We start from the raw sequence: 72089 nt of genomic DNA, 5'->3' as shown, positions 1-72089 counted from the left end.
TCTCCTTGATTTCCCCTCATTTCTCAGGTTCCTCAACAGCACAGGCTCAGTTCTGACCAACTTCCTCCACGTACATGTACTGATAATATCTTAGAGCCAGACCAGCTGAAAACAACACACGCTAACAAATATTCCCCTTAGTTGCAATAGCTGTTTGGAGCTATGCGAAGAATAGATGCTGGAGTTACTCCTCGTTCAGTTAATGTCTCGTGACATAGTTCCAGGTTAATGTTTTGCCTGGAGCAGATGACAGGGCACCTCAGATAAGCACCACCCAGAAATATATACATACATGAAAATATACGCACATAAAATGCAAACACCACAGAGTGACACTGAAAACAGGGGTAATGAAACAATGGCTCATTTTATCTCCCACTGACTGCAAATTATACTTTCTAATGCATTGTGCTGTCAGGGCAAAAAGGTTTCTAGGCTTCGGCTCAGCACCTTGCAGGATCAGCCCCTGTGGAGACCCCGGCTGATGCAGGCATTGGCAGCAAGGTTTTGACGTGTCAACTGTTTGGCTTTGGGATAGAAAACAGGGGTGAGCTGATGCTGTCTGGTAGATCTCCCTGGGTCGTCCTGACAGCTGTAGAAAGCGCTTTATTGCTTCTACCAGATAACGGGGGAAGCCTGCTTTCTTTCTTCTCCTCTGCCCTCTTGGAAAGGAAGCGTCAATGCTGCTTCCTCTCTGGCTGGCCGGTGACAGTGCCCGGCACAGGCTTGCAGAGGAGGGGTCCTACCAAGCAGACCAGCAGAGAGGGCAGCAGACCTGAGTATTTCCTAAATAAACATACACCATGAGAGCAGAGAGCTGCACTGACTGACACCACTGTTATCCCAACATTTTTTGCTTAGAGCAGGTGATGGGAGCTCTGGCCCATATTTGTTTGGATCACTACAGTGGCCACTCTTGAAAAGTGGCATGGCTTTGGATGAGAACCAGTCCACAGACATCTAGGATGTCACAAAGCTTAGATTAATTAAATAAGCACTGCTGGAGCAGCTGTTTTAAATAGCTGTACATAAGCCTGACTTCCAGTGCTTCAGTTTTTAATAGATGAATATCATGTGAAGGTTTCACATTATCATTTGGATAAAGTTCAGATATTTGAAGATGGAATGATATCCAGTACTTTTCTGTATTTCCAGGAATTTCATGTTAATATGTTCTCTGTTCCTCTGCAAGAGGCAAAAAGCTCTCTCCCCAGTATCAGACATACTGCACAAGAATGGCTCACAAATGTTAATAGAAAAAAGTCCAGGATGACAGGCAACAAGGTCTGCTCTCATCGCTTTGTATGCAGGCAAGGAAGTCTCAGAGTTCATGAATGGTTCATTTATACTGCACTTTAACTTATCTGCTTCTTGAGTGCTCCCAGTCTTTTAAAAATGTTGGATAAATTTGCACTGGATACCCCCCGCCTAAACTGATTATCAGTATCAGATCCAAGAATAATTTAATTTCTCTAAACATTACCTGTTGCTTCCTGTTCCACTGTACAACAGTTTATTGTCTGGCTCTGTTGTGTCACATTTTGTCCTGTCAGATGAAGCCACAGATGGGCTGAAAGGGGAGATGAAAGTGTTCTGCACTCCTTTACAAACCATAAGCCAAAACCCAGGGAATGCACTTTACATCAGATGCCCCCTAGCCATGTAGGTAATGACTATTTTACCTTCATCTTTGTACAGATATCTGTGAGCTGTCTGGGATTCAGAAGGTATGCATAGTGCATGGGGTAAGGGGGGCAGAGGCCGTTCAGCAGATAAAAGCTGCATTTTCCTGACTTGTCAAAAAAGTGCAGTGTAGAAAAGCTCACTTTGGTTTACAAGCAAACTCCAGGAATTTGCTGTTTATGTTGTTTTTACAGAAAAGGTGAGTGCTTGGTGTAACCCAGTATTTTTCACTAGCTACTCCTGCAGGAGCAGAAGCGTAAGAAGTGTCCTCTCTCTCCCCATGGACAAGCCTTTCTCCTCTGCCCCTCTGCCCCTCCTGGGTGGGTGTGTCTGGTATTTCTGCTCCTGGAAAAGGCACCTCTCATCTCACTGGTCTCCCGAGGTGCTACAGTGGGGCACAGGCAGGGCTTTGGGGACATCCAGTGCCAGGAGAGGTGACTCTGCCTCTGCTGCAACCACTGCCACGGGGGGATCGCCCCAGCCATGCTGCTACTGCCGCCTGCCTCGGGAAACCACGCTTCCCCCTTCCCTGAGACAAACCTCTGCTCTTGAAGAGGTAACTCAGGTCTGAAACTGGTGTAACTTGGGTATAAAATCCTTTACGTGGTCATAGTTTCTCACTCAATCAAGTCTACATTATTGCCTTGATTTTTCTTTGGACTTTCTCCTTTCCATCATTTCTGCTTCAGTTTTCAGCTGCTTTTGAAATAAAGGATATTTTTTTTCCCTATATTTAGATACATGAAAAAGAGAAGGAAGGGAAGGCAAGGCAAGGCAAGACAAAAAATTGTCCTCTGAACCCTCCAAATGAAAAGGAAAGGGAAAGGGAAAGGGAAAGGAAAGGAAAGGAAAGGAAAGGAAAAAAGAAGAAAAAAAAAAGAAAAGAAAAAGAAAATAAAGGAAAAGAAGAAAAAAGAAAAGAAAAAAGAAGAAAAAGAAAAAGAAAAAAGAAGAAAAGAAAAAGGAGGAAGCACAACTATGCAGAGCCCTTAGAACATGACAAAAATGCAGCCACAAGGTATCAGCAGGAACGCACCCAGAACCAAACCTGAAGAGCAGCAAGCAGCCCCTTGCTCCAGCCCAGGCCACAGACATACCGGGCTGCCCTCAAAGCCCAGCCCACTGCATGGCACCACCCCAGCACCCACAGCATGTCCTCCCTGCCCAAATCCCAAGGACTATGTATCTGCCTGTTTTGGCTCCAGAGGAGGTGTGCGTTTAAATCAGATGAGAACCCCACCAGGGTTCTTTTCGGCCCTGCCTGGACTCTGGCTGTGCTGGCAACAGCAGTCCCGTATGGCATGGTAAAGAGAAGGTGCAATTAGGCTGAAACACTTTACCCGCATCAATACGGCAAGCAAGAGCAAATGAGCTGGAAGCTGCTTCCCGTTGTGAAACAAGCTTGTGCTTATTCATTTGTTTAAGAGCGAAGTGTAAAGACAAGATTGCATTTGATTGCTGAGCCGCCATCTGGGCTTTTAGCTGAGACACAGCTCTCCTGGTATGCAGGGATGGGGGGAGACAATTCTTGGCTTTCAAAATCCTTGGAAGAGGTCAAAGCAATGTATGAAGGTGAACATATTTCCAGAGTTGTGTATCTCACGTTGAACGACTTCTCCACATGTTCATCATCCTTCTCTCAGACTCACAATAGACCAGAGAGCATGCAGCCAATACAGACTCCTCTGTAACCTTTCTTCTGAAACAGCCATGCCACCAAATATGCAAAAAACCCCTCCAAAAATTGTATTTCTTCCAAGACAGGATCACAGCATCTCTGTGAGACCCAGGTTCAGCGGTTGATTTTGTTTGTTGCCCAAGGGCAGAACAGAGAGGCAGGGCCTGGCTGTAAAGGGAGGAAGCATCATGGAGAAGGGAGGCTGGAAAGGAAGCTGGGAAATGGTCAAAGTGAGTCGTGGTGGGCACAAGGATGGGCTTTAGCCTGGCCAGGGCATTAGTGTTGCCCCTCTGTCATCCCCCTCACTGCTGCAAAGTCCTAGCAAAGCTGGCAGACCAAAATGGGGCTGACAATACACAGAAAAAACACCCTTTTAGAGTCATTATATTGACAAAGAAGATCTAAGGGATTGTTTAGCTCTTATTTAAATCATGTCATGAATTGGCTTCCTTAGACCAATGTTTTACTAACTCCAGTGCTAGTGACTGGGTGGCCCTAGCAGACACATGCTGTGTCTTGATTTCCATAGCACCAACACAATGGTAATGACAGCATGCAGTGAAATTTGCCATCTGGTAGTTCATCCATTGCTACCAGAGGCATCTGTGTGGTCACTGACCTCTTCTAGTGAGGCCCTTGGACTTGAGCTTCAGCATGGGCTGAAAGGGGTGGCAGATCCCTCTCTTCCTACCATGGAGGACTCAGACAGTAAGAGTGGGATTGGCAGTCTGCTCATAGAGGTCCTGCAGGTGTAGAAAGACAATATTAAGATAGTATTTCACAGCCAGGTTTTCCTTCTCGGCCCTCTCAGCAGTCTGTATTTCTTACCCATAAGAAGTCCAGTGAAGATCTTACTGTTTCAAAATTAAAGCTCAAAAAATGGAAATCACCATAGTTTAAAAATACCCTTTTCACATTAAACTATGAATTCTACCCTTGTTCACAGCACAGTCACAGCACGGAAAGGCTGCCAGGCTGGGGCAGGGTGAGGGCCTCAGCTGGCCCTGTGCTGACAACAACCAATTCAGACCACCATGTGCCCATGCTGGAGCTCTGCCGCTGTTTGGTTTGCTAGAACAGATGTAGCCTGCTTGTCCAGGGGTAGTTCAGCATGGGACAAAATGACAGCTGAGGGAAGAAGCCACAGATTTCCATCTGAGGATTTCTCCCAGCAAGAGGCAGAGTAGCCCTGACTCAGTGGCACTGATCTGCACTTTGAGTGCAGCATATTAGGTCTTCAGGGGATCCCAAAAACACAGAGACAACAAACTCATGAAGAGTCATGAAGAATGCCCCTGCTCGCTGACTGCACCTCACATGTATAATCAGATGGGAAAATCTGCACCTGGGCATTAATCATTATGTGATTCCTTGCAATTCTTCTGCTCTAGGAATCAAACTAAGGAAATGGTAAAAACAGCAGAGAAGATAGATCTCAAAATGTGCTTCATTCATCTACAAAGGAACCAGTGCAATTTCAGTTGTGCCTGATGGTGTTTCAGAATAGCCTAGCAAGTACTCAGTAACATATTTAATCATAATGATGACTTTCTGATATTTGACATCCTTGTAAAACAAGTTTGCAAGATCTGTCCAGAGTGAATACACGGTGGAAGTGCCCATGAATTTGCTGCTATGGCACAGATCAACTGCACAGAGACAGCTGGCCAAGCCCACAAGGTTGCATGAAGTCTGGAGCTGACCTGCCTTTGAACTGCTTGGGAAAAAGTGCATTTTGACAGAGACTCCAGTAGCTCTGTGGCCACATGCCGTTTCAGGACAAAACATCAGGAGGTGTTTGCAGTGCATGGTGGAAGGAACACATGAGGCACCTCCATTACCAGTGTGGCTGTGGTGTGATGTGCAGGCATGGGCAGGGAGCTGAGGAGAGGCAGGTATCCTGGGGAGAGCTGTGAGCAAGCATCTCTCTGAGCTGGAAGAAAAGAGGAATCCATAGACACAATCTCTTCTTCTTTGGTTACAATGAAATGCATAGAGCAAGGGAGGGTTTCTGGGCTCATGCGTTTATGATTTACCTCAGCAGTGCTTCAAACCAACCAAGAGCCTGGGAATCCTCTCAGAAGTATGAAAAACTGCTTTCTTGTCACTGCTTGTTTCCTCATGCAACAAGGAAAAGAAAGGTGAGGCAGAGGAAGCTAGACACGCTTTGGGCACCAGTGCTTCCTGGTAATGCTGGTCTGTGTTTCTGCCTTCTCTGGGCTTGTTTCAAACCATTCCTATGTGCCAGCCAAGAAGGGTGGCAATGTGGTTGACTTCCCACAAAGCCTACTCTTGAGTGGGAGATTTTCTTTGGACACACGGTATTACTGGCAGTGGAAGAAGCAGTGGAGCATAAGCAGGGTGTGATCATTGACCTGAAGAAATGTGTGTTAGTGCAGAGGCAAATTATCTCCAAGGAATAGGAAACAAACCTCCAAGAAAGCCAGAAAAATGCTTCATTTAATAGCTGGGCTGTGAGAGCTTTCCTAGCTTTTGGTAGGGAGTGCGTTGTGAGCCAAATACCTAATAAATACCCAAGAAAAGGAATGTAACCCCAAATTTGCTGAAAAGCAGGTATGTTAAAAGACAGGGCCACACCAGCAACAATGTGGAATTTGGCAGGAGTGGTTTTGAAAGACTCTGTCATGTCTACTGTTTTTTATTCTGCAGAAGAACTGGAGCCATTGATTTTGTGGCTGAAAAGAGTATGGAGAACAGCAGCCCAGGCGCTGCAGGGGAAGTTGTCCCCTGGGTAATATGGTGCCATGGAAATACAATCTGATGGCCCAAGTCACCAGATGGTGCTATTGTGCACGCTATTTGTGTGCGCGTGTGATCATTGCATCCATTTTGAAGGGTCATTGTGGGGTTTCTCTGTGGGATGAGGGCACTGGGGTTGTTTGCTCTCTCCCTTCATCCCTACCTGATCCAATGCAGACCCCAGAGCCAAGCCTTCCCAGGACTGATCACTGCTTCGCACAGCCATGACTCCCAAGATGGGGACCACCTCAATGCCATTTCAGCCACCACTGATTGAAGCTAGAGCATAAATAAAACAGGTTATACACAAAAAGACCCCTCAATCTGTTTCACTGATTTCTTTCCCATGGGAATCCCAATACCTCCACACTAGGGCTTCCATGATGCCTAAGGAGAGTTTCTTTCTGCCAAGGCTCTGCTTTCTTCACTCAGTGAACCCTGTAGATCAACTCCTAACAGCAGGATCATGGCCTGAGCAGCTCTGCTGGGCTGATACATGATGAGAAAAATATGGGCCAGGTTCAGAGAGACCTGGCTCAGTCCCTGTCACCTCCACAATAATATGTATGATATTATATACCTACACAGTGTTAGCCATTTAACAATTATACTTTATATGCATACAAACGTATATTCATATAAATGCATGTTTACATATAAATAACATATCAAGTTATCATATATTATAATATGTAATATAGTGTATAATCCTATAATACTAGCTAATACTTGTAAAACATCTCCATAACATTACTCCTGTGACCCTCTCCCTGGAGGGAGCATACTGCATGTTCAGTCATGCTTGCTGACCTTGGGAGCAGCTGTGAGAAACACCTACTTTGTTCCTCCCTACCTGAAGCCTTGTTGTGTACCACAATCACAGTAGTACTGATAACCAAAGTGGGTGACTGCACAGGAGGAGGACATGGGCCTGGCCCCAGATGTGCCTTTGAGGAGCTCTGTGCTTGAGCACTGATTAAATGCCTCAGGTCAAAACCTGAGCTGCAGGGGAAGGTGTCAGATTGACCAAGCCACAACCTGACTTTTGCATCTTGGAGGCTGGAGCTACGAAGGTGGGAAGATCCATATCAGTTGAGCATGTATGAGACATTGTGGGGGCAGTTGTGGTCCCACCACTCCTTGTGAAAAATGTGGGTAAAATGTAGGAGAAAAAAGACTCGTGTTGGTGCTCCAGCCTTGGCTGCCGTGGGCTCTGTAGAGGGAAGGTCAGTCCAGCAAATGCTGCCACTAGCATCAGAGAACTGGGTAAGGCACAGGATTATGTGATGTTCAAGCCTGTGCACTATAAGCATTTTGCTTTCTGCCCATTCTGCAAGTCCCTTAGTGAATCTGTTCTCTCTATTGACTGTCCTCTAACTCTTTTTAAAACACATGAGCAGTAATTCCACTGGTTTCTAAACAGTTTTCATACCAAAAGTGTGACCCTGAGATCCTGAGTGACAAGTGAAAGATATAAACAGGCATTTTAAGAGTGCCATTGCAACAGATACATCTTCTCATGGGTCATTTGAAAGTTATTTCTGCGATTATTATTTTTAAAGACTCTTTTTCTAAACCAAGTAGTAAATTAAGCAAAGCAAGATGTAATAGTAAAGATGATATAATGTGCTAGCCTTTCTAAGAGCTTGCAGTTAAACAGTGTTTTACAGTGTAATAACATTTCAAAGGATAATGATCTTTTGCGTGTGCCTGGTGCAAGGTTCAGCACCTTCTGCTCATAGCTACCGGAGGGATGGAGGCTCTTCGGCTGCCTTATGAGGCTGTTCAGTGGCTGTAAGGCTGTTCTAGGCTTAGCAGCAAGGGTGATGGGGACAATTTGGGCTCGTCAGATGCTGAAAACCAAACTGTATAGCAGTGATGGGAGCAAAGCTCAGAGCAAGATCAATCCTGTGCAAATATAGGAGACCCCTTGAAGTTGGGATCCAGTAAGTGTTGCCTATTGGAAGTACGGCTGAGAGGACCAAACTCACTCTGGCTTCATCTCCTCTAATTAAAGCCCTACTGCTGAGTGAATCCACCAGGCTGAGGATCTGGATGTGCTGCTCTGGCTCCACTGCTGGAGCAGCAGTGGAAGCTGCTGGCTGGTCTTACCCCCAGAAGGGGGTCTGCTCTGAGCAGATGGTGACAAGGGGTTGTAAGGAGATATCTGATCTCTGCAGGCCCACACCACTGATCTCCTCCCAGAGCTGCCCCAGGGCCATGACAGGACCCTGATGTCTGCTTTGCTTGGAGGGTAGCACTCCCTCCAGAATGCGCTGTGAGCAGGGAAATCCAACCCCAAACCCAGCAGATAAAGCCGTTTTGTCTCAAAGCATCCCCACTGCTGGCTGAGCCCCCTTCCCAGTGATTAAAACCAGGAGGAGGAATACCTTTTTGGCTCAGAAGGGAGCAGTCCCATCTGAGTGGGTGCCTTTTGCCTTGACTGCACGAGACCGAGCTTGCTGCAGAGACCCACCAGCAAAGCAGTGCCTATGGGGAGAGGCAGCACTGGCCTGCCAGGCCCTCACACAAGGATTGGGACAGGGCTGGGGTGCTCCCCTGAGTGGGTACAGCTGCTGGAAGAGGATGAAGCAGCATCCATATGCTTTTAGCAACAGATACAGGACTTGAATCAATAATACAAGAAAGCCTGTGGTCGGCGGCATTTCTGGCCACAGCAGATGGACCACCATTCAAGGAAGGGTTTGAGGCTTCCTCTGCCTGAGGGGATTTTAAACCACATTCCCACATTTCAGGCAAGTACCCTCATCTCTCTCGGGCCTGTAGGTCCCTGTAGAAACTGCAATTTTGCACAGTCAGGAATCACAGGGCTGGGAGGAAACTGAGCAGAAAGCATAACTTCTGTAGGGTACTCAGCTGGGCAGGGGCTGCCCTGGTGTCTACACCCAAGAGCATCTCATAGGATCATAGAGATACTCATACCTCAGATGGTTATGACCCTGCGCTACCTCGTCTAACTTGAGGTTGGATTTCACTTTGAAGTTCACCCTGCTTTGAGCGGGGGTTGGACTAGATGACCTCCAGAGGTATCTTCAAAGCTAAGTTATTCTGTGATTCTATGTTTCTATCACTGGTTTTTGTCCAGCTACTGTTTCATGTAAAATCCCTCAGTGTAGTCCCCTAGCCATTAGAGACAGGCATGTTCCTTCTTGCCTGTTCTCCCTCTGCCTCCATAAATCTAAGGAAGCTCAGCTGTGGAGGTACAGAGTCCTCAGCAGGTTTTTAGCTAATGCATAAAGATTAAAAGCTACTACAGTCTCCAGTAAAGGAGAGACTCTCAGGGTCACTCTAAATTAAGTAAAAGTGCCATTAATTTGATCAAAGAACTGAATTATACGTTATAGTGATTTGTATAACACAGAACTATTTAGTTTTGTATTAAAGTTTGCATGGAAATCCATTTTTTCCTGGTACATTTCAGCAAATAGAAATAACTCCAGCATATTACAGATAATAGAAAAGTGGATTTAATCACAACAGAAGATAAATTATGAACACAGGCAAATAAAAGTAGTCATATACAAAAACATTCTATTAAATGAAGCCTGAAAAATAATTATGTTAATTGCATTTTTTAATGACAAATACGTAAATCAAAAGTATATGTGAATATTGATTTAAGCATGTATTAGGTTTTCATCCATTAGGTTTAGGTATGGAGGGGTACAGTCAGCACTCATTGTATAATCAAAGATATAAAAAATATACATTAACTCAGACACTGGAAAACGAAAGTGTTGATTTTTGACATTTTTAGGGTGAAAAGAGTTATACTTTAAAAAGAATATTTTGAGAAGTGTGTCCTGTTTTCAAGCTGTATTTGTTTTCCACAAAGTGACAAGTTCCACAGTGTGGTGTGTTCTATAGCAGATGAAAATATTTAGTATGTTAAATTTATGGCCGAGGGCGAAAAGCTGAACTTGGGAACCTATTTAAAGTGCAGTGGAAGTCTGTAAAGATAACGATGGGGAGTTGAAAGCGATGAAGCCTCAGACAGTAATATCTCAATAACAAAGAGCTAATACTTTGCTGAAGAGGCTTTCTCAGCAACAGTTGGTCCATTTTTGTCATTATGTCTAATCAAGTCCAGTCTTGCCTCAGCCTCCTCAGCCAGCAGACATCCAGCACTTAAATATAACCGTATGTGTCCAGTGCGATTACAAGTGTCATAACGTGCTCCCGGCTCTGTCCTCCCGCCTCCAGCTGGCCCTGGACCCCGGGGTGTCACATTCCAGGGTTTATCCACTGAATGTGCACGCTGATGGTGGACGAGGCTGGAGGGCTCGGGGACGGGTACCGGGTGGTTATCACCCCTGGGGAGCAGCATACCCTCTCTGAGCCCAGCCCCAGCCACCTACGTTGGAAATCGTCAGCAGCCCTGCCAAAACGTGCCTGGATTCAATATGGGCTCAGGCTTCCAGTGCAACCAGATTTCTTCAGATGTTCATGGCCTTGTTCATGTTTCCATTTGTCCCGTGCTGCATGAGCCACGTGGCAGCTTTTGCGTGCACGAAAGGCCGGACAGGAGTCTGGCCGTGGCTGCCTGGGCCTGACCCTGGCCTGGCTGGTGGCCAAGCATGGGAAAAGGCCCTCCTGCCAGGCTGAGGACACTGTGTGTCTCCTCGTGTGAGGGGAGACAGGAGGGAAGAGCCGGAGGCAGGAGTGTCTGAAGTGCTTTCTGCAATTACACTGGAAAATTCATTAGTGTGAGTCAATGGCAGAGAATTCAGAAAGCGCCAAGGAAGAAACAGGACCCTCCATTAACACACAACAGGTTCCACAAGGTAAACAACCTTGCCCATAATTTCCCGAGGTTTTAATGGTGCCTATATGGCGTAATGCTCCTTATAGGATTCCTACTTTGAGCTGATAATGAGAATAAATAAATTAAATTACCCTTATTGCTTATTAATAATGTCCAGGCACTGGAATCCCAGTTATGGCATTTGATACATTTTTATACATATTTTAGTGAATAACATCCACCACCCTGGAGGAAGCAGAGGGGGGTGAGGCTTTTCACAGCTGGGGTGGGATGTGAGGTTGTATTCATCCTGCCTGAGTTTTTCCAAAGCCCCCATCCCTATGAACTTTCCCCAAAAGTGCTGGATTGCCCATAGGAGTGACGTAGTGTCCAGTACAGGTGACAGAGGAAGCATGCCCTGGGACTAATTATCACCTTAAGCCCCCTTCTCTGAGCCCATCTGATATTGCTCCAGCTGGGGTCTGGGACTGATGGTGGTGTGACATAACTTCTCCATATAGCAACTTGTATATTCAGTTAGGGAATGAAAGCTTTGAGAAGGTGGTTCTGCAAAGAAGCTTTTAGGACTGTAAGTTTGGTTTTTCCCTTTTGGTACAATGATCTCTAGTAGTACCTGGGAAAACGGAGATAGGCAGAGAGCTCTGCCATCCTTGCCTTGTCTCCCATTTGTACTAGGTACACCTCTGCCATGGAGTGATCTGTGCAAAGTGGTATGTAACTGTGCCATGAACAAGTCAAGACTAAATGAGGCAGTATTTTGGTGTGTAAGCAGGGGTGATGAGCAGCTCAGCAGCAAAAAGGAAGGATAGGTAGTCCAACTCCCTCTCTACCTCAAGTGCTGAGCTGAAGGTGGGCAGGTAGGTGAGATATGTTGGGAAGAAAGAGCACTTGGTTGCTCCACAGTCCTCCCCTAGAAAGGAAGCTGAGTCTAACATAATCTGTAGTTACTGTATTTATGTGGCACTGAGCTCATCTTTGAGACATCTGGGCCCAAGAACAGTAATTAAAATGAACAACTGTTGACAGCAGTTGTCACAAATTGAACAACTGGCATAAATCAAGCTGCCTGGAGTCTCAGCCGTCTCTCCCAAGGAGGGGATAAATACCATCTAGCCAAATTAAGAAAGCGCTGTGGAGAGCAAATGCTTGTGGCTAGAGTCAAAAACATGCCAGTGCTGAGCTCTGTTTGGGTTCTGGAAGAGTAAATCCCCCAGCCCAGGTGCCCTCACCCCCACTCACCACCATCCTCAGCCCCTATCTGATTCTAGTTATGGCACAGAGAGCAAGCTTTCTGGTGGTAGGGAAAGTTAAAAGCAGCAAGAAGCTCTGCCTGATGGTAAAGTTTTTGCATTATGTGCAAATACTACTGGCTTTGCTGCATACTGAAATTTGAAGCTAGTTAAAGTACAAAACAAAACACAATCCCATCCAAACCCATTTGAAATCCATGACATTCAGACTCAGGATGTATTATAAGAACCCAAGAGTAGCCAAGCTAATTAAGGCAAAGATCTGTCTAACTCAATGTCATAGAATCATAGAACCACAGACTGGTTTGGGTTGGAAGGGACTTTAAAATTTATCCAGTTCCACCCCCTCGTCATGGGCAGAGACACCTTCCACCAGACCAGGTTGCTCAAAGCCCCATCCAGCCTGGCCTTGACCGCTGCCAGGATGGGGCAAAAGTTTTTCCCAAAGGAACAGTTTAAGGAGCAGTGTCAATATAAGGAAGCAGATGTGGTACCATCTTCCAAGCCTCCTAACCTCTGACAATCTCTGACACCTTTAAAAAACAAGGCTTGAGAAAACAAAATCTAGCTTAGAAAAAACCCATGGCAATCACATAGTAATTATGGATCAAGTCCTTGGGACATACAAATCCATATATCACCCTCATTTGTTTCTTAGAAAGCTGATAGATTTCCTTCGCTTATATCAGGGTCCAATGTAACACTAAATTCCACGGAACAGTTAAACAGTTAGTTGCTTTTCTACCTCCTTCAGAAGGTTCTGAGGTCAGACCCAGGTGAGCGTCCTACCCATCACCTTGCCTTTGCTTGACACAACTGAAAAAACAGGAGCTCTTCCAAAGGGAGTAACCAGAATTGCCCTGGTGCTGAGTGTCTTCTGCAGCCCACTGGACCATCACAAAATCAGGGCTGAATAGAAGTCAGCAAAGACACAGAGACACTTCTGGTCTCCCCTGCAGGGCTGCCCTGCCCCGGGGCCCTGCATGACCCCAGGCCAGCTGGATGGAGCGGGATGCAACATGTCCTCAGTCCCAGCAGTGAAGGTGGGACAGCAATGCAGGGTATTATTTCAGGAACCTCCCTGGCTTGGGCAGCACTTACTCACAGGGCGCGTTCTCGAGTTTTGCATTCATGTGGCTGCAAATAGGTGCAGGAGCTCATGCCTCGTTGCATAGCTCCAGGAGTGAGGTCAGAGAAACCAAGGAGCTGCATGTGGGACACATGACAGCAACTAGGGCAAGAAGCATAGCAGCAGATCAGATTTTGCTGCCCAGGGCTGTGAGCCCTGTTCTCATCCACCACACTTCTGATACTTGCAAGGCTCACTGGTCCTTGCTGTCTGTGGCTGACGTAAGTGTACCACAGTGCACCCAGCCTACCATGTGCCCCTCTTCCATGCCCTACCCCAGCCTTGCCCCCTGGGCTGTGTGTGGCTTCTCTAAGTCCTGGCGATCTATTGTTTGTGCAGTGTCCCATCTGCCTGGGCAGTCTCCTCAAGGCTGACTTGGACTTTCAGACCTTTTTCTTTAAGGCTGACAACCAAGATTGTTTTACAGGGGTGTTAAAAAGGGTAAGGGGCTCTGCTTGCCAGTATTTGTTCTCCTTTCTTCTCTCAGCAGTACCTGCCTTCACCTCTGCAGACCTGAGATAGCTGCCTGTGTGTGGATTCAGAAAAACTCCAGTTTTCTGTTTCTTCTCAAAGTGGTATAAAGGAGCAAAGACTGTGCGCATGCAGCCTTTCAAATAATATTGCAGCTTTCTTCTTACTCTTATTTATTAAGTGTTTGGCTCCAGTCATGGCTTGGAGCACTGTTACAGCAAGCACCATGCAAACACAGAACAGAAAGACTGCCAATGACTAGAAAAGCTTGTCATCTAAATAGCATAAATCAGTGCTGTGATGGTACATAGAAAAAAGTGCTAATTCATGCTGGCAAAACTCCCAGCTGGGAAAAAAGAAATGGGTAAGCTCTGCTTATCTTCTCATAACCTAAATCATAACCTCATACACTGTGCTTCCAGCATTTTTCCAGTGGTAATCCCTTAAGGTTCATCTCAGGACCATCGCAGTCATGTCCCTTGGTGGTGAATAAAATACTTGGTAGTGCATATCTCCATCAGACAGTCACGCTCAAGCGATACACAATCATAACAGTGTTTTTCAAACATAGAGGAAGCCTGTGCTCACTGGAGAGATGATTTGGGTTTGGTTCTCTGTCTTCAGGATTTGGTGTAATTAATGGAATTCAGGGAAAAATAATAAACTTTATTTGGAGTGTGAGAGATGTGTCTTGAAAGCAGTAATTGTGGCAGAGTTTTACTTTTGGTAAGCTGAAGTAAACAACAGGCTATCTAGATGGATATGATGTCCAAGTGCTTTCCTAGCACAGGGTCTGAGATGCTGGCTCTGCTTGCTTTGTTTGCGCTGGCCAGTATAAAACAATCTGCATACCATAATCTGAAAGGAAAGGTCAGCCCAAAGGTCACATGTTTTAAGGGTGCTACTTCAAAGACATTTATCTCCTTTACAACACCATTAAGTCCCTGGTAATGGTCTATTGTCTTTCATCATCTCAACCTCTTCACCTGCGTGTTTATGCTCGGCCAAGCCTCCGATGCAGGGCACAGGGTAAGCAGGTGCTTGGTGGCTCCTGCTTGACTGAGCGCACTCCATGTTATTTGAGAAAGTGGCAGGTTGTTACAAGACTATCAAACCATAACCACAGACATCCTCTTCCCCCTTCCTGCAGTTAAACCCTGCAGTTTTCACTGTTGTTCCTCATCCAGACCTTCTTGGCTGTTTTGATAGCACTGTTCAGGCTGGAATCTCCACTGAGGTGGCTCCTCCACGATGACTGGTCCCTGCTCTTTCCCCATCATGCCTTTCTCACCCTGCTGCTAATGGAGGCTGAGTTTGCTTATCACACCGGGGGAGCACAATGGCTCCCCTGCTCTTGATCCTCTTTTTTACAGTGTAAGATGGAAGCTGACCCCATCACTTCCATCAGCCTATAACCCCTGAGACACAATCTCTTGTCCTTGTTGCAGTAGATCAGAAACTGTCCTATTGACTTCAGTGTGCATCACTACAGCAAAGTCCATCAGCTGAATATCCAGACTAAGCTCTTTCATAAAGACCTTAGTGATGCTTCCCAGGGCTGTTTTCACCCAAATAAGTGCCCCCTTCCCATAGGCATCTGCTTGAGGTTGCTAGAGTATCTGAGGCACAGAGAGCACTGTGGTAAGTTACCCTGGACTGAAAAATTCAAATACTTCTTTCTTCTGCTTTCTTGTTTGATAAGGTGTACCATACCTATATGCACAAAGCTTGGTCATGCCCAAAGGCCAAAGTTTAATCTCCTTATACCCACAACCTGATCTGGGATCCACATGATACTTGCAGCTTTGGTGAGAGGAGACTTTTCTTTCCACATTTGGCATTGCTGCACTGAGATGCTCCAACAGAGAGAGCATTTTTATACTTTGGTCTTTTTGCCTTCTAATTGAGAGCAACTCTCTCCCAGTCAAGAGAGGGGAGGTGGGCTAGGTGGCGGGCGTGAAGAGGTAGAGACTGTGTGGGGCACACTGAGCATGGGGTTGTGCTGCTGGATGAAGAGGACTGCTAGTCCCCATGCAGGAAGTAGAAACTAGTGCTCTATGTCTTGGCTAATGACTGATAGATGCAGAATAAGGATACACTCAAGAGCACTCAAACAGGCATGGCCAGAGACTAGGGCCCTTCCTACAGTCTCAAGGCATAATCAGTTTACTGGTTTATCATTATTATCATTATCACCACTACTGTTGTTGTTGTTATTATTATTTCTAAGTATCATACAGTTGATCACAAATTTCTTCTTATATTGTTCCTCAGTCTCTTTCAATCAGGCAGTAGTGGAAGACATTTTACAGGTTATTCTCAGAAGAGTTGGTAAGTGCGATTTCCACTTAAAGGGTTTCCCATAGAAGTTCTCTTTCCATGCACTTGCAACTCAACTGAACCTAAATATTCGGGCTGAAATCCACATACAAATATTCAAGTTTGTGATCTGGACTTTTCTATCAGTAAGAGAGTAAGAAAGAAAAAGAGCAGCCTCTGCTTATGTTAAAACCAAGAGAAACTCTATAGCCCTCTCCTGGATGAATTCTAGCACTGTTGTGTTTGGCCCTCATGTCTGAAAATTACTTAAGGGCTCAGAATATGCTTTTCCCAGTTCCCATGAAAAGGTAGTAAAATTTGATGAAGCTCTGAGCTCCTGAAAAACTCAGTTTGCCACATCTCAGGAGGGTTTTCTTAAGGTTTGACAGCTCTTATCCAAGATATTCTGTCTAGCCTGAGCACAACTCAGCTCAAGCAAGCTCAAGCAGGGAAGGACTGAGTTGGGCTTTTCCAGAAACAGCTTTTTTGGGTTGTGGTGCTTGCTGTTACCCCAGACATGGCATGGAAAGCAGAGAGCATCTCTCTTATGCTCACTGTGCCTTCTGGTTAATCATAGAATAGTTAGGGTTGGAAAGGACCTTAAGATCATCTAGTTTCAACCCCCCTGCCATGGGCAGGGACACCCCACACTAAACCATGCCACCCAAGGCCTCATCCAACCTGGCCTTGAACACTGCCAAGGATGGAGCACTCACAACCTCCCTGGGCAACCCATTCCAGTGCCTCACCACCCTCACAGTAAAGAATTTCTTCCTTAGATCCAATCTAAACTTCCCCTGTTTATATTTTAACCCGTTACCTCTTGTCCTGTCACTACAGTCCCTGATGAATAGTCCCTCCCCAGCATCCTTGTAGGCCCCCTTCAGATTCTGGAAGGCTGCTATGAGGTCTCCATGCAGCCTTCTACTTCTCCAGGCTGAACAGCCCCAACTTTGTCAGCCTATCTTCATACAGGAGTTGCTCCAGTCCCCTGATCATCCTCGTGGCCCTCCTCTGGACTTGTTCCAACAGTTCCATGTCCTTTTTATGTTCATGACACCAGAACTGCACACAATACTCCAAGTGAGGTCTCACGAGAGCGGAGTAGAGGGGCAGGATCACCTCCTTCGACCTGCTGGTCACGCTTCTCTTGATGCAGCCCAGGATACGGTTGGCTTTCTGGGCTGTGAGCACACACTGCCGGCTCATGTTCATTTTCTCATCGACCAACACCCCCAAGTCCTTCTCTGCAGGGCTGCTCTGAATCTCTTCTCTGCCCAACCTGCAGCTGTGCCTGGGATTGCTCCGACCCAGGTGTAGGACCTTGCACTTGGCATGGTTAAACTTCATCAGGTTGGCATCAGCCCACCTCACAAGCGTGTTGAGGTCCCTCTGGATGGCATCCCTTCCCTCCGGTGTTATCAACCGAACCACACAGCTTGGTGTCATCAGCAAACTTGCTGAGGGCGCACTCAATCCCACTGTCCATGTCACCGACAAAGATGTTGAACAAGACCGGTCCCAACACCAATCCCTGAGGGACACCACTCGTTACTGATCCTCAGCCGGAGGGATGCAAAACAGGCATGGAGGAACCTTAAAGATGTTGGAGAGTGAAAAAGAGCAACTGGACAGAATTCATTCTGGTGAGTGGTTGGGAAAAAGGGGCTAGAGCAGACCCAGTCTGAGGAGACAAGAAGAATGATGATAGTTAAGTGTATCCCACCCATTAGATCTATTTTGTCTAGACCTTTGGCTTTTGCTCTTACATGCTTTCTTGCTGGCAACTGAAACCTTTGGCAAAAGCTGATGAAAAGCCAGAATCCCCTGCAAGGAAGTGTAGGGACAAGACTTTTCTGAGATTCTTGTGCTAGGCAGTGATTTTTTTTACAACGGTGTCCTTAATTCTAGCATTTCTTAACCTTTAACTCATTGACTCTTCACCATTGTGTATAATTAATGCATAACTTTATACAATATATGAAAGAATATGTCTTAAGAAAATGGTGTGTGATAAACACACCCATGCATGTGTCTGTGTCTTTGTATATTGCATAGCCATAGAATTTTAGTTTCCATCTATCCCACAGGTAAGAAAAAGTAATGTTTTAGTAGGAACTCTGTTATTCCCCAGAAATGGATAGGTCTAAATGGTTTGGGGTTTAACTGCTGTAAATGCTAGGTATGTATTTATCTAAACTCTGCACAAGTAGATCTGTATGTAGACATGAATATGTAGTTACTGGAAGTTTGAGAGGAATTTCATAATTCTGATATGTCTTTTGCTGGCACTATAATCTGACCAACCATATACTGTAGGTGTATTTATTTGTTAATTGCATTATCAGGCCCAGATTTTAGATATGAGTTTTCCTGTGTGAACTCTTGTGATCGCATGCTCCTGTTTGCAGCTGAGGTCATTGGTAACAGCTTGTTTTTCATCTTTTTAAGGCAGCTTGCTTTTTTAGCAAGAGCAGTGCAGAAATGTTTGCAGCTGATAGGTGGGAACCACTCTCCTTTTCCTCCTTCTGCTGGTGGTTTTGCTGAAAAAGCTGAGGGTGCCCAGGTTCTCAGCTGGCAGACGGAAGAAAACAGCCAAGAAATTCAAAGCAGTCACACTGAGCATCACCAGCCAGGAACTTGCCCCATAATTTTTATTTTAGGCAGAAGAGGGAGAGAAAACATTTCCAGGGGCCTGGAAAGAAGAGCTCCTTTCTGCGCGCTTATTTCATGCTCCAAGTGGCATTTTTAGAAATTAATCAGTAGTTACTTCAAAAGTGAAAAACTAGCTGATTCTGCAGCTCTGTGCCAGCACACTCACCAGGCGAGGATAGTTCTTAACTCATTACACAGAGTGAAAATTCTGCACTAGCTTCACAAAAAGTGGGAAAATTTTTCTAATGGGATTTTTCCCAGAAATTACGAAGCTCCTACTTGTGCTTAATTTGGCTTTCATTTTGGCCAGCCCTGCCCCCCACCCAATCTTCTGTCCAGCTAACAAAGCTGATTATAAAGCCTCATGTGGTCAGTTTAGGGCAGGCATTTGAAAGTCAACATAATGTGTCTGGCTCTTATTTTTACAAAACCAAACCGCAGACTGACCTATTCTCAGAGACCCTGGCTGCAGGGAGCTGCCTGCCATGCAAACACCCTCTGATGTGTTACTGGTGGGGGCACCCAGTGCAAGCTCCATGCTGGACCAAGTCCAGGGGTTTACCAACCCCTCCAAAAATGTTATTCAGACTGTCTGAACTAATACTGAGCTACAAGAAAAACAGGCAGAAGCCTGCTGATGATACACTGACAATGCTCATCACAATTACCCAGGTTGGAAGAGCAGGAATGCAGTGTTTCTGGAGTTGTTCCTCACAATGGGATTTGAAACAGCAATGATGCAGTGTTTCTGCATCATTGTTATTCCTCACAATGGGGTTTTAAATAGCTTATTTCCGAATAATTAGCATTTATCACTGATGCCTCATTCTACCTTTGGTACAGTTTTTTTTCACCAACAAGACTGACTCTACCAATACAGTTCCACTATGCCTGCCACTTTGTTCCCAGATTTCATGTGATCTGTTACAGTGGGGGTGGAATATCTGTCTAAAAGACTACCCCATTTTTAACTTATTTTGCACATACAGACAGTATTTTGAAGAGTTTCCTTTCTTTTCAAGGATGATCATCTTTGTGAGCACTGGACAGTGAGCTGTGTATATGGATGTATGACACAAAGTACATAGTTTTTAAAAGACTTTCCCCGTTTGCACCACAGGTCTCTTCCAATGTGTCTAAATAGCCATCTTTGTTGATTTCAGGGAGATATTAAGAGGGCTATGTTATACATTAACATTCTGAAAATCAAGCCTGGGTTTCACACCAAGCTTGTGATACAGGCTCAGATTTCCTTGGGGGAGATAGCAAAGGAAGAAAGAGAATGAGGGTTTCGCTTCATTCTCTGGTACAGTACAGATACCTCCCCCCTTCCCCTGGCTGACACCAGAGATATGTGGAGGACTCACCTCCTGCTGCATCTCTCACCTCAGTCCCCCATTCATAGGGAGCCTAATGTCCCCATCTGTCTTCCAGGGACTTTGTGGCAGGGCTGCTCATGACCCTATACAATGGTGTGTGAAGTGTAGTTTTAAATACTCTGAGAAATTCAAATAAACTGCCAGAAACAATGGTTAACTGATAACAGAAGTGCCTGAACATGAGAGTAGGTGAAAACATGCCTGGTTTTACATTATTTCTATTCTTCTAATGAAAGATATTTTCCTCTCCCTGTTTGGTTATTCTTCAGAAAAGGAACCTGTGCCCAAGCCTGTTTCTGTATGGTATGTGCAAATATACTGTCCTGCTACACCATATAGTATCAGATACAAACTTCTTCCTAACTCTACACTGAATTCATATTTTGAGAAGTCACTGAATCTAATCCTGGCATTTCAGAAGCGTGCATAGGCAGAGATATTTTAGATGTCTTTTGTTCTGGTGAGATCCAGGGGGCTGGTGCTGGGCACTCAGTCAGTATTTATTTCTATCCCAGGCTCTTTAGCATGGGCCACAGCATCAGCTCCAACAGTCTCCAGATGGAAAATAGAAAGAGGGAAGATACTGGAAAAATAATAATGAGCTTGAGTTTTCATATTCTGTATTTGGCTGGTGTGTAGGACATAACACCAGGGAGAGAGCTGGAAATGCGTATTACCAGTGGTGGGAAAGGCAAAGGTGGAAAGAGAGGGGACAGTTGATGACATGGACTCATAATCATCCAGTTCTGTCTTCTGAAAATACAGTGGAAATATTTTATAGGAGACAAGGTAAGGATAAGCCTTTTGGGTGTTTGGACACATGACCTCTTTGAATGGAGCCGTCATTTAGAGGAAAGTGTGATTTATTTGAAAGTAATGAGTGAAACTGAATGAGATGCCTTGATGCTTGCCAGTTCGTAAGTGAGCAAAACCTATGGTTCCTGTTGGACATCTCTCCCAGGACTAGTAATATGAGAATAGATGTTCATCCTTAGACTGAGAGACCTACATTCACAAAGAGCTTTAGACATCCTGGGAAATCAATGGGAATTAGATCCCCAGATGCCTCTGGGAATTTGGTATAATTAGTTTCAGGAAAATGCTGCCCAGGCTGTTTTTCCCTGCTACAGGGACTGAAACGCAAGCAGGGATATTCTAGAACAACTGTAGAAATCACACACTTTTGGTTTTGGGTCAGTAAGCATTTCTTTCTAGTTCTGCTCAGATCAGAAGAGATTGGAGATGGGGCAGGAATCTATGGGGCTGAGGGAAGGTGAACACTTTTCAACTTGCTGAAAACACTGGGAATGGAGCAAGTACAGACACAAGTCACAAATCAGTGGGTGACACAAGCCAAAAGTAGTTTTTAAAGCAAGGCAAACAGGCCTGGTTCTTAATGAGGCCACAGATGTTACTTGAGATTTCGCTCCAGTGACTATCAAGACCGCACTAGCATTACACACAGATGTTACACCAAATGATCTTGGGAAGTGGGGGCGTGATGTCATTGGGGGGTTTCAAATCTGGAACACATAATCAACTTATCTTTGTTCTGAGAGCTCTCGCTATAGCCCCCTGGGCTCATTCAGATGTCCATTTGCATAGGAAGTGCCCTGAGGAGAGATCCTGTTCCAGGACACAGATAACTATGGTGACAGTCCAACATACCTGTTGTTTAAGTTTCCCCTTACAAGTGGCTATAACATATTTTGGAGAAGAATTATGGTTGGGTGGAAAGAGGATGAATGGTTTAACTCCCTGTGCAGTTCAGAAAACACATTGTTTCCAGAGGAAACCTTGAGAGCATGTGGTGTCGAAGCTCTCCAGGGCAGGGTGATCATCTAGATATTTGCTGAGTAAATCACCTAGCAGTACTGTGTTGTATTCATAACAGTGAATATTAGTAATGAGTAGTAGGATGATGTTTTAAAGGACCTTTTCTCTAATTATTGTGGTAACATTTTACCTTGGCAATGATTGTTTGTTTCTCTGTCCATACCCCTTTGTTGCTGACTTGAACTTTTTGTCTAGCAAAAAAACCTCCTTAAGTACTTCTTAAAATAGAAATTGGCTCAGACACTCATCATATTTCACCTTTTGCTAGATGAATTTGAAGGGAATAGAAAAACAACAGTAATTTCTATTATTGGGTGTTTCTTCTGAAAATAAAACTCACACTCAATATCTTAATCCTAAAAATAAATTGCTGTGTTGATGCCAGCATGGCTGCTGTCTCACTCGATTCCAACTGAGCACATATTCAAGTGCCTTTCTGACTCAGCGCATTATAAAACAGGCCTTGCAAGGAGCAAGGAAAATGGTGATAGCTCTAACAACTCCTCTTCATCTTTTAAGCAAAGCATTTGGGACCAGTGGTCCAATACCACACATGTAAAAATCTCACATTTCATCTATAGGAATATTTTGCTATAGCATCCAAGGATGAGTCAGGGCTTTATGAACATGAGTAGACTTCAATTATTTTTTTTCTGTGTGTGTTAAAGTAAAATAAAACAAAGTTGATTTGACTTCTTAGTAGCTTCAAGGGCAAAAAATATTACAAATGCCACAAACACAGTCTGGACAGCGCATGAATGGAAGGACTTGCTGTATGGTGCCACAAAGTGTTTTAGCTGATCTTCGTTGCTTCTTCCAAAAGCAGAGCTGTTACGTTGTGCCATCATGACAAGATATGAAGGATAAAAAACAGTTTACCTTTCCTTATCAGCAGAGCATCTTAACAGTACTGCTCAGAAAAGACCCTATGTAGATCGAGATCTGCAAAATTTGGCTCAGAGTATGAGGGAGCAGTGCTTTATCTCCACAGAGAGTGACTTTCCAGGCTGACTGCACTGAACAGCGTGCTCTCAGGCACTATTAATTTAAATATCTGTGCCCCAACCTCAAAAAACAGGGGCTTATAAACAGCTGCAGTTGTGCTGTTGTGAGGATAGGAGCTGCACAGAGGACTGCAACCGGGCATCCTCCACTCCCTGGCCTGCTAAGGGCTGCCCTGCCCCAGCATCCCCAGCTACCTGGCTCCCAGGCAAAAGTGAGATGTTCCTCTCCGAGATCACCTTCACGCCCTGTCCTCACCTTTAGCCTTCTTCCATGGCAGGTGCCAGCCCATGTGCTCTCCCCTGGGATACAAAAATACTTGTCTGTCTCACCCTGGATCTAGCTGTCCTCCAAGTAATGCTCATTGCCACCATGGGTGGAGGTATTTCACGTGTCGTCGACATCTGCAGGGAAGCCTGTGGTGGTGGTGCAAACAACAGGGACCACATGTGGCAAGCCTAGTGATCTGTCAGGATGCAGTGCTGCCCTAGACCCTGGTGATGGGAGAAGACAGTGCAACGGCAGACAGCAGCAGGGTCACCTCCCTTTCAGCAGTGGACCTACGGACCAGATTCTCCTGCCTAATGGTCTCTGGTGTGTTGTCTTTCCTCTTTGAGCAGATACGGGGATATGTGACCAGGACAATGTGGTGTGAATCCAGGCCTTGTGACAAGCACTACAACCCATGGTGATGGCTTGTGCCCCTTTGCCCTCATCCTTGCCTGTCCTCAGGGTAATCTGGCTAAAGATCAAGCCAAGTGGCTTTTTGGCATAGGGAGAGTCTGATGTTGCAGTGTTGGCACATGTCCCCAGAGTTGGCAGCTGGTCCTTGAAGGAGACTCTGGCAGGGCTGATAGCAGCTCTCAGATGTCTTTATCTTCTGCCTTCTGTCCTGATAGGAGGGTGCTGCTATGGCTGAGGAGAGCTGAGGGAGGAAACTGGTGCATCCAACCCAAATGAAAACTCACAGCCCTGGACTGGAATATTCATGAAACTACTTTTGGGAGTAGGGTTCCATAAGAATAACAGAGTTACTGCTTTGAGCCCCTCCTCCCATCATCCAATGGCAACTGGTACCAAAGAGAACCTGGAAGGGCAACTCCAGTGGAATTACACTGAGGTAAGACTGGATGGTTTCTCTGAGCAAGAATTACCACTGCATTGCAGGATGCTTCTGCAGAGCAGCTTCTGCAGGGATAGCTGACTCCTAACAGTTCAAAAGGCATTCACAGTTATAAACGTTTAAAGAAAACATAATTTGGAAACTATTCCATGCTGGAATCCTCTGCAGATGATTGCAGTCAAGAAAATCACTATCAGAAGGAAGTTGTGTGGGCAAAACTAATAAAACAAATGGTCCGGGCACTGTGGTTTTGCTTTCTTAAGAAAATGTTCCTCCACACTGCAAATACAAAGGGAAGGAGGAAGGGAAATATCTGGCTATTTAAATGAAAAATGACTTTTCTCTGCAATCACCTTCTGCCAATAAAATGCTTATTTTTTGACATGTCAATTAGGTGATTCAAAAGCCAGATGACCACTGCCTTCCATTTAGTACCGCTCAGCTGGGTTAAATGTCTTAAGTGTTTACCCTTTATGACCAGTGGCATGTATCTGTTCTTAGTCAAACTGTGCTATGTGTGACATGTTTGCCTGTAGGTTTTTCTCTTGAGGTAAAGTTAACCATTATTATCAGATTCTAAGAAAAATGGTAGATTAGGACAGTGGTTTCACTGACAGAAATGGGTACAGCTTGTTTTACAGTAATGTGCACGAGAAATATGAAACAGATGAGAAGAATTCACATAGAATTAAGCAGCCTGTAATTTAAAGTGCTGTCATTAAATAGGATCATGTATCCATGCTTGGTACTTCAAAAGAAACCTCTGCTGTGTAAGACCAGTTATTAGTGAGGAACATTTTGTCCGGTATCTCAAACCAATTTTAAAAGATCTGATTACACACACGCAAAGCATGTGGAAATGAAACGACTTTCTTAAGAATCTTTGGGATTTTGATTTTGTTCACACAAATCTCTTGAGGGTTTAAGGAGGAATTTTGAATGAGGAAAAGATATATAAACTCTGGCTCCTGGTGAAGTCCTAGGAGAAAGGATGGTGATAATATTAATATAACCTTTTACTGAGGCTTGTTCTGAACACATAATGCTATCTACTTGTGTAAAAGAATGACGCAGGCTGTGGGGTGAGAAGGATTCATGTAATAACTTTAATTTAACTAATTTGAATTGGATTAAACCTTTAGAAAGTTGTCCCCCACCAGGGAATGCAGCCCAAGGTTTTCGGTGGAAAAAGCTAAAATGGTTCCTTTCTGACTTGTGCCCAGAACTGAAAGTGGAATGCTGATTTAGATGAAATAAATAAATAAGATGAAACAATGGAAGTCACTTTCCCAGACAAAAAATAATCACAGGGAGGTCTTTGTGAGTACTAACAGGTCAGCAGGACTCACTCTGCAGGCCCAGACAAGCCAGCAGGAGACAATCACTCCAGTGAAACATTCCTCGAGGTGAGCGCTGCTGAGCCACTCAGACCTGGGGTAGGGGCTACATACGCACCCAGCCTTTGGTGAGCAACACACATCCAGCGAGTTTGATATGAACAGTGCCCCTGAAAATCAAGAAGTGCTTAGTGCTTGGACCTTCAGCCGGAGGGTAACTGTCCCTGCCACCATCAGCATGCCCCAAAGCCCAGAGGAAAACCTGAGAGGTAAGTGCCAGTGTCATGGTGCTTGAACATACCCTTGACTGCTCAGGGCATCTGCTGGGGACACTGCTGTGCTAATCTGGGTAGCTCTGCAATTCAACCAGGATCCCTCGGAAACTGGAGAGGGGTCATTCATAGGACTGTGGGGTAACTCCGGCTAGAAGGGACCTCAGGAGGTCTCTATACCAAATTTTTGCTGAAAGCAGGGTCAACTCTGAGGTTGCTCAGGGCTTTATCCAGTCTGAGGCAGTTGAAAGCCTCCAGGAATGGAAACTGCACAGTTCTCACTCTGATATTCAGTTCTCATCCTAAATATAATAGTGCTATACTGAGAGGAGCACAGATGGTTGTAGCAGTCCAGAAGGGACCTTTGGAGCTGTGATGTGGTAGGACTCTGTAGGTGCACCTGCACTCTGCTGTTTTCTGTAGAAACCAATGCAGCATGTGCGCCTGGGTCTCATCTGGGCATTTTCAGCCATAGCAGTTCATAAACTCTTTAAGGTTTCTCATTTACAAGGAAGCAGTCTTGGTCTTGTTGCACAGCTGGCTCTGGATAGCTGGTGCACAAAGATTTGCAGCACCTTCCTCTTCAGACATTGCTGAAATCTAATCACATCTTTTCATGGAATCACAAAATAGCTGATGTTGAAAGAAACCTCTGGGATTATCTAGTTCAACTTTGTGCTCAAAGCAGGGTCAGCTATAGCAGGGTGCTCAGAGCTGTGACCACCTTGGTTTTGAATATGTCCAGGGATAGAGACTCATAAACTCTCTGGGCAACCTATTCCAGTGTTCAGTCACCCTCACAGTAAATAAGTTCTTGTCTTATGTTTGAATGGAATTTCCTGTATTTCACTTTGTGCCCATTGCGTAATACCATATTGCCATTATACTATATTACACCTTGAAACATACCTTTGTGTATGCTGTTGTCAGAATAATAATCTCCATCTGAACAACATATATTTTATACTAACAACATAGCATTTTATATTATGCAGTTTCAGAGGAAGGAAATGCATTTCTTCATGCAACGACTTGCCCAGTATCTTAAAAGACAAAGTGGTGGTGGTGAGGGAAAACACCTTGGAGTTTTTACATTAATTTATGATCCACAATACAGATTTCTCTACAATTACAGCATTTTTATGCAGCAATATATACTATACTATATATATGCACCATATATATTACTATATGTACTATAATATATTAATATACATTAATATAATTAGTATACTATTATATTAGTATATTAACAAATACATAGTTAATATGCTATTAACTATATGTTAATACATAGCATTAACAATATTATGATTGTTAATCTAGTTTGTGACATTGTCTCAATATTTTATAATGTCATGAGGAATAATACAGTTGGATACAACTGCTGAAGTTTGCATTTTCTTGAAATGAAGAGACTAACAATGCAAATTGTAATCAACAGTTTTTTCTATATTCTGCATTACCATATGCTGTGCTGTATTCTTAGGCTTTGTGTCTCAAGCACAGAAGATACACATGGACTCCTACAATTGAAATACTGCTTATCAGAAATTAGTAACTCTTCAGTAGAAACAGTGTGCCCACGGTATAGGACTTGTTCCAAATGACGAAATGCTCTGCCAGATGAGAAAAGCAGTATAGAAAACTCTGCTGTGTCCTGTCACTTTGATAAGATTTCTCCTGAGCCTTCTCTTCTTCAGGGTAAACAGTCACAGCTTTCTCAGTCTCTCATTGTATTACAGATGAGTCAGTTCCTAAAACATCATAGTGAACTTAGAATCATAGAATCATTGAATGGCTAGGGTTTGAAAGGACCTTAAAATCATCCAGTTCCAACCCCCCTGTCGTGGGCAGGGACACCTCCCACTAAACCATGTCACCCAAGGCTCTGTCCAACCTAGCCTTGAACACTGCCAGGGATAGAGCATTTACGACTTCTTTGAGCAATCCATTCCAGTGCCTCACCACCCTCACAGTAAAGAACTTTTTCCTTATATCTAACCTGAATCTCCCCATTTTAAGCTTGAACCCATCACCCCTTTTCCTATCACTATAGTCCCTGACGAAGAGTCTCTTTCCAGCATCCTTGTAGGTCCCCTTCAGGTATTGGAAAGCTGCTATGAGGTCTCCATGTGGCTTTCTATGTCCATGTGTCTCCTCTTCTGGGCAGCCCAAACCTAGACACACCATCTAGATGTGTTGCACCAGTGCTGAGCAGAAAGGAAGAATCAACTTCCTCAATCTACTGGCAGCATGCTTCCTAATGCCACCCCAGAGGCTGTTGGCCTTTTTTTGGTCGCAAGAGTGCATTGCTGGCTTGTGGTCATCTTGGTGTCCATTCAGACCCTCAGGGCCTTTTCTGCAAAGTGGTTTCTAGGATAGCTGCTCCATCACCTTCGCAGTGACTGAGATGAGGATGATTGGCCTGTGGTTCCTTGGATCCTCCTTCCTGCCTTTCTTCAATATGAGTGACACTTTGTCTCTTCCGCTCTGCAGAAACATTGCCTGTATGCCTTGGCCTTTCAAAGGTAATTGAGAACTACCTTGCAAAGCACATCAGCCAGCTCTCTCACCAATCACAGATGCATCCTATCAGGTTCTGTGGACCTCTGTATGTTCAATTTCTTAAAGTGTTCCTTAACAAAATTGACCTTCACCACGCTTAAATTTTCCTTGCTACAGACTTTCCCACTAGTCTTATGAACCTGGGATTCCTGAAGAGTAGTCTTACCTGTAAAGACTAGGGAAGAAACCATTGAGCATCCCAGCTTTCTTCATGCTTGTTGTCATCAGATCTCCTACCCTATTCAGCACTGAGCCCACTTTTCCTTTGTCTTCCTTTTGCTGTTGGTATGCCTGCAGAAGCCCTTCTTGATGCCCATTACATTCTTCACCAGATACAACTGTTGAAGTGCTTTGGCTTTCCTAATCCGTTTAATGAAGCATTTACCACCACAGTGGAAGGAATTTCCTCTTTCATTTCACTGAGAAAGAGCAGATTTATGGCTTTAAAAATGCTAATAATGTTATGCCTGTAGTACTGTGTGAGAAACTCTCCAGTTCCTCTAATGTCATGAACTGTATTTTCTCATTATAATTTATTTTACCAACAAGTCTCTCAGAAGTCTGATTTTCCATATCTCACACCTGAACCCTTTTGAATGCATCAAGTGTGATCTCTTGCTGCTGAGGTCTCTTTGAAGAGTTTACCTAGGCTGGGGAAAAGTTATTCATGTAAGCCCATACCACTTGCAGATTGGCCGTTAAAGTCTAACCCCATTTGAGAAGGCAACTGAAAAAATTTGAAACCCAGGGGACTGAGACTCAGTTTTGCTACTGACCTGATTCTTAAATGAGACAAATCACTTCACTGCCTTGCTTTCACAGCTTTTCCAAATAAAATATAAATCAAACCTGCATCCTTATATATTACAGAAGATTTTAGAGCTGGCTTCAGTGTGAGAAGAACAGGGCCTCCCGTATAACTACCTTATCCGTATTGGCATTCAGAAGTAAAATATGTCTGCATCTTATTTGAAACATGCCTGAAAAGCTCCAAGGACTTCCTGCAGGAAAATTCTGCTGTAGTTCTTCCAGTATGGCCAGGCTTAGAAACAAAGCAAACACGTCCTTCTTGTCATTAATGAATTTGGGAGAGGGATATGGGGCTAATACTCTAAAATACATTCGTCCCACAACAAATCAGTACCAGACCATGAACACCTCAGGCCCTGAGCCTGCACAAGAGCCATTGAGAGTTATGGACAGACAGATGGTTGAGTGTAGAGTTAGGTTCATGCTCATGCTCGGCCATGTGTAAAACTCAGAGGGAAACTTCCACCAGGTTGTCTGCACAAAGTACAGAATTAGAAGAGAGGGACCTTTGATCTCAGTTATCGAGTTCTTCTTTTCTCAGTTCCTTGGAGAGCTAAGGGAAAATTGAGCACCAGAAGCATTCATGGGCTGGAGGTGACAATGAAGTTTTTGGGATCCCAACACTCTGGTATGGAAACAAATCTGGGACTGAATCTGAAGCTACATCATCATCATGGCTTGACTTCACGAACAAAGATTTGGGAAGGGCTTTACCCATGCTTACTACAAGCGTGCTGATGACTAAAAAGCCAATGTGGGATAGGCAAATCTGGTTGCAAAAAGCACAGTGAAAGGTCTCCTTGGGTGGTATAGGTGGGGCACGATTCTTTCTATGTTGTCTTTTCTCCTTGAGACAAATTCTGCGTGTGTTCTCAAAGGAGACAACAGCGTTATGTATGGTGTGTCTCCAAGTCTCCTGATTGGAAGCCAAGGTGGACCGCTGATGGTAGTCAATATGGCCAAGGCTGAGGTATTGTATGGGAACAAATCTGGGACTGAATCTGCAGCTACTAGTACAGAAACAAATAACATGGCTCAGGGACCTAGTTCTACTTCCGAGGCCAACCCACATGGAGTGTCTCACATTCATAGAGAAAAACGTTTTCTCAATAAGACAGGGTGGCATAGGCCAAAACTGCACCAGGGAGAATGTAACAACTGAAGATTGCAGACAACTAACAATCATGGGTCATAGTCAAGCTTCTGGTTTTATTAATATAGTTTTAATTTGGGGATTGTGTGGTTTAACTATGGTAGGCAGCTAAATACCACACAGCTGCTTGCTCAATTCTGTCACAGTGAGATGGGGAAAAGAAGGGTAGAAGTGAGAAAACTTGTGGGTTGAGATAAAGACCCTTTAATATTTTTCTAAAAAAAAAAAAAAAAAAGAAGGAAGATAACAAAGAGAGAGTGAAAACAAACAAACAAAGAACAAACAACAGAACAGAAAAAAACAAATGATGCAAAAGAAAGCAATTTCTCACCACCAAACAACTGATGCCCAGACAGTCCCCCAGCAGCAGCAGGCCCCACCAACCTCCACTCTCCCAGTTTTATTGCTGAGCATGACATCATATGTTACAGGATGTCCCTTTGGTCATTTGGGATCAGCTGTCCCAGCTCAGTTCTTTGCCAGCTTCTTGTGGATCCCCAGCCTACTCTTTGGCAGGGTAGTGTGAGAAGCAAAAAAAACCCTTGATGCTGTGCAAGCACTTCTCAGCAACAACTAAAACATACCTGTGTTATCATCACTGTTTTCATCACAAATCCTAAATATAGCCCCATACAAGCCATTATGAAGAAAGTTAACTCTCTCCCAGCCAAACACAGTATGGGGATCCTGGCCTGTCCATCACCAGCATTGCCTTTTTCCTGCAAGAAAACCAAGGTACTTTGGACTAGTAAAGAGAGAAGAATATATATACTATTGTGTTTATACCATATTTTTTAACTTAACAAGGAAGATATGGGTTTTGCCAGTGTGAAGTTTTCTTTTGTCTCCAAAACTTTTCCATGTGTAGAAGGTTTTGTTGGCCATAAACTGGTAGCAGGACTTTTCCACTCCTGGATTTGGAATGAACCCTGAACCTGCAGACATTGATCTCCAGGATATTCTCCCTGGAGAAACGCCTAAGCAAATGGGCTGAGCACAGGGGATCTTGGTGACTTCCCTGCCAGCTCTGTTGCTTTCAGTAGATAAATAACTTGTGTTTTAAGCCCAGCTGGTAACTCAGCACCATGCAGCTTCCCCTTTACCCCTTCTCCAGGTGGGATGGGGAGAATCTGAAGGACATAAATCCCAAGAGTTGAGATAAGAAGAGTCCAATAACTAAAGTATAATATAAAGCTACTACTACTACTACTAATAGTAATAATGATGATAAGGGAAATAACAAGGGGAGAGAATATAAAACTAAAAGAGGAAAGGAAGAAAAGAATAATAAACACAAGTAATGCACAATACAATTGCTCATCACCTGCCGCCCGATACCCAGCCTGACCTGAGCAGTGATCTGGGCCTTCAGGGTAACTGCCCCAGTTTGTATACTGGGCATGATGTGCTGTGGTATGGAATACCCCTTTGGCTAGTTTGAGTCAGGTGTCTTGTCTCTGCTTCCTCCAGGCTTCTGGTGCCCCTCCTCACTGGCAGAGCATGAGAGACTGAAAAGTCCTTGATCATGGTAAGCACTACTGAGCAACAACTAAAACATCGGTTTAGTTGTTAGAACAGCATTGTTCTCAGACTAAAGCCAAAACACAGCACTGCATCGCACCAGCTACTAGGAAAGATTAAAAAATAACTGCCAGAGCTGAAACCAGAACAACAGCTATAGCACAGCTCCAGTTCTCCCATTTATAAAAAGGCTTTTTGCCAGCAGATACCACACCTGTGCCCCACACACCCAATTGCCCTTGGCCAGTCATTGTCTCTCAGTCCAAACCTGAGTTACTGCACAGAGCTCCACTGTCAGAAGGAGATGTGCACTCTTGCATCCCAGAAGGGATTTTAACAACTTACTTCCAGTTAAATCAGTACCTTAAGGAGCAGAAAGATGCGATATAAATTTATGAGGTCTCCTCTGGCTGTACCTTGCTGCCTAAATCTCTGTTCTAGCCAGTCAGACCCTCAGGATGAAATGGATGTCATTTTCCCATTGTTTTCCTTCAAATCCAGGCTGTGGAAAATGGTGCCTCAGCAGAGGATAAACAGTGAGGCTGTCCCAGTTGAAGAATTTAGTTTTAAAAACCACTGTTGCAAATTAGTACCCAAAAGGAGTATTAAGGAAGAATGAAGGGGAAAAAATACAACAGCATTGCTGAAAGGGTAGGTTTTCATGTTCATAGAAAGTTTAAAGCTAACAGCTAGGAAAATCAAATTAGTATAGGCATCTGGAGGGAGGGGAAATTATGTTTCTATTGTGCAATGTTAATGCCTTAAAATGTTTAAAACAACAGGGCTGGGGATGTGAGACTTCATTTAATTAACGTGCTCGGAAACCTTATTATCAAGTTGAATGTGAATTCTTCTTGATATTTTACTCACCCTGTTGCCTGGGGCTGGCTACAGGAGGCCTTATCCCTATTTTCCTGTAAAAACTACTTCCGCATTCCACATCCCAATTACTCTGAAGGGCATACCCAAGCTCCCAATAAAATCATGCTTGAAGTCTTTGCTGACTTCTAAACGCTATTCTACATGTGTTTCTGATCACAAAATCAGATTTCCGAATGTCAAAATTATACTCTGAATAGAGACTGAATAATAGTTTAAGCCTTTTTATTTGTGTAGAAAGCCGACAATGAAAATATGAAGCACCTGAAAACTCTCTAAATTGCTTGTTTTATTTCCATTTGAAACAGCATACTGAGACCTATTGTATTGCAGTTCATTTACACTTCTTCATGTTATGAACACTGAGGGGGCAAGGACTGTTCCAACTTGACTAGCACAGCAGCTCCCCCACATTGGTGAGGTCAACCCACTAGTGCCTTCTTTCAAAGAAGTCATTTAGCCAGGAATAACTCAGAATTGAAGGTTTTAGTTTCACTGGTCAAGCATTTACAAGGTGGAGGTATGTAACCCGTTCCTCTCCTTGAGGAGATAGTATTGTCTGTGGCTGGGTTTTGGCAAGGAGGTAAAAGGAGCAGGTAAGCTGGAAGCTTTTAGCCAGGTCTTCTGTTATTGGGAAGGCTGATAGCAGTGAGAGGATAGGACTGGGATGTGATGCCCCATTTCACACCTTCGCTCACGGAGGCTGATGGTGGCCCTGGCTGGTGCAGCTGTTTATACATGGTTTCCTGACTACACATGGGGATGTGATGGTTTTATCTCCTCCACACTTGCATGTGCTTAGCTGCAGTGCAGGAGGGGCTGAGGAAGTAGAAGCACATGCTTGCCATACGGGCTCTCATGGAGATTAGCCATGGATGCTGGTGAGAGCAGGGTAGGAACCACAGCCCTTTCCCTCTGCTGCCACAGCCATCTGCTGCTCCTTGCACAAGCTGTGCCTCCAGATGCAATATTGCCTATAAAATGGAGATTGGCAAGATTTTCAGAAGCACCTTTCAGTTCTGGTACATGAGGGGTTCACCCACTGATTCAGTGTGTTTCCTCCTGTGTTTTCTGTTTAAATACCATCCTTCCCACTCAAGTTTCATCAACACTGATAATAGCTAACAATTTGCTGCATGATATTCCCTTCTCAAGCTCCATTGCTTTTCTTCTGGCAGATGCTCATTGTAAATTCTTATAATGTGAAACAGCTCATTGGAGTGGGGCTCCGCATTTTCTCCTGTTTCTGGTAACTTGTGAGGAGTTGTCACTTTGCATCCAGGAGAACTCCAAGGAAAGATGACAGACTCCACAGGCTGCACATTTTAGAGCCGGAGGAAATGGATACTAAACACAGTGTCATTTAGATTTAAAATAATGGCTCTTAAGTGTTCACTGTTGTTTGTAATAAATATAATATATATAAACTTTTGCTTGTGGCTGAAATCTAAACTATCTGTTTTAAATGAATGATAACATAAAACATGTCATAATTCCTGGTCCATTAGTATTGATGAGGCACAAATTAACATTCCACAACCTGGTTTGAGTGAACTGTTCGTAGTCATGAAAAGATGAAAGCATCTAAATGCCAAATGTGCAACTCCAGTAGCCCTTGGCCCACTGCAATTTAATAACTGGACTTTCTTTTAATCATTACTTGCTTTAACGTGATTCTTGGGACTGATTATCTCTGGATCCAAAGATATTCTTTTGTGAATAACATTGGCTAAGGTTTGTGAGGTTCTTATCTATGGATCAGAAAGACTAAAAGCTTCACTCCACTTCTGTGCTTCACTTCTCTTCCCAACGGAGAAACTAAGCCCTCTTTATCCAACCCTGTACTGCACAGTCTGACAGGAATCTGTTGGCTTGGGGCCTGCTGCCTTTATCAGTGAAAGCCAGTGGGTTTGTCTACATCTGAAGCTCATCACAAGGTGATCTGTTCAAATGGCTCTGAGAAAAAAAACACAGAAACATCAAAAGGAGCTGAATGCCATATCCAGAAGCAACTGACAGGCAGGGTCATCACATACAAGCTTTCACTGAGGAAAAACTATTTAAGTGGTGAATGCTTGAATTGTGAAGAGATTTGTATCATCAGGGTCTGACATAATAACATTAGAATTCACTTATGGCATGACCATTCTCTAGAAAGTGATTTTCGATGCAATTTAATGTGGAAAAAATGGGGGAAAAAAGAAGAAGAAGGGAAAAAGGATGGGGAAAGAAGTGGCCAAAAGACCTCAGCTTTTGGTCTTTAAAGGCAGAGGAAGTCTGCATCCATCCTCATATACATTTGAGTTTTGCTTCTGTGACAGACAGTCAGATGTCTGAGATAGACATTTTTTATCTTCTTGTCGTAAGCTTGTGGATATACCATTAATTTCCCATTACTGCCTGACCTGGTTTTCCAGTCTTCATCACACATGCTACTGCAGTAGCAACCACAGTAATTTAGACCATTTTCAAATACAGCAGAATCTAGAGTTTAGTGTACAGAAGGACATGAAGGCAAAGGTCAAATAGGGAAACAACAAAGAAGCTTTTCTTCTTAAAACTGCCTTAATTTGATTAGATTTGTCAGTTATTTTTCTGGCAAATGGCACAGACAAACAAGCCAACCTTTGAGAGACATATGATACACAAATTGTGAGGGTATACGTGTATATGTGTATGTATATATATAAAATCACACACACATATATATGTGTAATCATAGATATCTGCTTCCAGGTTTGAGCAAAGAGCATCCTCTACTTTATAGTGTGTAGTTAAAGCAAGGAGCTTGTTTCTATAAAATGCTATGATGGCCGGAAGTACTAATGGGTTCAGAAGTTGCTAGAGGAGACGGAAAAGTTAATATAGGATTTTTTGACAACAAAGGTACAATTTCCAGTTGAGGTGGTCTCTGAGCCACAATCTGAGACCAACTGAAAGATTTTAACAGGGAAATTATGATTGCACCCTTTCTGGTTGTTATAGCTTTGCCCCTGCAATTTCCCACTCTTGGATGGGGACCAGTTATACTTCTCTGTTGGGGAAGCAGAGATGTGCTCATGGCTTTACTGTCACTTGTCTTACCTGACAGCAGGATGCAATGAAGATCCAGATGCTGCATCAGTCAGGAAGCTACATGAGGCTGTGTGAAGAAATGTGATCCAGCTCTGCTGCCTTTTAAAATTCAGATCTGATGCCAAGGCTGCAGTTACAGGACTGCTCAGCTGCCCTAGTGGATCTCTGGGACAAGATAGATTACTCATGGCATTTTGCTTCCAGCAGAGAGCTTGTGCCACCAGCGTTAACAAGTCCCTGTGCAGGCAACCAGCTGACTGAGGAAGGACTTTTCAGATTGAAAATGCTGTTAAAGATCAGCTAGACTCTATGGTCTTGACCACCTTGCTCCCAGAAAACAAAGTCTAGCTGTGTTGGAAGCTTTACTCCAGCAAGGATTTCAGGATGTGGTTCAGCTGAAACAGCCACTTCAGGTTATTTTCACCCCTGTTCAAAACACAGGGGGAAGGCAAAGACCTTCCAACTGAAACAAGACCAAAACATATAAAGAAAAGTGTATTTTCAAATGATTCAAATGCAAGTAAGAGAGAACAGAAAAGAGAAATGCAATAACTAAAAATGTCCAAGAGTGTCCCTGCAAGAGCTAGCGGTGTTCGCAGATACTGGGACTCTGAGGGTTTGAACTAGAAATCAATATAAGACGAATATGAAATAGCAACTTACGCTACAACTGGCTCAGATTAGGCAAAGATTCCCTGAAATCCTATATACCTAAAATATTTTGGATATCTAGCTAGATAGCCATTCCCCAGGACCACTATTTTGCAGGTTTATGAGATACTGGGGATGTCTAAGGGAAAATATCAGCTTTTTGTGGGGAAAGACCAGCAGCTTCCAATTTCACTCAGCGTCTGCAGCACATTCCATTCTGTCTTGTGAAACTGAAAGCAAATTTGGCAGCAGGCAGTCATCTGATTTTCATGTAATTCAATAATTTATCATGAAAAATATTCATTTATAAACAATTACTTGTTTTGGAATGATAGCAGCTGTCATTTTGGAGTCTGTAGTTCCCCCCACTGGGATATTTCTGACTTTATCCACCATTAAATCATGCAGTGTTCAATGTGTTTGGAATCTGGGCTGAAATGCATTTTACAATGTGTTTATGTTTTGTTATGTGCATAATATCATTTTTGCTTTACAGACATGAAATCCAATATTGCCAGATGTAGAAATCTCTCTTTTCTGAGCAGCTCCCTTGATACAACTCTTTGGCTTTCAGAAGGAGTTCCCCCCTACAAAATCAATATCCCAAATATCACCATTCCTGTTTCACAGTCACAACTGTGTAACTACCCAAGTCACCCTCACAATAAAGAGCCTCATCAAGAGTCCTTCCAGGCTTGACTGAAAGTTGCTCATGTAAGCATTGCCTTTTGGATTTAGCTAAAAGCGTGCAAGCATGTTCTTTCATTGTTGTCATTCAATCACAGGGTGAAAACCAGACAAAACCAATCTAGCAGAGAAGACTTAGACGAGCTATTGACCTCAGGCACTGATGAGCCTGCCATTACCAGCCTAACTAGGAACGTTTGTATGCATAGAAAGCAGAGAGTCAGGCATTCTTGAGAGAAAGAGCTCAACAGCATTGCCTTCACACTGATATCTTTTAAGGAATAACAACTATCCAATCTTACAAATGTGCTTGGAGAAGGTAATTAAAATCAATGAGCTTCTCAATGAGTACATTATTGGCAAAGGATTAAACAAAAATTGGAATTAAGCTATTGTGGGGCTTTATAAAATATAAAGACACATAGAAAGAGCCTTCTAGAAGAGGTAATTTTCCTATCTCTTTACCTCAGAAAGGGCTGTGGTATATTAACTGAGTCTGCCTTGGCAGAACTGGGGAGCACCTTGGCATGCTCAAGACGAGTTCTCTCAGAAAAGTGTACTGCTTTTTGAAGTTTAAACACAAGTATCAATTTTACAATTAATTCATTAGAAACTGGAATGAAAAACACTCTTTAAAAAACTATTTAAAATATGAGTGGATTGAATAACAAACTTTTCTGTTCCCAGTTGTTCGGGTTTGTCTCTTGTGGTTTCACGTGTTCACCTCTTTGAATGCTCTGTATTTTTCTGGACTGTCAAAATAAAGGTTAGAAATAAAATATTAGAAAATAGTAAAGATTAGAGGAGAACTCCTTTAAGAAGATCATTGAAAACTCCCCCTACAAGATGGTACTATGGAAATTTAGCAATTTTACTATTAAAACACAGATACTGCTATGGAAGTGCATAGGAAGCAACAAAACAAAGAGAAGAACTGATGTTTAAACATGTTGGAAAGATGAACAACAAAAACAGTTTGTGCTACTGAGGCCCACCCCATTTCTGTTGAGCAGAACACTTAAGCACATGCTTAAATTTAAGCACGTGCTGAAGTCTCACAGTATGAATTGGCCTAGAGCCAAACATGCACTCAAACATCCCTCTGAACACAGCAAACAAGCATATATCTAACCACTTTGCCAAACTGGGCTGATACAATTTATCTGATTCATTAATGCCCTGGAAAAAGGGGAAATGTGAAAAGGTAAACTTGGCAACTGACAGTTGTATGTAGGTTGGCTGATATTTGGGGATAACCTACAAATCTCAGTCAAATCACAGGGAGATGAAACTTAAGGCAGACAGAGGGGCAGAGCAGCGCACACTGGAGGCAAATACCTTGAACCTTTCAGACCCATGACAAGGTCCTAAATCAACTGCAACCACTCAAAAAAAAAAGTAATCGTAGCACCGTTGCTCAATGAACACCTCTGTTTAGCAGGCAGCAGAGGTGGGGAGTCCAAACAAAATGTGAGGATGCAGAAGAAAAGTAATGGAAAATAATGTTGAAGTATTAGAACATAACTAAAACAAGAATGTAGGATTTCACATTCACTTCTGGTCTTCTGCCAGATGGCTTACCTGACATTATTCAAAAGTAATAATGAAAATAAAAGGAATAGAGAGATTTTTAAAGGTTTGTGGCTATTTGGTTATTAAAAAGAGAGGGAGAATAAAACGAGATCTACTGGAGAGGTAGATGATGATGAAAAAAAAAAAGATGCCATGTACGTCTGTTTACCTTTTTTTTGTCAATGAGCAAAACAAAGAGGGGTTCTCCAGGAAACTCACCAAAAGTTAAGCCAATAGTTGTGCATTAGCACATTGCATTGAAAACTGAGCCAGCTAAATCTTTGAGTTTTAATTTTATGCATCTTTAAATCTCATTGCCACAAGGACACAGAATTAGTGAGATTTGGAAAAAATGAAAGATTACACAGTGATATGGCTACTTGCCACAACCCCAACTGCTTAATATTGGTGTCATGGTTTAACTCCAGCCAGCTACTAAGTACCATGCAGCTGCTCACTCACTCCTCCCCTCTGGTGGGATGGGGGAGAGAATTGGAGGAAGGTAAAACCTGTGAGTTTTTATTGAAATAAAAATAAAATAAAATAATTATTATTATCATACAACAACAATGACAACAACAATAACAACAATAATAATAATAATGAAAAGGAAAAGGAATAAGAAAGGGAGAAGTAAAAGCAGTGACATGCAGGTGATGCACAGCACAATCACTCACCATCTGCTGACTGATGTCCAGCTCATCCTTGAGCAGCTATTGGTGGCTCCCAGCCAACTCCGGCTTCTATGCTGAGCATGATGTTCTACAATATGGAATACCCCTTTGGTTAGTTCGGGTCAGGTGTCCTGTCCCTGCTCCCTCTGGGCTTCTGGTGCCCCTCCTCACTGGCAGAGCATGAGAGACTGAAAAGTTCTTGACTTAGGGCAAGTGCTACTTAGCAACAACTAAAACATTGGCTACGGGCTCTTCAGAATGGACAGGCAAGGAAGGAGGAGTGGAGGGATTGCCTTCTACATGAAGAGAGTGTGAGGAGCTGTCCCTGTAGAATAGCCACAAACAGGTGGAAAGTTTATGGGTAAGAATTAGAGACCAAAGCAACAAAGGAAACCTTGTGGTTGGTATTCTTCTGATCAAGAGGAGCTTATTGACAAAGCCTTCTTACTCCAGCTACAGGAGGCATCATGCTTGCAGGCTCTCATCCTGTTGGGGGATTAAAACTATCCCAACATCTGCTGGAAAAGTAGCATAATGAGCTAGATAGGTAATCCAATCCTGGAATATATTGAGGATAGCTTCTTAAGTCAGGTAATAGGCAGCCCTGCCACAAGGAACATGATACTGAACCCGTTGGTAATCAACACAAGTGAGCTAATCAGTGATGTCAATAATTGGAGGAAGCCTGGGCTGCAGTGACCATGCACTAGTGGAGTTCGCAGTCCTGAGGGATATTGGACAGGCAAGGAGTAAAGTTAGGACTCTGAATTTTAGGCAAGCAAAATCCCAGCTGTTCAAGGAGTTAGTCAATAGGACTCCCTGGGAAACTGCCCTCAGGGACAAGGGAGCAGAACAGAGTCGTCAGATCTTTAAGGATGCTTTAAGGACAGTTTCCACAGAGCACAAGAGCTCTTGATCCACAGGTGTAAGAAATCATAAAAGGAAGGCAAGAGACTGGCATGGATGAGTTGAGACCTGCTGATCAAACTAAAAGGCAAGAAGGAAATGCACAGGCAGTGGAAGCAGGGATAGGTGTCCTGGGAAGAGTATAGGGATGCTGCACAGTTGTGTAGGGATGGAGTCAGGAAGGCCAAGATGCAGCTGGAGCTGAACTTGGCAAGGGATTCAAAGAGTAACAATAAGGTGTTCTACAGGTATGTCAGCCAGAAAAGGAAGGTCAGAGAAAGTGTAGCCTTGTGATGAACACAACTGGCATACCTAACAACTCTTCATTGGCAATCTTTCTTCCCACACCTCTTGAGTTGATGGACCTCAAAGCAGGGTCTAAGGGAGGAAGAATATCCCTTCCACTGTAACAGAAGACCAGGCTTGAGACCAAGTGAGGAACCTGTACATAAGCCCATGGGGCTTGACAGAATGCCTCCCAGAGCCCTGAGGTAACTGACTGATGAAGCTGCCAAGCCAGTCTGCATGAATCATGGTACCCAGGCGAAGTCCCTGGAGACTGGAAAAAGGAAAGCATTGCACCCATTTTTAAAAAGAGTCAAAAGAAAGGGTGAAAAAGTTGGGCTTGCTCATCCTGGAGGAGAGAGGGTTCTGGGAAGACCTTATTGGAGCTGTTCAGTAATTAAAGGAGGCTTATAAGAAAGGTGGGGACCAATTTTTTAGTAGGATCTGCTGTGATAGGATAAGGGGCAATGGTTTTAAAATAAAGGAGGGTTGATTCAAACTGAATATATAGAAGAAAGTTTTGTTATGAGGGTGGTGAAATATTGGCACAGGTTGTTCAGAGGTGGTGGATGCTCCATCTCTGGAAACATTCAAGACTAGTCTGGATGTAGCTCTGAGCAACCTGATCTAGTGTAAGATGTCCCTGCTCATTGCAGGGAACAGGTGTTGGACTAGATGACCTTTAAAGGTCTCTTTCAACCCAAAGTATTCTATGATTCTCTTTGCCTCCCTCCTGCTGGCTCAGAAAAGACTTGTCTGTCCTTAGACCTGCACCAAGCACAGGGAAAATGAGAACTCTGACAAAACAGGTGGCATTTGGGTCCAGGTTCTCTGAGGCCCTGGCTTTATTGAAGTGACTGTGGTGAAGAAGGGCACCTGGTAATACCTGACCTGTACAGAATACCTTCTATCTCTGATGTGCTTTGTGCTACACCACTAATCTGCAGGACAGGACTGAGGGCTACACTTGTGTTAGAGTCACTGCTGGACAGACAGACGAACAGCAACATTAAGTGACATGCCCAAGGCCTTGGTGAGGGCACTGTCAGTCAGGGGTAGGGCAGGGGAATCCCAACTCCAACAGCCAGAAAAAACACCAGTGCTATGAGACTGGTCAGGTTTTATTTAGGACTCACAGGATATTTATAACTACCTTTTGACGTTCAGTGTGCCTGCAAGTGTCAGTGTGGAAATTTATGAACGAAAATAAAAGAAAAATAAGCTTCTGGAGGGATGTGGTGCATCTGGAACCTGATGAGTGGCTGCTGGTGTGGCTAAGAATTACTGGTTTTGACAAAGGATTTCTGGCAACCTCCCTCTTCCACATCACATGCAGCAATCCAAGCACAGAGCAGAGCTGCTGAGCCTGATTAATGCTGAGCTGGTTTACTCCCATATGTATTCATCCTGTGTTTTTCAGAAGATGTTCTAAATGGTTTGATCAACTTAATTCAAATGTGTATGTGGGAAAAACTATGAAAAGTAATAATTTTGGGTCGATGCAGAGTTATAAACTGTTCAATTCTGGCTTTATGCAAAATACAGACTTTTTACAGTTCTGGATCTAATGAAATTACTAAAGATTTTCAGCCTACAGTAGGTGACTTGCAAAGGCTACACAGCAAGATGCTGTCGGGTGGGTTGGTAAAGCTGAACATGTACATGACAGCCTCTTCAGCATACCAGGGAAAGGCAAACTAGCCACTTACTCTGTTGCAGTAGTGCAGCCTACACCCTGTTCCTGCTCCTACATCCACCCCAATATAGCTGTGATTTTGGTCATCACTTCCTCTCTCCTTAGAGTGATGGGGAGAAGGAAGCACAGGGCTCTGATCACTGGGCTGCCAAAAGCAGGGATTTCTTTCTGGCCCATGTCCTGCTTTTGATGGAACAAACCTGGAGGAAGTTTTCTGAATCTTCTTCCTTTAATGTGTTTTCTCACTGGAGTTTATGTTTGCTGCTGTAAAAGTGATGTTGTTGAGAGAAAAGTGAAGGATGACCCCACATATGCATATGGGAGAAGCAAAGCATCTTTCAGGCTAGAAGGAGCCCAGAATCTCTCTCAGCTCAGCAAAAAACTCCTTACTCTTTGCTGGCCTGGTTAGCTAATTCTGGCTTGTACTTTTGTATTTAGAGCTTCCAGTTGCATGTGACTGGCAAGGTTCAAAATGTACTACAAACTTCTGGTACTTACCCGTGCTTGTTTTTCTTCCTTACAACCTTTGTATGACAGATTTGAGACTCCCCCATCTCTCCCTGTGCATTCCTGTCTCCCCGGAGAGCCATACCCTGCCTCTGCCCCTAGCTGCTGCAGCATGTTACTTGGCAAAGCATACGAAGGGCACACAGTGATAAGACAAGGGGTAATGGATTTAGACTGAAAGAGGGTATATTCTATTAGATATTAGGAAGAAGCTCTTTACTGTGAGGGTTGTGAGGCACTGGCACAGGGTGCCCAGAGAAGCTGTGGATGCCCCAACCCCGGCAGTGTTCAAGGTCAGGTTGGATGGGGCTTTGAGCAACCTGGTCTAGTGGAAGGTGTTCTTGCCCACGTCTGGGGGTTGGAACTGTATGATCTTTAAGGTCCCTTCAAACACAAAACTTTCTATTGATTCTATGATCTGTCTTCCAACCCAGTTCTCACCCACTCTGCTCCTTCATGTTTGGTGGCTCCTAAGAGATGGATGGACTCTTCATTAGGGACTGTAGTGACAGGACAAGAGGTAACGGGTTAAAACTTCAACAGGGGAAGTTTAGATTGGATCTAAGGAAGAAATTCTTTACTGAGAGGGTGGTGAGGCACTGGAATGGGTTGCCCAGGGAGGTTGTGAATGCTCCATCCTTGGTGGTGTTCAAGGCCAGGTTGGATGAGGCCTTGGGTGACATGGTTTAGTGTGAGGTGTCCCTGCCCATGGCAGGGGGTTGGAACTAGATGATCTTAAGGTGCTTTCTAACCCTAACTATTCTATGAGTCTATGATTCTATGAAATTTGTGTTCACATGTGGTGGATGAACACACTGATTTCACCAAGGCTCTCTCCCACAATGTGAATCTCTGACATGCACTGTGTTCACTGCAATGAAAAGATACCAAATCACGCAAAGTGAAAATAAATTAGCCCCCAACTGCTTGGCAAAACAGGCTTGATAAATGTAAGTTTTAGTCAGTGATGTTTAAAGTGAAATCAGTAAAGTGTGCATAATGATTGATGAGTCCAGAGTTTTTTATTAAATACAATAGCCTAAAGAAATGTAGGGTGCTATTATAAATGAAGTGAATGCTAGTTTAACTAAAACAACTGTTGTTTAGAGAAAAATGTTGGAATTTATTATCCTATTAGTTGATTTTTTTCTCCCCTTTTTTTGTAAGAAGCAGCTCTCAGGGTGTCCCGGGCAGAAAGTCAAATTCTCCATTTACCCAAGATGTTTAAAAAACATCTTGAAAGCTGAAACTACTGAGTTTTTGATGGGACAACATAAATATCTTCGAACTGTTGTCAGTACAAGCTAGGCATCTTGAAAAGTGTAGTACATCTCCACTGGACATAATATTATTAATGTCTTTGAAACAATTCAGCATTTATTTTGAAATAGCAAAGAGGTTTGATTCGCTTCCAGAAGGAGCTGTAATCCAAAAATATCTCCTATTATAATATTTTAAATGACGCGATGTCAGAAAGACATTTTTGAGGCTCAGCTGACTGAAAATTAGTTTGAAAGTATCAGCTGGGAACCAGTTTGTGTTGTGTTGCTGTTCAGGTGTCATCTTAATGCCTCTACCTCATGCTTAGATTAAAGATGTTAGGTTTTATTTGCCCCACAGCCAAATACCAGTCCAGCATGAAGGATGGGCTACACTGCATGCTGTGAGAGTGCAGGCACTGATGTGCCTCCTTACCCGTTTGCGAAGATTAGGTAGCCCAGAAATATCCCAGAGATCCTGCTGAAGATTGTTTCCGAAATTCCTATCCCTCCCAGGCCTGCTCTCATCTTGACAGGAGTCAGCTGGGGAGGAGAAGGGGAAGAGTGATGTCTGAAGCATGGAACAATGCAGTTATCCCCCACCTTTCAAGCAGTGTTTTGAGAAACAGGATGGACTGGAGCAAGCCAATTTAGGTTGGGTCCTGGTCTCTGCTTTTCTCATTTTCCTGTCCTGTCTTCCCTTCCAGTCTAATATGAAGAAATGGTATTGAAATAATCAGCTTTGATGAATTTTACCAGTATGACCCAAGATTTCAGAGTTCATCGCTACACAACACTGAGCCCTGGAGCACATTTTAAACAGCTGAATGTTGGATGGCTAAAAATGGTCTTGGGTTCTGCGACAAACCATTTCCAGCCTGCTTTCACCATAGTGAGTGCTATGAACTATTTCTTACTAATGCTATAGAAAAAGAAACAAAAACAATTCAAAAATTTACAGGCTTGCAATGGAAGAAATGTTCCCTGTCTTTTTAGCTGTAAAGTATGCCTGGGAAAACTTCTGGCTTGAGCGTAATTTAGATGGCTTTTGAAAGGACAGTTCTGAGAGAAAAGTTAGCTGGCAAGAGTGGAACCTCGTTTTTTGATTCAGTCTTATTTCCCTGAAGACATAAAAATCACCCAAAAGGAGAAAGAGCAGCCAGATAAAAATTCAGTTTCTGCTGCTGGTGGCATTTTTTTGTTGCAGCCTTATGGCAGGTGAAGTGCCCAACATAGGTGAACTTCATGGTAAATCTGAGCCTGGGGACAAGCTCATGTGCCAAGGGTTGCTTGGGGACAGTTGAAGCAGCTCTGTGCAATGGGTGAGGATGAGGCCAATGAAAATCCTTCACTGTCCTGATGGACAGGGGAGCTGACAGGGCTCAGGGTCATGCATCTCGTGCACACCTGTGCTCCCAGAGGCAAGGACTGACCAAGGGGGATGTGGTGTACGTCAGCTTTTCATCCATTAGCTGTATCTAATCAACCACCTTGCTGTTGCTTTAAATGTAAAGCTTCTCCTCAGCAGTGATGCTTATCCTGAAAAACTGTATTTATCACACCCAACTTCCATTGCCAAGATAAATTAGAATGTCTTAACTGGTGGACTAGGTAGCTCCCACTCCTGTATCAGTCCGAGACCGGATGTGTCCCAGCCTCAGGATGCAGAAATCAAATCAGGTGCACTGGCAGAATGGAGTGCCACACTGGTGGCACAACTGTCCAGGCTGCATATCTGGACCCTGCTGGGTCAGGGAGTGTATTTGTCCCTCAGTGCCTCAGTTCAAAGAACCTTAGGAAACAGCTCCTTACATTCCCTGCAAGGTCTCCACAGCCTGTGCTGCATCTTCATGACATTCCCCTGGGAGGCAACACAAGGAACTGATACCTGAGCCAGAAGGATCCTTCATGTGGAGCTCACCACAAACTGTCTGGGCTGGATTTTGCAGAAAAGCCCATTCACTTTTTAGCACTCTTTTCTTATAAGTGTATGAACACATCAAATGGGACTTAAGGCAGAATTCGAAGAGATTAATTGCATCCCCCAAAAAGACTTCAGCAGACACCTCACACTGGCTTCAAATATCCAGCAGATGAGAAGAAGGGAAAGCCCAGGACTGTGCCCCTGGAGATTGTCACCTAAGACTGAGACAGCCCTAACTTCTCATAAATGGCTCAAGAACTGTCCACTCTTTTTAAATCGTAGCACTGGAGAAAATACAGACATTTCTGTTGCCATTAGCTGGAACCAAACAACCAGCCAGCACAGTGAAAGTAATATTTCCCTGTGTCCGGACTGGATCACCCACCTTTCCTTTATCCTTTTAGGAGCTGGAGAGAGAGACCCCACAATACAGTGCATTAGCGATGATTCCTACTAGAGCCAGCCCTTGCTGCTGCTGACGGCTCTGCAGGGCTGCTGTGAACTGGCCCAGCTCTGCACAGGCACCTGCAATTCCTGCTGAGTTTTCATTCCTGGCAGGCTCTAGCCACTGTAAGGAGCAATTCCCATAATCCAGCACATCGGGACAGGCAGCTCCAAGGAAAGCAGGTCAGAATGGAGCTTGGGTTTCTTGAACACTGACTGCTGACATACGCCAATTTTGCAGCAACAGTCCTCGGCTCGAGACCTATGACTCAAGTTGTGTTTCATTCATCTGGCACGTGTGCTGGACACTTTGAGTGACTTGCTGCTGAAGGTTGGTGCTCACACTTGTGGGGCTTCTCAGGTGGCAGAATCCATCCTCATTTTACTGCCACACAGGAGGGGAGGTTGGCAGAAGAAATGTCTTCATTTACTCCAGTTTGACTGCCAAAAAGAGGTGCAAACCTCACAGCAGAAAGTTTCGCTTTCCTTCCCCACTGAATTAAGAGAGGAGGTGGCTAAGCCAACCTGATAAGAGAAATATTTGTTCTGGACAGGAGGTGCCACTAGAAATACAAGGCCACAATTAACCACTTGCCTTGTGCACAAAGCCTAGCAGTTTTCTTCTTTTCACACATGGCATCTGCACAGTAATAACAAAATGTAGTCCTTGTCACCCTATACAGGTTAATTGAAATAACTAGTTAACAGCTTTGTTTTTTTATTTTTATTTTTATTTCCTTAACATTGGTATTAAAATGTCAGCTGGTATGAAGGAATTAACCACTCATGTAAATATCTCAGCAGGTCATAGAATCATAGAATGGTTTGAGGTGGAAGGGACCTTAAAGATCATCTAGTTCCAAACCCCTTCCACGGGCAGGGACGCCTTCCACTAGACCAGGTTGCTCCAAGTCCCATCCAACCTGGCCTTGAACACTGCCAGGGATGGGGCATTGTCGTGGTTTAAACTCAGTCAGTCACGCAGTCTTTCTCTCACTCCCCTCACCTTCCTCCCCCTGCTCCCAGAGGGATGGGGAGGAGAATCGAAAGAATGCAACTCCCACGGGTTGAGATAAGAACAGTCCAGTAACTAAGGTATAACACACACCACTACTGCTACCACCAATAATAATAATGATAAAGGAAATAACAAGGGAAGAGAATACAACCGCTCACCACCCGCCGACCGATACCCAGCCCTACCGAGCAGTGATCTAGCCCTTCTGGGTAACTGCCCCCAGTTTATATACTGGGCGTGACGTGCTGTGGTATGGAATACCCCTTTGGCTAGTTTGGGTCAGGTGTCCTGTCTCTGCTTTCTCCTGGCTTCCCCTTCTCCCTGGCAGAGCATGAGACTCACAAAGTCCTTGGTCAGAGTAAACATTACTGAGCAACAACTAAAAACATCGGTGTTATCAACGCTATTCTCAGGCTGAAAGTCAAAATCACAGCACTGCACCAGCTACTAAGAAGGAGAAAAAATGCCTGCTACTGCTGAACACAGGACAGGCATCCACAGCTTCTCTGGGCAACCTGTGCCAGCACCTCACCATTCTCACAGTAAAGGAACTTCTTCCTAATATCTAATCTAAATCCACCAGCACACCAGCAATTGAGGACCCTGAGCACCCTACCTACCAGTCTCATCTACAGATAGGGACACTGAGGCAGGGCAAACTGCAGCCACTGTTTTCAGCTTGGTATCCCCCAAACTCAGGTATCATCTATTTATGGCCTGTCAGAGGCAGATTACCGGCAAACACCAGGACTCTTTGACACGGAGGCTCAAAGACATAGAATGACTCGTGGGCAGACCTGGCCATGGCTAAACAAGAGTTCTTTTTCACTGGGGGTCCTCAGTCCTTTGACAGTCAGTCCACCTCTTCCTTGCTCTGGAGCAGCTTCAAGGCAACCAACCAACTGAATTTTTTTCAGGTGAATTTTGGTTAATTAGCAAATTCTATCTCAAAACCAGGCAAACCACAGACAATGTTTTCACATCCAGTGAAATCTAAGCTGTTACATCAACAGGGGACTTCGGCATTTCCATATAGATGAAGAGGGAATTTAGCAAGCAGCTCTTTCTTCCTGGCACATCACTGTCATGGCTGCCTGCTGCTACCCCAAATTATCCAGGAACAGGAGGATGCTAAAGAACCAACTTTAGGAAGAGATGTGAGAATCCAGCTGTACTGGGTCAGTGTGCTCCGTCAGGGTTGCCTTCTACTATTTAAGGCTGAATGAAAAGAATCCTTTTTCTTCCTCTGGAAGTATGTAGTCTCAAATAATTCCCCATCCACCTATTAGGAGCTCAACCCATTAGCAGTCTACGTGTTTCTACATGCTTCTGGCAAGCTTTAGACATTTCTGATCAAGACAAAATCTTAGTGAAAATTTGCCAAAGCTGTGTGTCTGTAATCACATCACTGCATTTGGCAGCGGGATTGGTACATATGGCAAACTTCAAAGATTTGGCAAAGCAAGCTCATCTTCAAAGAGAGCGTTCTGAGTTACTGGAAAATGAATTTTGTTTGACTGGTGCTAAATGTTGAGGGTTTTTTTTCCTTTTTCTTACAGCAATAAAACTGAATCCAATTAGAAGTGAAGAAATGCATTTTCACATACAGTGATGAACAAATGTTTATAGGATATCAAACTCTTACAAGTTAAGTTGCCAGGTTAAAGCAACTCAAGGCAAAATGGCTATTAATTCAGCTAGATCAGAATTCATGCTTCCCTGAGACTTATTCTTCCATCAAGTTAACCCCTTATATTTCCTCTGTTCAGTTCTACTTTTCTGAAATTTGTATTCTTTCTGGAACACTGCACATCCATGTGGACAAAAGCTGTGTCTTTACTTTATCTGCAGGTAAAATAGTTTAGAAGAACAGTATCAAAACTGGGATGTCAAGAATCTGAGAGTTAGGAAATACTAGAATTAAACTGTTAACCTGTCCTGTGCCCATAACGTTGGGCACACTATTGCATACACACCTTTTTCTAAGGAATCCTTTCATGTGCTGTGCAGCCGTGATGCAGGTGGAGGGGCTGAAGCACTTCCTGCTTACATGCAAGTTCTGCATTATGAGGTGGGTGCAGGTCCTCTTCCTCCTTCAGTGCCCAACCAACAGCTAGAGCCCAGCCCCTGCTCTAGCAACACACCATGGCAGAGCCTGTTGCCTGTGCCTAGCACAGACCTAGTGGGGATGCAGTAGCCCATGGAGGCCAGTGAAAAGGCTCAAGGGAGGACTGAGATCCTTCTTCTTTCTGACAGCAAATCTGTGCCTGTTGCTAACTTAAACACTGAAGCTCAAATCTCATCTATAGTCAGTAGGTCTTTACAGGATGATTCAGGCCACTTTGTTCAGGGATGCGTCTCTCTATTAATCTTCAGGGATCCTTAACTAGTGAATTGTAATGGTGTTAGCAATGGGATAACCTGGGGGTGCAAGGCAGTTCATCAATCAGCAACCCAGACAAAGAAATTCTATTGTCTGACAGGGATATCACGCTTTACGTGGGATATACATAGACCTGCATGTAGCAAAGCCGAGGTATGGAGTCTCTTCTTCCAGACTTACAGCACTCACTGAACAAACGTCTGGGAGGAGGGATTAGTGAGGTGTCTCAGTTGTCACACGGAATCAGCTTCTTCAAGCTCTCAGCATCCACAAGTCCAAAGTGGTCACAGGTTCTCCATTACAGACACCTTCTGCAGTTTTTCCATTTCTTTCTTTGAAGCACGAAACATCTTTTCTTGATTTAGTAGTTGTTTTTCCTTTCTCATTGACTAGATTCCTTTCTTTACCTTTCCAATGAGGGTATCTGCCTTTTTTTGTCTCTTTACGTCTTGAAAAACTGCAGCACAAAAAACCTTAGCCATGATTTTGTAAGCGGGATGCAAATATAGATTACTTACACTGCTAGTTGATCATGTGTACTGTGAGATACTTGATCTATAATGCCATTGGTCTCTATTTTAATGCCATCACTGTTAGTCCTCTATTCTAAGAAAGTAATCTAGGCATTTCCTACTTGCTCACAGTAATGTCAGCTATTTAGTAGCTGTGAGATCTTTCCAAAACAACGATTACACAATTCAAACACTAGCAACTTCTGAATCAAAACAAAGAATGATTACAGGCTTCTTTTGCATGAATTGAATATACATCGTATACTGTGGTTTAAAAACATCTGTTGGCAGGATTTTATACAGTAAAGATACACAGAACACATGGCACTGTCATTTGCATATAAGATGTCACTGCTGTATTATGAGTGGAGAAAGATCCTTTCAGAAACCTTGAAAAGCCAACAGAATGTAAGATGACAGCTGTGTAAGTCATTGAAGAGAACTGTGGTAACACAGTAAACATTAACAAAACTCTGATGAACTTAGGAAGAGCACTTGCAGTAAGTTCTCAGTAAACTAGCAAAGAGCTGGTAGCTGTGCTCACACTGGGGAGTTGTTAAAATGGCCTTGAAGGGGGACAGAATGCCTTTGTATCTTCGTTTTCCAACATGGTGCATGAAGAAAGCTCAAACAGTAGTTTCAGATCCCTTCCTGTTCCCCTCATTTCTACAAACACGTCTGTCGTTTAGTGAGAAGAGAACTTTTTTAACTGTCACCAAAGCCTTTTTGTTCAAGGGAGCCATGCACCAAAATCTCCACATGGAAGAAAGTCCCAACAGATCAAGCACATCTTTACTGTGAGGGTGGTGAGACAGTGGAACGGCTGCCCAAAGAAGTAGTAAATGCTCCATCCCTGGCAGTGTTCAAGGCCAGGTTGAACAGAACCTTGGGTGGCATGGTTTAGTGTGAGGTGTCCCTGGCCATGGCAGGGGGGTTGGAACCGGGTGATCTTAAGGTCCTTTCCAACCCAAACAATTCTATGATTCTATGATCCCCCAGAGGCCTTATGGGATGTTGAAATCCAGGGGTGATTCACAAGTGAGATACGAGAACCCATCTCCAGAATTTTTTGTTTTTCTGGATGAGGCTGAGCTTGGTGCACCTCCTCATCTCAGGAGCCCTTGCACAGCTGGCTGCAGCAGCTCTGGCTGACTCACCTCCTCCAGTAACCAGGGATCTGTGTCCTGGCATCCTCCGCACCAGCACAGTCATGCTGCTGGACTTGATATATAGCCTCAGTTGAAAGGCTGCAGATGAACTCAGGAGCCACATACTCAGGGGTGAACAGTGTCGCAGCCTTGCCAAGGTATGTAACTCAAACAGTCATGAAACTGGTCAATTTAAAAAAAAAAAAAAAAAAAAGAAAAAAGAAAAAAGAAAGTTGGGGTTTTTTTTGCTGGTTTTTCTGGTGTGCAGGCTTTGGTGATTCACTTTTAAAATTCTTTTTTCTGTCATTTTGATGCTATGTTTTCCCTCTAAGAAAGACTGAAATTCTTGTACCACCCTGATTTCAGAGCTTAGGTATTTGTGGAAAATACTACCTCCTTTGAAGCCATGAGTGCTTTTAGTATTTCTGCACAGAGTATTGCATTTTCAGGAGATGGGATGAGAGTGCACAACTTCAAGCCTGGTCACCTAATTTGTAAAGCTTTACCATACATGTCAGTCCTCATTGAATTCTTGCTGTGGCTAGTTTTACAAAATCACTTCTTGAATTAACCATGTACACTACCTTGAAGGATATTGTCCATCTGACTTGATAAATGGAAGGGAGGGGGTATTTGTGTTGCTTACTGCACCATTTGAGGTAGCTGGAGAATCCCTGAAAGCAACAGAGCTCTACTCAGCCAGTTTTCTCCTTTCCCACTTTCTCTGAGCACATGTCTGCTTGCGGCAACTTCAGCTTAATTAATACTAATGGGACTCCAGCTCCCCCTACCACAAGCACAGCTCCGGCTCCAGAACTGGGGCCTGAAGTGGCTTGTTACTGAGCCCAGGAAGGCATCTTGATTAAACCACTTCAGATTTAGTACAAACCATAATTTGACAAAGATTTGTGACTGTCTGAATTTGTTAGAAAAATCCAAGACCAACATTTGGCAATTGGGCTTATAAAACAATCGTCCATGTGAGTGACTAATGTCCCAGCAATGCCTACAGGGAACGCTTTACATGAACATCCTATGGCAGTTATATGTTGAAACAGAATGCCTGCAGCTGATAATGAGGTAAGCAGTGTAGTTTAGGCAGTTTATAACTTTAGGCAAAACATTTAAGAAGGAAGGTTAAATCTGTTTGAAGTTATATCTATACTGATCAGGTGTGAGAGTTAGATGCTCACCAGATCACTTACAGACCAACATCTTCAATTCAAGCACAGTGATTTTTAAGCATACCATCTGTCAAAACATGAAAGCCCACTACACTGTTAATATTAAGTCTAATGGTCAGTCTGTTGAGTCTAATACTTTAACTGACAGTGTTGATGAGTTTAGAGGCTCAGATGTGTAAAGACTCCATCAGTTCGTGGAGGCCCAACTAATAACTGCTGCTCACTTCTTTCTACAAGAAGATGGTCTGCACCCTTGGCTCACCGGATGAAACGCAGCCCCTCTTGCATCTCTAGGCTCTTTGTACAGCTGGCTGCTGCACAATATGATCCAGGATCATTGCTTAGGCAACAGCTTTAAATCCTACTTGCTCAGCAAACAGCTGCCAGAAGTTGGCCAATGGGAAACATGAAGGGTAGAGGTGTGTTACACATCTGGCCCTGTTTGTGTGGCTGTAAAGAGGAGTGAGCTGGAATCCTGAGTCTCCTGACAGAAGGTGTTCCAATCTCCATTTCAGAGCTAGCAGGGATCCCTTCCTCCTGTCAATGCGCAGGGAGGTCGGCCATGCCGTGCCACTACCAAGGCATGCAGCCCCTGTTTTGTTTCACATAAACTGTCCTTGGCATGGTTTGTAACATGCTTTTTTCCCCTTTTTGCAGCAAATACCCTAAAAACTGTTTCATCTGAGTCTGTATTGTATATTCGCTTCATTATTACAATATCAGAAATTGTCATATTTTCAAAATATGATTGTTTCTAGGGGAATCCATAGGCACAGTATCATGCCTATTCCTCTTACCATTGTTGCCTTGCTTATAATAATTTTTCGATAACAACAATCTAATTCAAAGTATGAACTAATAGACTGAGGAAAGATGTCTGAGTCAGGTCCTGTGCCTGTCTTTAGTCTGTTTCCTCTGCACAAAATCCTTGGGTTTTGGCTCTGACATAAAAAATTAGTACTTCAATTTACTCTGAGTGATGTTTCTTTTGGTCTGTTTTTCTTTTACATGAGAAGAAAAATTTTTCCTGCTAAATATTTAGGATTTTGCCTTCTTTCCTCAAGAAACCTAAGCAACCAGAGACGCAGACCTACAAGCTATCTCAAGTGTCATCATTACTTAGACATGGTTCCCAGAAGACAAGGGGGAACTTGTGTGAGAGAGGACTGTAAACTGAACCCTGAGAATAGAAATGCCATTTTTAAACAAGGAAAACCAAAACATCAATGTGGTTGACATTGCTTCCCAGTTTGGATTATGTATTGTATATAATCCAATATAGACCAGTCAATGAGGGCAAAAATCTTCTGTGAGCCAAAACCCAAGAAAGGGGAGGGCCTAAATCCTGTGAGATTTTGTTTGCATTTCAGAAACTAACCAGAAAGGAAATGCATTAAAAGAAACCCCAACAAATTCCACTACTTAGAGCTGACCTGTGATTCTCACAGTCTCTTTACACCCAATCTGCCTGTTCCCTCTGGCTTGCACGCTACTGTCTCTGAAGTTCCTGCTGCTAATCATTACAATATGGAATCTGTAGCCTCAATGTTAACATTAAATGTCATGGCTTTCAGCTGCAGTCCTCTTAACATGAACAAAATAAAACCCCCACTAAAAACCATTTTCAGCCTCATGTCAGTAGCACAGGGACCACCAGCAACTGTCTTGTACTGAATTTTGATCTGTTTTCTCCTTCCTCCTTCTGACATGTTCTTTATTTTTACAGGGTTTGCAGCTATGGAGACACCAGAACAGCAAGTCAATCTCCCGCAGGTTGGCATCCAGGGTTCTTCAGTGCCCAGCACCTCCTTTGTGGTTAGAATCATAGAATCATAGAATAGTTAGGGTTGGAAAGGACCTTAAGATCATCAAGTTCCAACCTCCCTGCCATAGGCAGGGACACCTCACACTAAACCATGTCACTCAAGGCCTCATCCAACCTGGCCTTGAACACCGCCAGGGATGGAGCATTCACAGCCTCCCTGGGCAACTCATTCCAGTGCCTCACCACCCTCTCAGTAAAGAATTTCTTCCTTAGATCCAATCTAAACTTCCCCTGTTTAAGTTTGAACCCGTTACCCCTTGTCCTGTCACTACAGTCCCTGATGAATAGTCCATCCCCAGCATCCTTGTAGGCCCCCTTCAGATACTGGAAGGCTGCTATGAGGTCTCCATGCAGCCTTCTTTTCTCCAGGCTGAACAGCCCCAACTTTGTCAGCCTATCTTCATACAGGAGGTGCTCCAGTCCCCTGATCATCCTCGTAGCCCTCCTCTGGACTTGTTCCAACAGTTCCATGCTCTTTTTATGTTGAGGACACCAGAACTGCACACAATACTCCAAGTGAGGTCCCCCGAGAGCGGAGTAGAGGGGCAGGATCACCTCCTTCGACCTGCTCGTCACGCTCCTCTTGATGCAGCCCAGGATACGGTTGGCTTTCTGGGCTGCGAGCGCACACTGAAGCCGGCTCATGTTCATTTTCTCATCGACCAACACCCCCAAGTCCTTCTCTGCAGGGCTGCTCTGAATCTCTTCTTTGCCCAACCTGTAGCTGTGCCTGGGATTGCTCCGACCCAGGTGTAGGACCTTGAACTTGGCATGGTTAAACTTCATAAGGCTGGCATCAGCCCACCTCACAAGCGTGTCGAGGTCCCTCTGGATGGCATTCCTTACCTCCAGCGTATCAACCGAACCACACGGCTTGGTGTCATCGGCAAACTTGCTGAGGGCGCACTCAATCCCACTGTCCATGTCACCGACAAAGATGTTGAACAAGACCGGTCCCAACACCGATCCCTGAGGGACACCACTTGTTACCGGTCTCTAGCCGGATATCGAGCCATTGACCACAACTCTTTGTGTGCAGCCATCCAGTCAGTTCTTTATCCACCGAGTGGTCCACCCATCAAATTGATGTCTCTCCAATTTAGAGACAAGGATGTCGTCTGGGACAGTGTCGAATGCTTTGCACAAGTCCAGGTAGATGACGTCAACTGCTCTGCCCCTGTCCATCAGTTCCGTAGCCCCATCACAGAAGGCCACCAAATTGGTCAGGCAGGATTTCCCCTTAGTGAAACCACGCTGGCTGTCACAGTATCACACAGTATCACAGTATGCTAGAGATTGGAAGGGACCTCAAAAGATCATCTAGTCCAATCCCCCTGCCAGAGCAGGAACACCTAGATGAGGTTACACAGGAATGTGTCCAGGCGGGTTTTGAATGCCTCCAGAGAAGGAGACTCCACAACCCCCCTGGGCAGCCTGTTCCAGTGTTCCGTCACCCTCACTGAGAAGACGTTTCTTCTCAAGTTTAAGTGGAACCTCTTGTGTTCCAGTTTGTACCCATTACCCCTTGTCCTATCCTTGTTTGCCACTGAGAAGAGCCTGGTTCCATCCTCGTGACACTCCCCCTTCATATATTTATATACACTAATAAGGTCACCCCTCAGTCTCCTCTTCTCCAAACTATAGAGACCCAGCTCCCTCAGCCTTTCCTCATAAGGGAGATGCTCCACTCCCTTAATCATCTTAGTTGCCCTGCGCTGGACTCTCTCCAGCAGGTCCCTGTCCTTCTTGAACTGAGGGGTCCAGAACTGGACACAGTATTCCAGATGCGGTCTCACCAGGGCTGTAAACTTCTTCTCAGTGAGGGTGACGGAACACTGGAACAGGCTGCCCAGGGAGGTTGTGGAGTCTCCTTCTCTGGAGACATTCAAAACCCGCCTGGACACATTCCTGTGTAACCTTATCTAGGTGTTCCTGCTCTGGCAGGGGGATTGGACTAGATGATCTCTTGAGGTCCCTTCCAATCTCTAACATACTGTGATACTGTGAGTAGAGGGGAAGGAGGACCTCTCTCGACCTACTGACCACCCCCCTTCTAATACACCCCAGGATGCCATTGGCCTTCTTGGCCACAAGGGCACAGTGTTGGCTCATGGTCATCCTGCCGTCCACTAGGACCCCCAGGTCCCTCTCCCCTACACCGCTCTCTAACAGGTCGTTCCCCAACCTGTACTGGAACCTGGGGTTGTTCCTGCCCAGATGCAGGACTCTACACTTTCCCTTGTTATATTTCATCAAATTATTCCCTGCCCAACTCTCCAGCCTGTCCAGGTCTCGCTGGATGGCAGCACAGCCTTCTGGCGTGTCAGCCACTCCTCCCAGCTTAGTGTCATCAGCAAACTTGCTGATAGTACACTCAATTCCCTCATCTAAATCATTGATGAATATATTAAATAATACCCATCCCAATACTGACCCTTGAGGCACTCCACTAGATACAGGCCTCCAACTAGACTCCGCCCCATAGACTACAACTCTCTGGCTTCTGTCCTTCAGCCAGTTCGCAGTCCACCTCACTACCTGATCATCCAGACCACACTTCCTCAGTTTAGCTATGAGGATGCTGTGGGAGACCGTGTCAAATGCTTTGCTGAAGTCAAGGTAGACCACATCCACCGCTCTGCCATCATCCATCCACCGTGTTATTTCCTCATAAAAGGCTATGAGGTTGGTCAAGCATGACTTCCCCTTGGTAAAGCCACGTTGACTGCCCCTCATAACCCTCTTATCCTTGATATGCCTTAAGATGGCATCAAGGATAAGGTGTTCCATCACTTTCCCAGGGATGGAGGTGAGGCTGACCGGTCTATAGTTACCCGGGTCCTCCTTCTCGCCCTTTTTGAAGACTGGAGTGACATTTGCTTTCCTCCAGTCCTCAGGCACCTCTCCCGTTTCCCAAGACTTGGTAAAGATGATGGAGAGTGGTCTAGCAATGACTTCCGCCAGTTCCCTCAGCACCCGCGGGTGCATCCCATCTGGACCCATGGATTTATGGATGTCCAGATTGCTCAGCTGGTCCCTAACCCATTTCTCATCGACTAAGGCAAACTGCTCCATTGACCTGACTTCATCTGAGGTCTCAGGGGTACAGGGCTCTTCAGGACTGCCTCCGGCAGAGTAGACTGAGACAAAGAAGGCATTCAGTAACTCTGCCATCTCTGTAACTTCTGTCACCAGGGCACCCATCCCGTTCACCAGTGGGCCAACCTTGCCTCTGGTGTTAGTTTTATCTGCCATGTATTTGAAAAAGCTCTTTCTGCTGTCCTTGACCCCTCTCGCCAGATTTACTTCTAAGGAGGCCTTAGCCATCCTAGCTGCCTTCCTACATCCTCTAGCAGCAGCCTTATATTCCTTCCAAGTGGCCAACCCCTCCTTCCATGACCTGTAAACTCTCCTCTTCCACTTGAGCATACCCAGCAGTTCATTATTTAGCCATGCAGGTCTCCTGGTCCTCTTCCTTGACTTCCTACGTGTCGGGATGCTCTGATCTTGAGCTTGGAATAAGCAATCCTTGAATGCCAACCAACTATCTTGAGCCCCTTTACCTTCAAGCAGCCTTGCCCATGGGATTTCCCCTAGCAATTGCTTGAAAAGGCCAAAGTTTGCCCTGCTAAAGTCCAGGGTTGCAATTCTACTTGCTATTCTACTGATCCTACCACACAAGATCCTGAATTCCACCATCTCGTGGTCGCTGCAACCAAGGCAGCCCTCAACCTTTACTGCTTCGACCAGACCCTCCTTGTTAGTGAGGATGAGATCCAGCAGCGCTCCTCTCCTGGTTGGCTCATCCACCATTTGCATGAGGAAGTTATCACCCATACACTGGAGGAACCTCCTGGACTGTGGCTGGGTTGCTGAGTAGTCCTTCCAGCAAACATCAGGGTCACCAAGCACCTTGTTGTTTTTCATGTGCCTTAGCATGCCTTCCAGGAGAATCTGCTCCAAGAGTTTGCCAGGCACAGAGGTGAGACTGACTGGTCTGTAATTCCCCGGGTCATCCATTTTCCCCTTCTTGAAAATGGGGGTTATATTTCCCTTTTTCCAGTCGTTGGGAACTTCACCTGACTGCCATGATTTTTCAAATATGATGGCCAGTGGCTTAGCAACTTCATTCACCAGCTCCTTCAGGACCCGCAGATGGATTTCGTCAGGTCCCATGGACTTGTGCACGTTCAGGTTTTTAAGATGGTCTCGAACCAGATCCTCTCCTACAGTGGGCCTAGGGTCTTCATTCTCACAGTCCCTGCGTTCGCCTTCCAAGACTTGGGTGGTGAGGTCAGAGCCTTTGCCAGTGAAGACCGAGGCAAAGAAGTCATTAAGAACCTCAGCCTTCTCCAAATCCAGGGTAGCCAGTTCTCCTGATAGCTTCCGAAGGGGGCCTGCGTTGTCCCTAGTTTGTCTTTTATTCACTACATACCTATAGAATTCCTTCCTGTTATGCTTAACATCCCTAGCCAAGTTTAATTCTAACTGGGCCTTAGCTTTCCAAACCAGGTCCCTAGCTTCCCGGACAACATCCCTGTATTCTTCCCAGGCCACCTGTCCCTGCTTCCACCTTCTGTAAGCCTCTTTTTTCCTTTGAATTTTCCTGAGCAGCTCCTTATCCATCCAAGGAGGTCTCCTGGCCCTCCTGTTGCACTTCCTTCTAGTTGGGATGCAACACTCCTGAGTTCGTAGCAGGTGATCTCCAGGGCTGTATCCCATGGAACCTTACTAAGCATGTTCCTGAAGAGGCCAAGGTCTGCTCTCTTGAAGTCCAGGGCAGTGAGCTTGCTGCACGCTCTTCTCACTGTCCTGAGGATCTGGAATTCGACCATCTCATGGTCACTGCATCCAAGGCTGCCCTGGAGCGTCACATTTCCAACCAGCCCTTCCCTGTTGGTGAGCACGAGGTCAAGCATGGCACCTCTCCTTGTCAGCTCCTCTATTACTTGCAGAAGGAAGTTGTCTTTCACACAATCGAGGAACCTCCTGGATTGCTTGTGCTGGGCCACATCGTCACTCCAACAGATGTCAGGGTGGTTGAAGTCCCCCATGAGAACAAGGGCCTGAGAGCGTGAGGCTGTTCCTATCTGTCTGTAGAGTTCTTCATCATAGTCTCTTATTGGTTGAGATATTTGTGATATGAAACTTTTGGTTTCAGAACAATAATTTGTATTTGAAATGTCACCTTTAGAAGAAGTTCAAAAGGATTTTAAAAACAGGTTTTGCAATTTCAAAAGTAGTAGATCTTTCTCTTTGGAGTCAGTGGAACCATTTAAAGTTAATCTCAGATGACTGCTTTTTCTTTTCAATTAGCTTTGCCAACTGCTGTCCTCCTCACTCTTGCTTGCTTCACTTTGGTTTGGCAGGGGCTGCCTCCATAATTTCTGCTCCTTTCGTCTTCTCCTTAATTGCCTATATCACTCTCTAGGCCAAATGGGCATTATTCACCCAACCCAGTTTAGGTCTCTTTGGACTAGAAAAGAATCAGAAAACGTTTCTGGAATAATATTATTTCAATTTCATTTTTACACAAATGGAAATGACTGGAGCCCTTAGGTTTCATGATCTAGTAAAACATATTGAGGATGTTGTAGTGACCCCAAGGTTATACAGTTTGCCTGATCCAAGACCAAGTAGATTTGGCTCAGGAAAAATCTTGTGTCACTGGAGATTCAGTGTTACTTGTGGTCACTCTTCCCGGGAAGCAACTTCTTTCTAATACGTTCCTCTAACTAATTAAGAAGTTGGGATTTTTGGCAGTCTTATGAATGCTTCCAGTGATATATTGAAGAACTTTGGGAACTCAATTGGATCTACCTATCTTGTGCATGGATAACTCCTTAGGAAGCAAAACCTGTTTGTATCATCACTGGCATCAAAAAAAGCCTTTTGGGTGTATCATAGCACCTTAGTCCGAAAGGGTTGCAGTTGCTTTTACACTTCACTGGTCTTCTGTTAGACCTGGAGTTGCCAAAAACTCATGTAATTTCTTCACTGCTGTAACTCAGTTACATCCTGTTAGTGGATATTCCCCAAGTCTTTGGATAAGAAGGAATGCATTGTTATGGCATTTGCTATGGTTGGTAAAATGCTGTAACCAGTTGATCCCAGCAAATGTGTGCCCAGCCTTACTTACAGAGTTCTCATCTGCAGTCCAGGCTTGATCTCCTTTGCTTATGTATAAAAACTCTGACTTAAATCCCACTTCATTGAAATCAGTGGCAAACTTCCTATTCTGTTCAGAAGTGAAGATCTCACATGCATTCCAAGGAGAAAAACTCCTTCCTCTTTATAGTTTGAACTTCATGTTAGCTGATGTTAAATGATATCCCATGATATTTCACTGATACAAGGAAAAAGAAATAGGGATCAGGTGAATGCATGGTTTTAGCTCAAAGATCAGAATTGACCATACCATGATTATACAAAGAACCTACATGGTCTGTAACTGCCAAGTGAGAATGTGATTTTTTCATACCAAATAATCCATTTGTTGGAAACTGAGTCTAAGCATACTCAACCATTCAAAAAAGTGTAATTTTTTAATAGGGTTGATAAGGAATTACTAAGACTGACCTAGGCATGTGATGGAGTTTTCTTCTCTTAAAGTCTTTAAATAAAAGCATCTTAATAAGAGGTACACCTTTTTGTATCTAGGATTTTTTTGCTTTTTGAAATGATACTTTGAAATTCTTAGGTATGCATGCATTCATCAGACTAAATGCTAAAAGTACTTCTGCTTTTAAAACTTGCATTTTTTTTTCTAAATCAAATCACTGTTGCATGTCCAACTCTTGTATATTTCTGATCAGAAATTATGTGAATTATTTTCTTGATAGTAAATCCACGTACTGTGTAAGAAAAAATTATAAACAGTTCTTTTTTTTTTTTTTGAGTTTCTAGAGCTGAGACGTTAGACATTTTGTGAGCATTTTATTAACATACAGTGCTACAGGGATGGGCACAAATACTGCAGACAGGGTTGAGAAGATAATTCTAGTGACATCATACTGTTTTTACATAATCATTGTCAGTACTTGGGGGTCATATTCAGTACAATAATGCCTTGCAAAAGTATTTCTGGACCTTCATTTTCATCCTTTTGTGTCTATAAAATAAACATTTTTGCCCTGATACCTTTCGATATTTGACCTTTCACAGAGAAAAACTTTGTAGTGTGCTATTTATGCATTAGGAAACGTGTTGCTTATCACACTTCCCTTTCTTCCCTATTTTTTTTGGAGCTCAGCAAATGGCTGCCTAATTATTTCTTTATGAGTTAAACCAGATCATTTTGTTATGTGGGGATGGGTCAGTCTAAAAGCCCAGGCAAGTGAAATCTTTCTCCTGGGGCAAAAATATCTTTCTCAATGAAAATACAAGAACAGTAGCGTGTTGTCACTGACAATATCAAAGTAACCATTTTCTTCAGGTGGAAGTTACACCTTAAATCAGTAGACATGAAAGCATTAAAGAAACTGCCATTTTTCATGGGAAATCTTGTACATGCAACAGCTAAATTTTACACAGCTCGACAAAATAGCTTGTCATCTTCTGTTCAGAAAAGGAACCACTAAGGAATCAGTAAAGATCTGAAGCCTGTGGCAAGTGATGGCAAACGCGTAGTTTATAGAGGGGCTGAGACTGCAGGAAGAGGAGGGAGAACAATTCAGAGGCAGCTGCATGAGAATGAAACAGGCAGTGGTGACTGGGTGGGCTCCAGTTCCAGCTGAGTTCTTCAGCCTTGCTCTGGGGGCCAAAGACACGACCGTGTGATGTTTGGCTCCCCCTCTTGGCAGGTCATTAGTTCTAAGGGAAGAGATTAGAGCTGCTTTTTTTTACCCTTACTAAAAGCAGATTATTAAAATTTCCTTTCCCTACATAAATTATACACCTGGAAACAGTTTCAGCTTAAACCAGTGAGTTTTGTCCAGTGATTCAACATAATGCTATTTCATCCCTCTTTAAACAAATGGACTCCACTCTTGTTTTGCTCTTGCTCTCTCTCTTGGAACTATCTTGTGCTGGTTTCTATGACCTGTTGTTTCACATTATGAATAAATTGGTTTTCTTCACTTTAGTTATCCCCTAATCCCTTTTAGGCATATGATAGTTTTGGAACACTATACAATGTCTCTGGTTAATGTACCTCTGAGAAGTTAGATAAGGCTGATCCTTATTTAGCCTGCATTCAGTAGAATTACACTGAGCTATTTTTGGCTGAGTGCCCTTTTAATTTTCCGAGTTCTCAAATGGAGTCATTTAAAGTATAAAAATGTATGAACATCTTTCCTCTGAACTAAATGGCACTCTTTTTCTTGGCTTAATTTCCTTTGGAAGTAAAAGCTACACTATGCTTCACTGGTACCAGCAATCAGTAATGTAGTGTAGGTTGCCAGATGTAAAGATTAGATAAGTACTCAAATTTCCAGTAGTGTTTTCATGAAATTATCTATATGTAGCTCATATTCTATTTTGAGAGTCCAGCTGGGCTAGCAGCACTGATTATATTTCTCATCTATAAGGAAATGGTGCTTGCTAAAATGAATGGACTTGAAATCTATTTTATGTGTATTTATACATTTTAAACGTCAGCCTAAGGGTCAATATTGAACTTGGTCCTGAATGTATTCTAGAACCTGAGAACCCCTTGAAGATGCAACAGTTATACTGGAAAATCTGCTCTAAATGGCCCAGGATGAAAAAAAAGTGGCATTTAGTTTCTCCTAACTGAATTTTTCTTCAAGGTGAAACAATGACCTCAGTTATTCAACACTGGAAGAAGAGTGACTTTTGAATAGCGATCAGTTCTGCTGTAAGAGGTAACCATGTAAAACAGGCGCAAGCTTCCTCATCAGGGCTATTCCTTGAATGCACTGGCTCATTTCTGCAGACTGGGGACAACAATAACTTTTTACTCCTGTCATTATGGGAGATGCATGACAGTTTTGAGAGATGGGGCTAGAATAGATTTCTCTTCTGCATCATCTATATTGAATGAAGTTAATTTTATCTTTTTTTAATGCTTCCTGAAATTAACATGTATCTCAAAAAAACCTCTGCTGCAAGAGTCAAATATTTCGCCTGCCTTCTGTCTTAAAACTTCCATTCACTAGCTGAATTTTCGCTTCTACATGGAGGAAGCTGCTTGTATAATTCTATATTTATAATCCCAAACCTATTAATATCTAACTTTTTCAACAAAACCAATAGTGGAATTCTTTTGCTAGCCAAGCCAGCTTAAGCAGCTTTTAAAGAAATCTCAGTTTTGGCTCTTTCAGAGGAGATACACAGAAAGATCCTTGGGTTCCAGAGCTGAAATACTCAGCAATCATAATTCATAAAGAAAGTGCTCAATGATTACTTTTGTTGTGTACTTAGGCAATGCCTAGAGGAGTGCTTGCCCAGGAAGGAAGGAAATTATATCTGGTTGATAGGGTTCATTTTGCTACCTGAGGAGGTGCAGGAACATGTCAATGAGGAGGGCACTTTACCACTGTGTCTCATACATTTTTTAATGCTTCCAGCCAGATCAGCTGTTTGGTCTCTATGCATGGAAGCATGGACCTGTTCTTTCCCTGTGCCCATGGAAAGATCAGAAGCAATGAGAGTGTCAAACAATACCTCTGCCTTTTAGGCCTGCTTTGGCCAGGTACACTTCTTCTCATCAGGACTGGATGCATTAGGAATAAGGTATTTTTCCTTACCATTCTTCCCCTACGCATTGTCTCCAACCCATCTCCTTGGTGAATATTTGAAATTTCAGAATTATATTGTGGAAATGCGTAGCTGAGCAGCTCCTGAGGCTGGAAGCACTCTGGGTGCCATGCCATGCCAGTGTGGACTTGGCATGGACTGTGATTAACAGCACAGTGTTAACACACCCAGTGCATTTCATGGGGTCTTCTTGTGCCTCAACCTCAGAAGCTTTCAGTGTTCTCCAGAGAGTGTGTTCGTGTAATCAAGAGTGTGTGAGGGTAAGAGGTGAGACTGTGTCTTTTTATATACTACTTATTCATTCTTGCCCACTTCCTAAATCATTCACCAGAGCCTCAAGGGATCATTACTTTGATATAAAGCTAATAACTTGTGTATCTTTCCAGTATTTAGGTAAGTGGAAAAGAGCCCATTTTCCTAATCTCATTGGCATCTAGATTGTATTTTATGGGTTTTATCATATGGAACTAATATTTCAGTACATGTCAAAAAGACTTTGCTTAATGCAATCCAGCATTGCTGATTATACTGGCCAATTTATACAACATTATGAAACAATTAAGATGATACATATGCAATATGAATATAGCGTAAGTAAAATATGAGCTGAGCAACATGATGGTGAACAGACCTATTTATGGGACACTCTTTGCTGAATATTGGATTGATGAAAGAGGGACAGGTACAAAAGAGTTGGGAAGGTGCTTCTCTGTAAACCTGAGGCTCATGTACATACAGTACGTTCAAATGAGTGCAAGAGGCAGCAATGTGCAAAGGTTCTTATCAGAGTTATCCCTTCTGCAAAGCCTTGCTGAACTCCTACAGAAAACCCCAGGAGTGCAGGGCTTTAGCCTTTCCAGCTCCATCTGTGTGCTTGAGGCCAATGCTAAAGCCATAAATATTGCTCAGAAAATATGGTAGTTATTACACTGTTTGACTTATGGAAGAACGTGAGTTTGCCAGGCTGCTGGCATGGAGGGAGGCACAAGAAAGGATCTGCTCTGGGAACTTTTCTGGGAGTGACGGAGAGCAAAGTGGCCTGTGAGAGGAGAATGACATCTCTGGGAATGAGACAGTCTCACCCAAACCAGCCCATGCAGGGTCCTCACAGCAGTCTGCTGGATTTCAGTTCCAGGAGTTGGGGCAAGGATGTACATGCAAACAGTTGAACACTTTGTTTGCGCCCCAAACATTTTCATGCAAACATGAGCATGAGAGCTTCCAAGTAAAGCTTTGGAAAGGGCTTACCCCAGCTGGTTTGCTTACTAAGTGGCAAAGTATTAGTTTGCCCTCGTTTTGTCCCCTGGTGCGATAGATGGACTCTTCTCCACACAGTAAAGGGCAGCGGCAGGTCAGGTTCCACAGTTCTGCATGCACAGCAGGTTAGCCCAGTATCAGACACTTGGCAGGGTCAAATGTGGCAAATACTGGGATTAGAGAAAGAATCAACATAAAAAATATGTCAGCTGGTTATTGATTTGAATAAAAGCTGATGAGGAATCCTGTGTGTGTGCTCTGTGCAACAGTTTTAACATAGCAAGAACCTGCTTTTGCATGCATGGTGCCTGTCAGGAGTTTAGCACTGAATGTCTCATGGCACTCACTGCCACTGCTCTCCTGAACATGCTAACAGCTCATCTAAGCCTAACTCTACTGCTCCTGTTTTTGCAGTGTTGCAGCCATTTCGTGCATCAAGGTCCTACTGCAGTCTCTCCCCCTCTTCACCTTTGTTTTCCCGGGATCTTGTGGGACTCTAAAAGTCTCTCACTTCATTTTCCTTTAAACAGATTACTTCTGGACATTCAGCTGTGACAGGGGAATGGGATTCTGGAAACTTTAATGAAGTCCAAGGGTATTTAGGTTCAAGTGATGACAAATGAATGTAATTAATATATTAAAGTATGAGTCTGTAAGTACTCCCACCCTCAGAGTAGTTTTGCTTGTTTTTAAATACAGTTTCAAAACATAATTCATTATGTGATCTGAAAGGATGTCGAGCCAACTTCCACTTGGCTCCGTATCCTAGAGGACTGTAAGGAACTTGTTATTCTGCCTAGCACCAGGGATAATGTGTGCTTCTCAAACTAAATTCATGTGAATTGCTTTCAAGTAGCCGTACTCAAGCAAGCAGCTGGTTGGACTAAAAGCTCCAGAGAAGGCATCTCTGAAGTCCCAGGCACACACACAGTTGGATCTGTCCCAACTCTTCCTGGCAGTCACTGCTTTCACTCAGATGTAGGTTTTGGTTTGAAAATACTTGCTGGCACCACCAGCCACAGCAAAAGACATAATTCCTGCCCCAAGTTAATAATCTCATATTTCAGAAAGAAAATCCACACCACTGGCCTCCTATACTTGAGTACCTGATCAAGAATGTCCAGGTATCACCACTTTCTAGTCCCAGACTCTGTCTCAGTGGCTGTGTACAAAACTTACGCAGACTTTTGAGAGTGAAAGAGAACTTGGATTTCACTTTAGATGTTTTCAGGATTTTTTTCTTTGGTCTTCAGAACTGATTGATCTTTGATCTTTATTGATCTTGATTACTCCATTGGTTGATGTATTTGCCACCATGAGACACACTGTGTTTGAACTGTACAAGATCTTTTGTTTACGGAGGCCTGACATACACACCTTTTGCTTTTCTGAATTTGTCTTTTATTTCATGGATCTCAGGTTATTCAAAGTACGCAGTTCAAAGGGTGTGTCAAAGCAGGAGCCTGAATTGCCCTTGGTTGCCTCCACAGACAACTTAAAGATTCTATGCCAACAACTGGCATCCCACACCTATGCAGTAGCAGTAGTTGTCTCCTTTGAGAACACATGCAGAATTAGTCTCGAGGAGAAAAGACAACGTAGAAAGAATCGCGCCCCACCTATACCACCCAAGGAGACCTTTCACTGTGCTTTTTGCAACCAGATTTGCCTATCCCACATTGGCCTTTTTAGTCATCAGCCTGCTTGTACTAAGCGTGGGTAAAGCCCTTCTCAAATCTTCGTTCGCGAAGTCAAGCCATGATCATGATGATGATGATGGAGTAGCGGTGTTCTGTCACCTACAGGATTGGAAAATTCTCCTGATGACCTGGAAAACTGTGGCACAGAAGAGCAATATTTGTTAATGTATCTGTAGCCAATATTACATTTCTACATAAAGAGGCACTAAAGCATTAACCACTCTGTGAATGATCCCAAAACCAGGAAGGATGACGGTTTAATGAAAATAACACACTTGAAGAGCCTTAAGTTATTTTAAAACATGTGCCACGCTGCATGTATATGCCAAGTTGACTACTCTTTTACTGAGAACTGTTCAACTGGATTGCATTTGCACACAAAATTTGAAAATGCAAACTGGAATAGATGAAGCAAATATTTTAATTAATCAGAGTCAGGCTGGATATCAGTCAGTGGGTGGTGAGAGATTGTATTGTGCATCACTTGTTTTTCTTGGGTTTTATTTCCCTCTTTTCTGTCATTGTTGTTTTTGTCATTATTATTAGTATGTTATTCTTATTGTTGTAATTATTAAACTGTTTTTATCTCAACCCATGAGTTTTACCTTTTTTTTTTTTCTGATTCTCCTGCCATCCCACTGCAGGAAGGAACGGGTGAGAGAGCACCTGGAGTTAAACCATGGCATTCAATTAAAAGTCTGAAAATACCCCAAAACAAATAACTACAGTGATTTCAGTCAGGAAACGGACATTACAAAAACTGCTTCCTGAACAGTAGTAATTGTTCTATCTCTCTCTGGTCATTTGTAAAAATAATGATCTTGCGTTTCCCAATGAAAAATCAAACATCGAGTTCTGGGGTATGCACTTATGGTCTAATTAAATACTCAGGCTTGTAACAAAAATGGAAATAATAAATGCCCTTAATGTCTGAAAAAGGTGATTTTGTACCATTTTAAATATTTCATCACCATCTTTTATCCAGAAAGAAATATTAGAAAGCCTTTATCATTGAGACAGCAGGTGTCTTCATAAACTCTTAGAACCAATTGCAGTACAGGATATGGGACAGATTCTTTTTCTAATTATAAGAAAATTATTTATAACTTCAGTCTGGAAAAGGCTTAATAAGACTGTATCCTCTTCCCCAGCCCTTTTGTACCTGCTTGCTGCAGTACAAGCTCCATGTGATATGAGAGGGCAGTGACCATGCATCTGCCCAGCTTCTGTCACCTAGATGTGGCTCTACAGGTTATAACTACATTGTAATAGTTGTAGTTGACATTAGACTAGTATTTTCTGATTTGCGTCAGCAATCTAATGTTGAAATAATTTCTCCAATATAAGTAGGACAAACAGTGAATGACCCAGGTATTTGCTATGTCTGCTGTAGTTGGTAAGGCAGTTGTCTATAGGACAGATTTTTATACACTCATACCTTTCAAAATATGAACATTTCACTTGACATTCACTGTAATCTTTTCTTACCTTTTGGGTTTTGAATTTTTTGCAGTTGCTGCTAAATCCAAGCTTTTGGTTTCCTGGTGGCTGGGACTGGAACACTCCTCCATTTGCAGAGACATTCAAACTCCTGCCTGAAATGAAAATTGCTAATTCCTGAAATTTAATTTAGCTCAAACAACTAGAACAACAAAGAATGTAAAAGCCATAAAGTTTTCTTTTTACAGGGATAATGAGGCAGCTACAAAGGTTCCTGGATAATTTAATGAAGGCCTGCCAACATGGAGGTAGATCCACAGCCTGGAAATCCTAGAGCCTTTCACTGACTTCAGCAGGGCTGGGATCAGCATTTTTGCAGTGTTGCCATTTATCTTCCTACTCAGGCTTTGCTTCTGTCAATCAGTTGAGGCTCATGCTTACATAGTGCCACATGTAAACTGTGGTTCATGCATTGATATGAATTTAGCTGTAGTAGAGAAGGGAAGTAGAACCTGCCCTACCATCTTCCCAAAGCACACTGTCCTCCAGGCAATGGGCCCAACCGCCCAGATTTGCTGGATGGTTATAAAAGCTGCCACATTGCTGTTTTGGCAGATTCTCCAACTTTCTTTGCTTCCTTTTGCTTCAGAGGAGGGTGGTGAACAGTTTGGTCCATTCACTTGGGCTCATCCAAGGTCATGGACATGTCCCAGAAAGCCCAGATCTTCTGGGACTGTACCTATCTGCTATCATAGTCAAGCCCTCCAGGACAAATTTCAGATTTGTGTGGTTTCATTACACTGTCCTTGAGTGCTTCCCTATCACCCTTTTCATATACATAGTAAACTGTTTCCTAAATGAACTCCAAACCAGGACATTCATTTGTACACTGTTGGCTTCATGCAAACAGCACTAGCTCTGCGGTTTTGTGAAATGGACTCATTTATCACTGAACGTGATGGTGATGATACCACCACCCTTTACTTGTGTCGGATGCCTCACAGCTGTCTGATGAGATAGATTTCTCGTTCCTCTGGCAAGGCCTCGTGAAAGGCACAATGCTGAAGATGAAAGGTCAGTTTTATATAATGGATGAAAACAATGAGTAGCAGATTAAACTAGCTTTCTGGTAAATAGTGCCATTGCTTTCCAGTAAATAAGGTCATGAATTACTTGATGAATAACATAAGTTTTGAGATAAAGAAGATACTCATTAAATGATAGGAAATTAGGCAGCTTTATAAACTCAAATATGCCTTTAGTTTTCTTTCCACTATGATCTAGTCCTTGAAATATTTACCAACAGGTCATTTTAGCTAGGCTAACTAATGAAATCTGTGTATGAGTTTCAGCTAAATTCAGTCTGCAGCAACAGTACTGTTGAAGCAGAGTTGTTTCTAGATTTACAGGAATGTGCGATGGTACAAGGGATGCAGTCCTTTCCAAGCAGCACACCCAAAAGATCTTGAGCATTCCCTCACACACCAGACCCTCCCGAGAGCCATCCTCACTACTTGCATGACATCTGTTTTAAGCAATAATTTCCATTTCTGATTGCAAGTCAAAAACATCTCTCCTGCTAGCAAACAAGTAGAGAGCTTCTTTGCAGAGGTAGTAGCTATTCTGTGGTTTTGCTTCCAGGGGAAATTGCAGCTGGCATGGCTGCAAGCCAGTACAACAACAGGAGCAAGTCTCCTCTGCAGTGCAAAGGAATTACTGAAAGAGGAAAGATTATTTCCAGCCTAAAACACTAAATCCTGTTATCTTTACAGAAGTAGTAAAGCCAAAATCAGTGGGGAATATTGCACGAAGAACAGGAGGAGATATAATCTGGTCAAGTAAGAAAATATATTCAAAGTAACTGTCTTTCAAATAACTCCCAGGAGAGCTCAAAAAATCCTAGAGAGCATTTGTGACCATTGTTAGTAGTGTGAATGAAAGAAAGAGGCTCTAGAAAGTGCTTCAAGCAGTCATAGTGGAGGATTGTAAATGTAGCCTTTCAAAACTGAATTTCATATACTGAGAAAGGAATTCTAACAAATAGTTGCCAGTGACCTTGAGGAGACTCAACAATCCAGCAAGGTCCCTTCCAGTTCTGTCACCACACTTGAACCCACTTCATTTAAGTGTGATTTAGCCTTTTTACTTGGTTTCAAAAACACTTGTGCCAAAGGGTTTCTGTTTGCACAGACATGTGGGGAACGGTGGTTGTGATGTGCACATATGCGCTCCTGTGTGCAGTTACTCACAGAGGGCTCTGGTGCCAGTCTGTGTCCTTTCCACTTCATTTTAAAGTTTCAATCACCCAAAGAGGGAGCAAACACAGGTATTTTTATGTTACTTAAGAAGATGGCAACTTATCCTGGAAAATAAATCAACAAATAGCTAAAGGGTTGCAGCTGCACCTCTGTCATGAGAGATGGAGAAGGCAGATGAGTGGCATTTGGCTTGTACAGTGTGTGTTATCTCTGGTATACCTATGAGTAAAGATTTTGGTAAAGCTGGTCACACATGTGCACATACAAACTGGGGTGGTATCATGAAGGTCTATGCTCTCCTGTTGGCCACCCCACCCCTGCCTAAGCTCCTCTGCACTCTTACACAGGACCCCAGCCCCACAGTAAAGTCTTCTCAAGTCTTTGGCCAGTGGACACTAGCCAGCAAACTCTGCTAATGAATAATCCTTTCCAGAACAAAGGGTTTTGTTCCCTGGGCAAATGATTCTGGAACGCTTGCCGAGGTTCTCTCTCCTCCCCTATCAGATGGAGCTGCAAATCAGTCGAATATGTTAATCCAACAAACAAATATTTATACAGTATCGTTGACCGCTGCAGCCCAAGGTCTCTGTGGAAAAAAAACACCACAGTAAATTTTTATAAATATCTTTTGCTTGTGTCTTCTCCTTTAGAAATTACAACATATTTGCTTTCTAGATTGTTTTCAAGGAGGGCAAGGAATGAACCACAAAAATACCTATTTTGAATTGTAATTCATCTCCAATGAAACCAGAGAAAGTAGGTTTCAGACATATTTTCATCCAAACTGGCTGCCTTTAATATTTTCATCTTTTTCCATCTTGCCCAAATAACCAAACACAGATCACAGAAAGAAGAGAATCTGCTATTATTCATTTCTTCTTTCTGGCTGCAGTCGGGACCTCTGTTTAGTGTTTGTTTTGGAATATATAATAGCTTTTCTTCCTTAGACGTCTGTTTGCTAGCTTCTGCCTCCTCAGGACATACTACCCTTAGCCGGTGCACAGAGGGTTTGACTGCTGGGAGAGCACTTGCCAAGATCTCTTTTTGAGTCTTCTGGAAATCTATACCTAGAGCCCCTCTACAGCTTTTCTTTCTGGTACTCACAGTGTGTGTGTGGCTCAGTCCATCCCTCAAACACCGTGCAGTGACCATAAGTGGAACAGGAAGTGTTTCCAGCTCCTCAGCAAGGACCTAGTGTAGCCTACACAGATTTAGCAACTGCCACCTGATTTTCCATGCTTTTCACCCAAACTGTTTACTTTCAGCAAATTATTTCATTCTCACTGTCTGCATTCACACTTCCTTGTCCTATCCAGAGGTCCAAGCTATGATAGCCCTTTGAGGCAAATGCAG

General features: G+C 43.6%; 1 long non-coding RNA gene across 4 annotated transcripts; it reads left to right on the top strand.

Annotated features, from left to right (window-relative positions):
• Nucleotides 1-23892: 23892 nt before the first annotated feature.
• LOC308232986 lies at nt 23893-54745 on the top strand. Of its 4 annotated transcripts, none has more exons than XR_013958929.1 (3): nt 23893-24068; nt 25397-25677; nt 54263-54745. It is a non-coding gene; the product is annotated as an uncharacterized lncRNA (long non-coding RNA). The 4 variants fall into 4 exon arrangements; XR_013958930.1 differs by lacking the exon at nt 54263-54745 and adding an exon at nt 35703-37683 and having other exon boundaries at nt 25414-25677; XR_013958931.1 differs by lacking the exon at nt 54263-54745 and adding an exon at nt 35703-37683.
• The last annotated feature ends 17344 nt before the right edge of the window (nt 54746-72089 follow it).

This window comes from Psittacula echo (genome assembly GCF_963264785.1).
Source record: "Psittacula echo genome assembly, chromosome: 2".
Taxonomy (NCBI): Eukaryota; Metazoa; Chordata; class Aves; order Psittaciformes; family Psittacidae; genus Psittacula; species Psittacula echo.
This window is presented reverse-complemented; position numbering and strand designations above follow the sequence as displayed.